Here is a 72,089-nt window from a genome sequence, read left to right on the forward strand (position 1 = left end):
GCCTTTTTACAATTCCCCAGAAAACAAAATCACAAATTCTCGAACACCGAAGGAGATTGACCGCCGCAGACCAGAGAGCAGGACGAAGAACGGGGGAGAAGAGAGAGAAAGAGAAGAAGTTTGATTTTTTTTTTTTTTAATTTATGTCGAAGAACATCATTAAGGGCAAAATGGTAAACTACAGCTAACGGTGGACAAACGTCCGTTAACTCTAAGTGCATCTCATGAACATTACGAAAAATTAGGGGCATATTATGTGATTAGAAACACGCGAGGGTATTTGGTGCATTTTTGCAAATCTCAGGGGCATTTCATGAAAAAACCGTTAATATTATTAATTCCACTTGAACTGAAGCGGCCTCTAGCTAGGTATTCAGTTCACTTGATCTCACTGATTTTATTAACTTGTTAATTAATACTTAACCGCATTTATTAGACTTAGCATTGAATGCATACTTGGACCAAGGGCATTATTTCCTTCACTTACTACACCGAAACAATCAAACCCACCATAGGGGTACTTACCACACTTAAACTATGTAGTTTTATTGAGATCTAACGGAAAAATACAATAGAATTGAAGGAGAAGGGGCGGAAATAACCAAATTTCCGAAGAAAATTGGCTATTCCGCCCTAGAAAACCCTAATTTTTGTAAACCCTAAGAAGAGAGACAAAAGAGGGAGAGAGGGGAGAAGCGGATTCATGCTATGTGCTTTACTGAAGTTATTTATGCGATTTCAGAGAATTCGAAGAATTTTTCAAGAAGTTCAAGATAATCAACATAATATTTTGCATAATATTATTTATAGAGTTGCTTGTAGAAGCATTGATGCAATGCGAGATTTTCTAGTTGCTTGAGTTGTAAAACAGATGATAGGTTCTTTTCGACCCTTCCTAGAAGGTGCACAGAGTTATTAAGGAAATGTGTCCTTCACCCAAGGTGCATCAGTCTAATACCAATTTATAAATTAATTACAGAATACTGAATTCAGTAAGATCAAGTGATCAGAACAGCTAGTCGGAGCAATATATCCGATCAGTGAGTTTTAATCCTTATTAGGCTCACAACTTACTCTTGACTGAACCTACAAGGTCACACCAATGTCATATAACATTAAATGAATCGGAAATTCAATTAATGGCTAATCGATAATTTAGTTCGGAAAACATAAATATACGATAAGTCGTTAGATCTTAATCGTTATATCGTATTTCGTATATCGTAGGTTGGGCAGTACGAATAATCGTATAGTACAAAATTGGATCGTGTACGATGAATAATGGCCGCAAGGCCTTAGACGCAAATACGAGAAGGGGCAAGCAACACTTTGACCCACGAGCCAAGCACGCAAGAGCGCAAGGCCCATGGGCGCTGCAACACTGCACAAGCGCGCAAAGGCAACAAGCCCATGGCCACGCTGAGAGCACGCGGGGGTGAGCACAAGGCAGCAACAACAACAACACACTGCAGAGCGCGGCCTAAGGCCCAGCTCCCCCGTGCGCGTTGTTTGGCCGCACGCTTGTCCGAGTGGCCAACCAAGGCTTTAAGCCTTTGGTCGGTTCTCTCCCTCATTCGTTCCTAGGTTTTATTAAAACCTAAACCTAGGGATTTCCATGCTACACTACATCAACCCTAGAACATACTTTGAATCCTAATTCTCTGTGTGCCACCTAGAGTGAGAATTTTCCGACAAGACAAACATCCTTGAAAAAGTTCTAAGCTAGTGGAATCAAGGCGGATCCGAACGTGCCAGTGAACGGTTGTAGAGGAAATACACTTTAATTTGGAGTTCTTGATGGTGCCTGTGAGGCTAGTGGGAGTACACGCTACGAATGTATGTTACGATTAATCTATACTTTTGCATGTGATCTTGGTTATGGATAATGTTTCTGCATGTTAATTGGATTAGCATTAATTCTCAACAGTGGTATCAAAGCTTCTTGTTTTGAAATTAATTTTAATGTATTCTCATGAATTAATATGGTCAAAATTATTTTATTAATATTCAGAATTTTGTCGGATTATTGGATTAATCGGTGAAAAAGTTGATGTTTCGTAAAGTATGAGATTTCGATGTTTCTTTACTGTTTTTTGGGTGGAAACGACATTCTAAACACAATTCTATGAACCTTAAACCAGACTTTTGAAATTCGGCCTCTAAGTCAGACCTTTTGAGGGTTTTTCGTTTCGAAATAATTAATTCTTGAATAATTCAGCTTTAAAAATTAATTATGATTGCTAATTAACATACAATTAATTGTAGATTTTCCTACTGGTTTATAATAGTTTTTATGAAATTTATAAAATAATCTTGTGGCTAATTATTAATTATAAACCCGAATTCTGGAAAGCCTAATTAATGTAATTTTTTATCCAAACATTAATTGGATTGGTTGGTTAGATCTAAAATTATGCTTAGGTAAGTAGGGGAATATGTTTTCATGGTTAAATGACTCATTTAAAAAAATTCAAGAATTAATATTTTGATTGGATGCGTTAATTTTAATCGTTCACCTAAACCATAATTTAATAAAAATCTAAAATTTAACTGTTTAGAATAGTTGGATTGGTTTATCTAAGCGTTCAAAAATGTTGTTGATTGGATTAGTTCATTAATTTTGAATAATGTTAGCCTAGATTTATTACATTAAAATAATATTAAATCACCCACTTTAATTATTTTCGTAATATTAACAATTAGATTTGTTAAATTTATGAAAATTTAAAATCATGTAACTTTTCGTTTGGGAAACCGAAAATCGGATTGATGTTTCGTATGGACGAACAAGCATTTCCCTTGGGCAACAACTACTGTCCGTGTGCGCGCATAGGCATGGGCTGGGCGCCATGCTAGGCGCGTTGTGCGAGACGAAGGGAAGGTAAGCAGGCTGACAAGGTTGGAGGTGAGCGTTTTGACGCGCGAGGCTTGTTGCCTCCCAAGCAGCGAGCGTAAAGCTCGCGCATGAGCAGCGATGGCGCGCGCTCATGAACACAACAATTAGCGAAGGCCTTGCGGTCTGTTACTCGTGCGGTGGGGCGCTGCACAACACATCGATGGGCTGGGCGCAAGCCCACGCCCTCGTTGCATCGTTTTGTGCATTTTCGCTTTATTTTTTAATAAGGGCCCCATGTTTGGGTTATGGACTTGCGGTTTCACGTAGGGGCTAACGACTTGAATTATTTATTTTATTTTATTTTACATGGGTTGGGCGGTAAGTTTACTATTTAAAATTAAAAGTTCAAGGTTTATTGGTTTAAGTGGAAGCCTTTTTTAATGAAAAATTGGAAATTAATTATTCTAATTAATATTTCGTAGGACGGTCACTTTTAATTAAATTAAATATTTTATTAGAATATAATTAAGTTTTAAGAATTTAAAATTGATTAATTATTTTTAGAGCGTGTGTACATGAACGTGATTTTAATTAATCATGTAAATTTTGTGTAAGCTTGCATGCTTGGGACATTCGTCTTAGAGTACGAATAGGTGAATGTATACTATAGTATATTGCATTGCAAGTTTGGAGGTGACTAGTATGACCCAACTAGGATATAATATACGATATGCGAACCGTTTTAAATCAAGGCCCCATGTTTGGGTTATGGGCTTGCGGTTGCACGCAAACGCTAATGACTTGGACTTTTTAAATTATTTCATTTTGTTTACTTGGCTGGGCCGTAATTTTAATATTTAAAATTAAAAGTTCAAGGTTTATTGGTTTAAGTGGGAGCTTTTAATGAAAAATTGGAAATTAATTATATTAATTAATTTTTCGTAGGACGATCACTTTTAATTAAATTAAATATTTCATTAGAATATAATTAAGATTAATAATTTGGAGTCGATTAACTTTTTAGAGAGTGTATACATGAATGTGATTATAATTAGTCATGTAAATTTTGTGTAAGCTTGCTTGGGCCAATTCGTCTTAGAGTACGAATGGGTGAATATATATTATATTATATTGCATTGCAGCTTTGGAGGTGACTAGTATTGCCCAACTAGGATATAAAATACAGTATGCGAACCGTTTTATCTTTGAATATAATTTTTAAATATGGTATGCGTACCATGTAGTATTTTTGTAATAATAATTTGATTATTTATTTCAATTACTTCTAGGTAGAATTTAAAAATCCTAGTGTAATGTTAGCATTTTGAATGGATTTCAAGACGATTTCAAGTTAACAAGACGAAGTTTGAAGATTGGAGACTTCAAGACCAAGTCAAGAGGACATACTAGATCACATTTTTTATATGATTGGTGTATGTATATTATGCATGAGATTATTGTTTTATGTTTTGATTAAGGTTTTAGTTCACTAAAATAAACACAGAAACAACTAAGTTCTAAGAAATATTGAGTTTAAAATTTCCTTCCAAATCAAGCAATTACAGAAATCTTCGAACCTAAGATAGTAGGTTTACGCCAAAGCGAGGTGCTATTTTAGTATTCCTAGATAGTAAGCCATCCCAAAGGAGCATGTTGATGTTGGTACATCTTGTTGCAAAGGAATAAGTTATGGCATTAACTTGTTAATCAAAAGTAGTTTGGAATTACTAGCAAATGGTTTTTGCTTACCTAAAATCTTAAAAGTGTAAAGCCAAGCCAAAGCATGCTTAAGAATTAGAGCCTTATAGGGTCTTGGAGGACTATGTATTTATGCATGAATGAAATATTTATAATAGCTTTAATGATTGCTTGATTGCTTTTATTTCAATTTATTAAAAGTTATTAACGGTTATTTATTGCATTATCTTTTCAATTGTAGTAATCCATGGCCAACAACAATAACAATAACTTCAATCCGCATTCAATTCTCGATAAGGAGAAGTTGAATGGAAACAAGTTCCTCGATTCCAAAAGAACTTGCAAATAGTTCTCTAATGAACGAGGAGAAAGAGTATGTCCTCGAGGAAGAGTTACCAGAACAGGCTGGGCCAGAGGTAACTCAAGCTGCCCTTAATCGTTGGATTAAGGCCAACAGGGATGCATGTCAAATGTGTGATGCTTGCATCCATGACTCCTGAACTTCAGAAAACGTTCATAAACTCGGATGCTTATCATAAAATCTCCATGTTGAAATACATGTTTCAGGACTAGGCTAGAATCGAAATATTCGAAACCCAACGGTTGATCCTTGAGACTAAGTTCAAGAAAGGAGAACCAGTAAGCGCGCATGTTCTTAAGATGATTGGATTGTTTGAGAACATGAGAGCTTTAGATGTTGATCTCTCCAGTGAGATGGCCATAGACATCATTCTCCATTCACTCTATAGTGGATATGATCAGTTCAAGTTGAACTACAACATGAACAATATGCAGAAAACACTTACTAAGCTTCACGTTATGCTGAAAACAGCTGAAAACAGTTTAAGCAAGAGAATAAGCAAGATATGCTTATGGTGTGTAAGGGCAAAGGATTCAAGAAATTGGCCAATGGAAAGGGCAAGAAAGGGAAGGGTTGGGCTACACCCTCACCCAAGTCCAACGACACCAATTCTGGTAAACAGAAAAAGGCGACTCGTACTCCCAACGACTCTGAATGCTTATACTGCAAGAAGAAGGGGCATTGGACGAGGGATTTCTTGAAGAGAAAGGAATATGAAAAGAGAGAAAACGCTGTTTCTACTCCAGGTATGTATGTTATACATTGTAATCTTGCTAATTCTACTTCTTGGGTATTGGATACTAGTTATGGATCACACTTATGTTTCAATCCACATGGACTAAGGAGAAGTAGAAAATTGGATAAAGGCGAGATGGATCTGCGCGTGGGAAATGGAGCAAGGATTCCTACGTTAGCCGTAGGATCTTATTTTATATATTTTCTTAGTGGTTTTGTTTTGGAACTAGAAAATTGTTACTACATTCCTAGTATCACCAGAAACATATTTTCCGTTTCAAGTTTGGATTCTAAAGGTTTTAGTTTTTAGTTTAAAGACAATGGCATGTTTTATGGTTCAGCACAAGAAGAAAATGGTATTTATGTTCTAGATATGAACAAAAGAATCTTTAACATAAATACCAAAAAGGCTATTATATGTGGCATTAATTGTTGATTAGGCCATATAAACATAAAACGCATAGAACGACTTCAAATAAGGGAGTTCTTTGACTTGGAGAAGATTGATCAATGCGAATCATGTTTACTTAGAAAAATAACAAATTAAACCTTTCTCAAAGTTGGGAGAAAGCGAATTACTACGGGTAATACATGCAGACGTGTATGGGCCTAAGAGTTCGAAAGCTAGAGGTGATTTCAACTTACTTCGTAACGTTCATGGACGATTCCAGTAGATATGGCTATGTCTACCTAATAATACACAAGTCTGAGTCGTTTGAGAAATTCAGATAATTTCATAATGAAGTTGATCGAGAATAAACTTGGAAAAAAGATCAAAGCTCTAAGATCGGATCGAGGAGGTGAGTATCTTGGCCATGAGTTTGATGACCATTTTAAAGAATGCAGTATTCTTTCAAAATTGACATCTCTAGGGACACCCCAATATAATGGTGTGTCGGAACGCAGAAACATGACCTTACTCGATATGGTTAGGTCAATGATGGGTTAAGTCGAACTTCTTTTACAATTTTAGGGACATGTGTTGCAAACTGCAGCATTCACATTGAATCATGCTCCGTCTAAAGCTGTTGAAAAGACTCCATATCAATTATGAACTGGAAAACTACCAAAGTTATCTTTTCTTAATATTTGGGGTTGCGAAATATATGTCAAGCGATTAATTTCGTAAAAGCTAGCACCTACGTCTGACAAATGTTTCTTCGTTGATGTACGTTATTTCCGCAATATTTGCTTTTTGTTTGATTGATGCTTAGCTTGATAGTAATGATTTTAAGCGAAATCCAGCGGACACCACTAATTGACGCTTGATTTAGTCTATGTATTCCTAAACTAAATTTTTTTTGGTATGTGGATAATTTTTAAAATTAATGCAATACTTGCACTTATAATTCTTCAATGACTAGCATGTTGACTTTATGTTTGATTTGGTTTCTAATAAACTTTCAGGTGAATATGGAGTACGGAGTGCTTTTCAACTTATAGGCATGTTGGAAAAAGAATTATTGGTGGACGTGGGAGTGAATTATCGCTTCTTTTCTCTTAATCCTCAATTAATTTGTTCTTCATTTATTATTAAGAGCATTCTTTGTTTTATTTCGGCAAAATATCCTAAAATTGTGTCATAAAATTGTTATGTTTTTAAGTTCACGGATGGTTCTTCACGTATTACTTAGATGATGTATTTTTCCCTTTCAAAATTCTTTTAAGATAAAACAAAAGAATTATGAAATTTTTGTGTTATTTGTTAATATTGATTGATTTGATCTTGGTTTTACAGTATGTTTCCTTGAGGAGATCAAATTTGCTTTTCTATATTCGCACACATCGCGTACATATAAGACTAGTGTAGAAATATGTAATAACTAATTTCCTATAGTAGATGATATTATGATAATATAAACGTTAAAAAATAGTGACAAACAATTTCGTTCAATGAATTGTATTAGTAATAAAGCTTTCTTTTTCTGCTTTCGTTCTTTTTATGGGAGCTCATAGGTCTGTATGCAAGGCGCAAAAGCCTGATAACTGATAAGTCTTAGATTTATACAAGTTTTGGCAAGAAAGTTGACCTAGCTCGTTTGAGCCTTGTGAACATTGTATGTGCAACCTAGGTTACTCGGATTCAGCTATTGATGTTAGAAACTAGTACGTGTCCAAGCGTCACAATCGACTAACTTGACCAAAGCTATTTTACTCGGACTCGGATACTAGTGTCGCCGTGTCGGACACGGGTATGTGTCCAAGTGTCCGACTAGGCTAAATTGTATAAATTTCCATATTTTAGTCCAAAATGAAATGTCGGAGTATCCATACCCATGTTGTGAATGTTGAGGATCAGACACGGATACTTGATGTCAAATGAAGAATCAGAGTAACATAGCAGCCAAGTGTCAAGTGACCATACCCATATAGTAGAGTCGAAGATTCGAGTAACAAATAATTCTCCTAAAAGATTCAGTTTACCCTTTGATACAAGTTTCAGTCAATTTTCCCATTATCTGGTTGTTGCAGTGGTAAGTCATTGTCAAAACAAAATTTATGTGGGTTGTTGTAATGGTAATGTCTTAGTGATTATCTTTGATTCTAAATGACTTTACATAAATGGAGTACCTGTAACACTCACAGAAAACCTAACAAAATACAAATAGACTGTTAGGTACCTTGTCTTATTGTAACATTTAACTTTACCTTGAAGATTAGAGAGATGAATACACATACACAATCCAACTTAAAGTAACTGTCCTAAGAAATAAACGTACAAGGCTTTTTGCAAATTTCAGCTGTTAAATAAACATTAATGGTAAGTAAAAGTTTGAGGTGAACTATTTAGAGTTATAAATCAATCCTTTTCATTAATACTTTGTCTTTACACCAAAGGATTGAACATTAAGGGGATTCTGACTTCTGAGTAAGACTAAGAGTTACATTTCAGCATTTAGGAGATGGTTTATATTAAACTGACTCATGAACCTCAGCTGAGCATCTAGATTTTCGCTCCTCGACCCAATTGCCTCATCCTCAGAAGAAAGAAATGGCAGTATTTTGCCTATCGAATTCTGCTAAGAGATGCAGATTCCTCTGTTCGGTGTTAAAGGACCCGTTTTCTAGTTGCCGTACTTGCCACCGTGGATATCTATCGTGCTCCGGTGTAGAAGAAGAAGAAGAAGAAGAGACTCCCATCACTGATTTCAACGATGTGCAGGATGTACATAGTAGCTGCACTATTCCTATATTTTCATTCAGCAAATGTCATTGTTATTCCCAGTTACTGGTTTTGTTTTGTGTTTTTATTCAGTGTTTTAATTGTGTGCAGGTATTGGTATCAATGATCCGTAACCGTGCAATGGAGGCCAAGTTAAGAAAAGTAAGCATGGTAAACCATAACTACTCGTTCGTTGTTCATCCAACATCAGGAGTGCTCTTTGTAAGTAAAGCGAAACAACAGGCATATGATGACAATTCTACACAGAAGCAGGATAACAGTAAAGGAAGTGAAGAAGTGGATGACTTTGCATCTGTCAAAACCCATTTCTCCACATACATTGCAACAGCTGATGATAGTGAAGCTTATTTCTCATGCTGCTCAGACCCAGATTTAGATGAAAGTAGGTGGTGGGTTTTCGAAACTTTGGATAGTTCTGAAGTCAAGAGGCGTTCAATCATCCAGGAAGTCTGTCATTGTGAGGGTTGGCCATTCGGACTCTGCCGAAAGACATTGTTGCTTCCACCTTTGCCAAAATCTCCATCAGAATCTTGGTCATGGTGTAAAACCTTTCCTAAAACCGTCAAGGCGATTTGATTATCACACACACTGCTGGTATTATTGTAAGCCTGCAAATTTGTATTTGCAGTGAATCTAATCTTAGTTAATAAACTTGAGAAATGGTAACTGAGGCAGCGTCCGAGGCAACTGATAGTAAAACCACTTGTTATCTCATCGTACTTTAGTTTTCATGTACGTTTAAAGTTCAATCTAATGCTTCTCAAGTTCCAAATTGCATGACAAGGAAGCAAATCTAATCAACAAAAACAGAAACAACAAATGCAAAACACGACCATCATATAGAAAATCGACTTAATACATCATGTAAATTGAAACACTTTATACCACAACTTTGGTATAACAAATTTGCAACATATATGTGGGACATGAAACTTCTAACTAAGGATGTTTTTTTTAGGAACTATGACTAATAACAATATTAATTAGAACGACTTTATCTGTAACAACCTCGTGGCGTAATATCAATCACTTATTCACTGCTCTAAAGTCGAATTTGCCTTGCTCAATACATGTGGACTCGTAGCAACCAACCCCAGAGATACACGACTCCAATTCTTCGGTGTACAACGAAAAATTAGATTGAGAACACCCTTGAGCAATGCCGGAATAACTGTATGAAGATATTATTTTTGTGTGCATCTTTTCTGGCTAGCTAAATAAATTTAGGGTTAAAACTTAACCATACCCAATAATTATCGGAATCTTGATCCATGTCAGAGTGAATTGATTTTCAGTCGACCCGTTAATTATCCAATCCAACTTGACTAGAATCCGAAATTACCTGCTACAATACTAGCTTAACCCAACTCGATAAGACACGGACATAAAATTGAACCCTACCTGAATACGACTCGATCCGAACCCAACTTGTACCGATATGGAAACACATCCTTACAGAAAACAAATCAACTTAAACCTAGGTGATAAAATGACCTGACACAACACGACGTGTTCTTGAACCGAGACCCGAAATGACCAAACTTGAGTAATTGTTTTGAAGGATATGATTTTCTACTTAACCCTCCATTTATTACATTCTCTCGTACTTTTTGTTACACAAACAGCAAACCCCATTGATTTTTGAAGGAAGATCTACCAACAAAGTGACAGATGCAATGGCAAAAGGAGCAAGAAAGGAAGTTAATTTGATCAACAATCCGTGTACTTTGAATACCCCATCCCCCGGATTGTATTAAATTGCTACTAGATGACGCTGCTACTATTTCTTTTGATTTCCAGGGGCATGTCCTGATGACTTTATCCCGAACATCGCTGCTCATCCTTGCTGCGGCCCATTGCTAATTAATTAGAGTTCCTTTTTCACCAAAAAAGATAAACAGCAAACCACAGTACACCAATGTGAAAAAGGAGGTGGTTGTGTTTTAATTTTGTTGGGTAACAAAGTTTAACAATTACATCCAACTTTTATAGATCCAACTTAACATTTCCAATTAAAACTAATTTTTCTGTTTCACATAATGTTAGTATGTTACTAAATACTTGGCCGGATCACTTCATAGTGACAATAGATTCAAACAACTAAATTACAGCACTACCTGATGTGTGATTTGTTACCCAGTTCATTTAGTTTACATGAAGTGATAAAACTGCATAGTGCTTGAGGAAGACCAATGAGATATGAAAGGCAAGCAAAAGGTTAGCCAATACAATGATTTAATAACAAAGTTCTACAGTTAATCTTTAGCAAACTTCAAAACCAGTCTCCTCGTACGTTAAAGCCGATTACACTAGAAAGCATGGCAATCAAAGTCACTACACTGCAAGCAGCAAGAGATGATCAAGCTGACTCCAAACCGAGACTGCATTTGACCTGTCAAGTCTTCAGGCCCATAACTCCAATTATCTTTGTACGCTTTGCGCCAGATTCATTTAATATGAATATCAATTTGCGATTATCAATTTCTAAGTATAGCACTTAAAACTAAACACAACTTTGACAGAGAGGTATAACTAAGCCACTAAGGCTATCTACGAAGTAATATAAAGCACCAACATCAACAATACTGGTACAATAAAGAGATCAAGAATTCAACAGGAAAAAGAAAAAAGAAAAAAGAAAAAAAAGATCAAGAATGAAGAATCAAATATGGCCATCATCTTTTTGGAGGCTGAACTCTGAGTTGGTTCCATTTTCAACTCAAAACTGAAACAATTCAAGAGCCTACTGAATCTCACTGTAAGTTTCAGTTCATTTTTTTCCCAAATTCAATCGTTATCTGCAAGATCTTGATCTAAAACATGCTAGGCATCCAATCCTCAGAATCAATGATGTGAAATTAGTTTCCAGCAAAACAAAATCAGCATTGATACCAAAAAAAGCCCAAGCAGAATCAATGATCAGCTTCCAAATCTTGATTTGACTCATAAATGCAAGCTAAAATCTTGACAATACGGCTAAGTAAGATGAAAGAAAAGACCACTAGTTAAATTTTCTAAACAAAATTACAGTCTTAATAGAGCAGCACTCACCTGAAATGTTCAACTATCTTAGCAGCAATTTTGGAGATTTATCCACTTGCCTCTATAAAAGACAGTCACACAGTTCAAATCAATCCAAACCCTAGGAAAAAGAAACCCCTCGAAGTTAACTACTAAAGGAGTAAAGGGGCATTGCTCAAAGTAAGCGAACAACCTACCTCTTTATCTCCTTTTGGGAACAACCCCGCAGCGAGACTACAATAAAATTCCTCAAGATAACATATTTTCTTAGTACATTATATGCCACGCAAATTCTCAGTATGGACGGGAACGATTTCCACCATGAGAATGCCTATCTGGACCAGAACCTCCATAGTCTCTTCGACGATCTCCACCCCCATAACCACCTCTACCTCCGCCTCTATAATACCAAAAAAAGAAAAAGGAACAATAAGGATAGCAATTTAGAGCATATGAAGACAACAGTATCAAGAGAACACATACATTAACAAGAAAAACAATAACTGATCAGACAATCAAAAAAATTATCCAGGCCCCCAGAGCTTGCAGCATACACTAAATAAGACCATGTAATAAGTACTTTATCTGTAACTCCCTTTAACTGAGTGAATAACACAGCACATGCCAGGAAAGATGCAGCAAGAAAAACAACGTATTTAGCAAAAATAAAAATAAAAATAAAAACAAGAATTTCAAACTGAAAACCATATCACTCCAAAATTAAAATAGGAGTATACTATGTTAAAGGTGAAACATCGAGCATTCCCACATCCAAAAAATTTCCAGTACGACGAGGCTCCCAAAAGTAGCAAAAGCATACAGACACCAACACAACACAGTGAAATCCAAGGACTTGTGTGAAATCCAAGGAACAAGTCCAAGGATGACACATCAGAACACACCACATGCAAAAATATACTTCCTCCATTTCTTAATAATTGCACCATTTGGGTTTTAGCACTATTCTCATATTCTTATATAGTTATTTTTGTGATTTATATGTAAGAAAAAATATATTCATATGGGATCTTGTTAGATTCATCTCAAAATATACTTCCAAAATATCAAATTTTGATATTTTTTTCAAATATATAATGAGATATGAGTGGTTAAAATAGTGCATTGGCAAGCGCAAAATCTCAGATGGTGCAATTATAAAAAAAATTGGAGGAAGTAAGTAGGACTTGGTATTAAGTTCATGGTTAAGCAAGAACCTCAATTCCACCCCATGTTAAATAAGAAAACCCAATGGCAAGTTGGCAACAAGGAAAAGAAAGTCCAGACCAATCAAAGTCATGATAATATTTGCAAGGCCATACCCAAAAGATTGAGGTGCCCTTGGGGCAGACTTCTCTGCCATGGAAACATTAATCTTGTATCCTCTGATATCGTGACCTGTATCAAAAGAACAACATCAAGAATCTAAAAAATCAAAGTCAGAAATGGAATAAATGAAACATTTGCTTCCAACATACCATTAAAAAAGCCCCCGGCAGAATGAGCTGCTGATGGGTCCTCGTATGACAGAACACCATCACCCTTGTTCTTTCCACTGTCATCTGTGTATAGTTTTATACTGTAAGGCCACTGATCCTTGTATCCCCTCTTTTGCTTGATTCTTGCGACCTGGGTAGAAAATGAATGTTAAACTACTAAACTCAACATTGGATATATCATGCTCGTGATGTTCCAGGCTACTTTTCACCCAAATTTTTACATTTACATAGAAATATGAAATCCAAACCAGAGTGGGGAAAACTATGGTCATCAAATTTGCAGAGTTCTATTTGATGCATTATTCTGGTCTCCAATAGATTACCAGTGACTCCGTTAAATCTAGAAAGGAAATATAAACAAAGGTGTCCAGCGAAGACAACACACACTATTCCGTAAATTATAACCATCTCCCATTCTAGTGGCCATCTGGCCATCATTCAACACAACAGCGAGCTAAGAAACAACCCCGTCAAGAAAAGCAATCATCTGAGAGTCTGATAAAACGTAGCAGAAAAATGGGGATTAAGAACTGTTGACATTCCATCATATAGCAGAATAGGCAAACACCAAAAATAAAAAACAGGATAAAAGTAAGACGCACATGAAAGTTGAAAGTTTAAATACAAGAGAAGAAAAGAAATAAATCTTACAGTTCCAATGCTTCCAAAAAGTTCTCTGAGTTCTTCAACAGCAACATCTGGTGGCAAATTTGAGATATAAATCCTAGAGTTGTCACAAGAATCTCCGCAGTTTTCATCACATTGTTTCACTTTTGCAGGTTCAGCAGATGTTGGAGCATCGCCACCATAACCACCACTCGGCTGCCTTTGACCACCGCCATACCCACCACTAGGTGGACCACCGCGTCCAGCACCGCGATAATCTCCAGAAGCATCACCACCATACCCACCACTAGGTGGACCGCCGCGGCCAGAACCGGCAGGTCCTCCATATGATGGAGGATAAGATCCAGGCCCACCAGTATAGCTTGTTGGTGGCGGGACAGCAGAGTCATTCCCATATGCAGGGTTTGCTCCATAAGGGCTTGGCACAGCTCCACCATAAGAAGTTGCAGGTGGAGGAGCCTGGCCATATCCTCCATCATTTCTACCCTGACCATCACCATAAGAACCACCTCTGCTACCTCCTCTTCCACCATCATAATTGTTATCCCTACCCCTATCCCCTCTATCACCTCCATATCCTCCACTGCCTCCTCTACTATAGCCACCTTCTCCACCTCCGCCTCTGCGGTCACCACCTCCACCTCCACCTCCACCACCGCCCGCAGGAGCAGGTTCCCCACATTTGTTACAAGATGTTCTTCTCGCAAAGTTCAAGTTTCCGCAACTACACAAAGTTTACAGTTTCAATTGCTAAACCTATACCTTGAAAAATACTTCAAATTTGAAGAACAATTATCGAAACTTCGGATCAATCTAGCGAAATAAATGCAGCACAAGAAAAACAATCCACCTTCAACAAGAATCAAAAATACCAAATAGTACCCAAATGTTCAATACTTTCCACCCGGCCACCCCTCCAGTCACATCACAAAAGAAAAAGGATCCAAATATGTACCAAATTCAATTGCAAGCAAGATAACTCATCAACAGCTTGGAATACTAAAGCATGGAATTATAAAAGAGAAAGATCAAATATTGGACAAATACACAAAATATCTCTACTTGTATCACAAAACATTAAATTGTTGTGAAATAAAGATCAAACTACGGTGCCAATACAAATAATAAGCAGAGTATCAGGTTCAATAACTAGATTTTCAATGAACTACTTGAAACATTAATAACTAACGCACAACAAGGCTATCATGTGGCAATTACGGAGAAATATTTACCCTGGATTAGGGCAAGGCCAATCGCCGTCTCTTCCACTTCCTCCACGGCCGCCGCCTCCATCTCTGCCACCTCCTCCTCTTCCCCCGCCACGGCCTCCACGATCACCTCCTCCTTGATATCCACCGCCTTCAAACAATAGATAAATTTATACAATAAGGGACAGGAAGAACATTAACCCGGACAAATTCACAAGTCCAATCAATAAAATAAAATAAAAAGAAAAAGAGAGTGACAAAGGTCTAAACCTCGACTGTCAGAATTACCGCCATATCCGCCACCTCTGCTACCGCCACCATAACCTCCTCCACCCCCGCCGCCTCGGCCACCACCGCCTCCATAGCTTCCGCCGCCTCCACTTCCATATCCGCCTCCTCCATAACCACCTCCGTAGCCTCCACCTGAGGGAGGAGGATTGGATTCACCGCCACCGCCGTACATCGTGAGGCGAGATCTAGGGTTTTCTAAAACGGGAAATTAGAGAGAGAAAATAAGGGAGAGTAGAGAGAGAAAATAGGTTGGGGGGAGGGTAAGCAATTCTAGGGTAAGAGAGAAAGATAAAAGACGTCCAGTCAGCAATTTTTGGGTTTAAAGCTTTTAAACCTTTCTAGTTTCTACTCCAGTTTAAGCCTAGAACTAACCACGAATAGATATTTTGGTCCTTTTCATCCCAATCGCCTTGTGTCCACAAATACATCCCTAGTTTTTTCCAATTACTAGTCGTTGGAGCGCGCACGATCCCCCAAGGTATAAAAATTATCTTTGTAAAAATGTTACTTAAAAGACAGGAACTTACAATTTATGATAAATGCTAGAAATGATATGTTAAAGTTAGATGTTGGATTTACCTGTAACAGGACATAGAAACCATATGCGTTTTAATTGATAGTTCGAAGGTACAATATATAGAAAATCAATCAATACCTAGTCAATACCTAGTATTTAAAAAGGAAAACCTATTTCCCCCTATTGCCACGTGGTTCTTTTATGTAAGTTTATCTTTGATGCCATGTGTCAATTTCATTAATCAATATTGAAAGTTAACTAAAAAGAAAATAACCAAAGTAATGAAAAGTTGTATAACACCACGCCACCACATTTCCACACTTCATCCTCTACCTTCCGCCTTTCTACCTTCTCAGTCCCTTCACCTTTCCCCTTCCTAAAACCTTCACAATAATAAATCATTTATTCATTCCCCATTAAGTTCATTTTACTGTTTAACCTTTGAATCAAATTAGTGCAATTGAATTGAAATTTAAGCAATGAGTTCAGTATCTTATGAATTTCACCTTCGTCCCAAATTTAATCGGGTCACATTAAAGCACAAATGAATAGAAATGAATCGGGTCACATTAAAGCGCCATTGAATAGTAATGAAATTTGAATTATTCATTTATCGTTATTATCCCTTTAAATGCCAAGAAGTGCAATCTGTTTTATTCTCCATCTACAATAATTTGTTGATCCTGAAATTTATTGTTACTTTGCGACAATTTGACCAGGTATCCTTTCTCATTAAGATAGGTTGCCCTTGAACTTGAGCATGATATTCACATCCAAACACAATTTTCTTCACGTAAATATCAGGGGTTTCTATATGAGTATTAATTTGATTATCATATTGATCTTAATATTGTTTGTTATTGTGCTGATTTCCTCTACCTGATTGAATTCTATAATTGTTACAAGATGTCGCATTCAAAGGGGGTGCAACACCCTTCTTTTTCTCAATTTAATTACTCAACGTATTTTTCCCGTTTGATTGAAGCATGGTATTACAAATAATTTTCATGTGAATTATGAATATTTCATGAATTACATTTGAAGAAGTTGATCGAGCAGGCGACAATGTGATTTGAGTTTGGGTTATCATTCATTTGTTGGTCATGAGATTGTTGTTTGTGAGTAATTTTGGTTCTCATTCGGGTTCAAAAAGTGTTGTCCCTCATTCATGGACTCCATTATTTGAGGGGTAAATTTAAAAAAAAAAACATGTACTATGTAGTTCAGTATACCAGTTAGTCTATATTATACCTCTAATTCAACTTAAGGAGATGTTTGAGATCAACATTCATTTAGTCCATTTATGTCGGTTAATCTGAGTCGAAGAAAATTTGTGACTGTGAATAGTACTAACCGTGACAAGTATTCGGAGTCATAATCACAAGTAATCGTAGAAAACTTCCTTCTGTGATCGAGTGATGAATCAGCATTGGTTCATGTTTTATGGCATAAAATTACTTAATATAAGATAATCGCATACTAACCGTCAACAATCACGCTTATTTGTAACATGGAACATCTAATTTTGTGCACTGAGTATCATTTGAAATGAATTATGAAAGTAACAAAGACATATAAGGTGAAAAAAAATCCTAAATAAAAACAATATTAATAACACTGTTGTTGTTATGAAATATTATGTGGATGTCCATTATACCCCTAGTATCTATCTGGAATATTCTAGATCTAGGGTTTATTGTTCTCCAAGCAAACCCTATTATATTGTATGTATATAAACCCTTTTGTTCAAGGAATAAAACATACAATTATTCTCTCCCAATTTCTCCTCTCTTTCTCTCTATTTCACAACACGTTATCAGCACCAAACCCTAGACGACTGAGCAGACGAGAAACAAAGGAAGGCATCCATCTTTAAGGTAAATATTATTATACTTACTAATCTTATTATTGAAAATTAAAGATTGATATAGTGTACCTGCGATTATATATGCGATTGAAAATTTGTTAGTATTTTTGCGGCTTATATTGATTGGAGTATTATATGCGGACACACGATGATTGGAATTTATGCGATACTTTTTGGTTTTTATATGTAGATTGGCTATTTATTTTATGCGATTAGTTTGGTTGCTATCAGTTGCTTTGTATGCTTTAATTACAATCAATTGTTGATTGGAGTTTATGCATTTACTTTTTGGTTTTGCATATGAAAATGAATTATGCCATCAGTTGCTTCGTATGCTTAATTACTCCCTCTGTCCCTTAATACTCGCATGCCAATTCACAACTTTGACCACCAATATCTTTAACTACATATTATAAAAACTTATAAAATGTTAATATTTTGAAAATATATATTAAGATGAAGCCAACAATATATTATACACTAACATTTATTTTCATATACTAAAATAAAATAAGGTCAAAGTGAATTATGTGAATAGTGCAAAAAGTCAAAACGGTGCGAGTATTAAGGGACAGAGGGAGTACAATCAATTGTTGCGTATGAATTAGTCACAATCACTTGCTTTCTTTGCATATCTTATTATTATTGTACAGTGATTGATTTGTTTTAACTCTTAGTGTTTTGCTTGATGGGCTAAGAAATTGGTCCGCCGAAATTTTAATTTTTCCGAAATATTAATCCGTTATTATAGTTAATTATGTTTCGAATTACATTCCTTTTGTAGTCACTAACTTAAATAATTTATGTGTATAAATTCGATCTTTTAAATTACGGTATTGAATCACAACTTGATATGGGAATATATGTTTATTATCTAAGCTCTAATTTGCAATATTCAATTGTAGTGTGAACTATGTCGAATCTTACAAAACTTGATTTTGGGGCCCTTGATATTATTTGTCTTGATGGGAAAGAACTATTTGTCTTGAGTGTTAGATGCTGAAATTCACCTAGATGCAAAAGACCTTGGTGATACCATCAAGGAAGGAAATAAAGCAACAAGTCAAAACAAAGTTAAGACTATGATAATTTTTCGCCATCACCTCCATTAGGGTCTAAAGATTGAGTAGTTGACTGTAAAAGATCCACAAGTCCTTTGTAATAATCTTAACGAGAGGTATGACCACCAGAATACTGTAACATTACCTGTAGTTCGATATGATTGATTAAATTTAAGACTACAAGACTTCAAGTCTGTAACTGAATATAACTCAGTTATGTTCAGAATTACTTCACAGTTGAATTTATGTGGAGAGAAAATCATTGATGCAAAAATGATGGAGAAAACCTATCCTACCTTGCACTCAAATAATATTGTCCTGCAGACACAACACCGTGAAAAGGGATTAAAGAAATATTTTGAACTTATATCTTGTCTCCTTGTGGCTGAAACAAAAAAATTACGAGTTATTGATGAAAAATTAAGAATCACGTCCAACTGGTCCTGCTCCATTCCCTGAAGCGATGTGACATCCCATAATGGGAAAGAAAATGCCACACAACAAAAGTGGACGAAGACATGGTCATGGACGTGGGCGTGGATATGAATATGGTCGAGTTCGAGACCGAGGCGGTTCTTTAAATAACTCATATCCCCACCAGAAGTGGGACAAAGATGGTAACAAACAAGAGAAATATAAAAATGATATGTGACCAATGTACATTACCGCAACGGAGAAAAAGGCCATTGGTCTACTAAAACAAGTAGAATTTATAATAGAGTTTACTAGATAATGTTGAAGAACTTAAATATGTGGTCTTGTTTTTCCCTGAAGAAAATTCTTTATCAAGGGTGTTATATGTTGAAATGTAAATATACCCTTGATTGTTGTTTACAAGTTGAAATAGGTTCACGACTTAAGTCTGGACATTTGACCATTAAAGGCCCGCAGACCTTTTGGAGAAGTACAAGAAAATAAAACCTAGGAAACTATAATAGTTTCTAAATCTTGTTGTCAAGATACCATACATTTCTTTCATGAAACTAGTGTCGTCCTGAAGACACGATATTTTTGAGGGAGATTTAAGAGTGTTTTTAAATAGTTATATATTGTCTTTTTGGTGGATGAGACAAATAACGAAATCCTAAAGAAAAGTATTATGATCACGTTCAATTAGGTAAACCATTCCCAGAAATGAATGAGAAATTGTATAACTAAAGATAGTGAAGATAATGTCAATAATCATGATCGAGGATGTGAAAGTAAAACATAGTATAATCATGGCGGAATAAATGAGTATGAATGCAATTTCAAACTACACCAGAAGTGAGATTGTAAATGATGAAAATCAGGTAAAAGTTAAAGATGAGAAAACTCAAACTTTATATTTTTGGTTGGTTGCGGAGAAAATATTAAATAAAAGTTGGGCCCATTACACCAAAACATCTTGTTGAGCTTTGCTAATACTCATCACAAGGGAATAAATTATAGATAAACATGGTGTCTAAAGATAATGAAAACATATGTCTAATAGACATTGTAGCACGCCCTCCGAACCAAATTTATATACATGCAAGGATAAGGGGGAGATAGCTCTCAACATAATAAAATTAGTAGTATATGATCAGGATTATAATACAATATGTTAAACTTGGTACAAATATTTAATCATGTCTTATTGACTCGCTCTATGAGCATGAGTGCTATACTATATTCTGAAGATGTATACTTTTGTGATATGTACCAAAGTTGTAATGGATACTCTTGAAGAGTACAAGCTATCTTCCATAAGTTTTGTTTAGATTGTCTTGCTGTTAAAATTGAGACACCAGTTTGTGTCGTTATATCACATCACAATATGTTCAAATTACAGTATTTTATAATTACAGTGATCACTTTGAGAAGATAACCAACAGTTATCGAATGAAATACTTTATATGATATTATATACGCATGATGTGATAATCCAGGCCATTCGGGTTTAAGAACACCCGTTATGAGAATTTGAAAATTCTTGTCAAATAAAATTTTATGTGCTGATACTCCCTCGTATGTTGTATATATTCAAAGGCAGGACAAAATGATGAGTTTGAGTTGTATTTCAATCGAATAGTTATAAAGAATAGATTGAGAAAATAAATACAAGAGATATTAATGATTTTGAAAAATTGTATAATGATAGGTGATTTAAAGTTCACCATGATAGTAAGTGACCCGAAGTTCACCAGAATGGTAGTAGGTGACTTGAAGATCACCAATAAGTTTACAAGTGTTTTGATTGATTTAAGTATCATAAATAAGCATCATAAATCTCTTGATTGGGGCATCATACGTCAGCACGAAAAGAGAAAATATGAAGAAAACAACTGCATATTATATCTACTCCCCATATTCAATGTTGATCTCCAGAAGAGAACAAAGTATGTAATATTTATCAAAATACACGGCGAAAAGTGTATTATTTAGTTGGTGAAATTTTTTATGCCCCATAACATATTGAAAATATTTTCCCAACTTAGGGGGAGACGAGCAAAAATAAGTTGGAAAAATTGAAAAATAATAAATTGATCCCCATATGAGTAAGTGTACATGCCAACTTTATGTCCTCGAAGTATGTTTGGACATAAATATCTATGACTTAATTATGTTAAGTTTTACAATGTCTAGAGACATAAATGTATATGATAGTCATAGTGCTCGACGTTGCATATATTAAGTGTTGAGAATTATATATCTTGTCAATATTTATTTAAATATATACACCTGAAGTGTAGATTATATATATTGTTCCAACATAGTGATTATATGAAAAAGATGGCAAGATAAGGCAAGATAATGCAGTTGATGATATATTTGAAAATAAAGAAAACACTATTAATTATATAGTGTAAGAAATACCCTTGAAGTAGTATAGATATCTGAAAAATAATAGATGGCTCGTGAAAAAAAAATGAATGGTACCTATTGAATAAGTATTCAGATATCATTGATGAATAGCATGCAAAATATATGTTGAAGAATTTTGATGATACCGGTAGATGATGGAACCGAAATATAATGCATATGCGAGAAATAATGAATTTTGAATAGGGGATCGTAAATCTATGTCTGTTTCGATGTAGACATAACTATAATGATCAAATGAGCTCATGGGCCTGAAGTCCAACAAGTTATGGATTTGAAATATCCACACTGTACAGTGTTTTGCATTTGAGTCTTACATTCATATACATGTGTAGTTAATAGGTAAATACATCATTCATCATACATTTAGTTTGTTTTATATTTTATCATGGTATGATATAGAATTATCTAGTTATAATTTCATATAACATGTTTCAAAACTATTATGATGTCGTATATGAAATATGAATCCAAATAATGGTAAGACGGATTTGCAACTTTATTGAAATTTATAAGATGAGATTCCTGCTTCATTGGGCTAGTAGTTGCAAAAGGAATATAATATTGATTTAATAGTATGTTATGAATCATGAAAATAAGAAAAGTTCCTGAAGAACTTATTCATGATGTTCTTAAACATCTAGCCTTTTGAGTTTTGCATACAAACATCCCAACATTGATGAGATATTATCAAAACTCTAAAAGAGTGTTTTTGGAATGTCGTCTCAACCAGTAGTTTGAGTATTTGAGAGTTTTGAAATATACATATTAATATATTCATGAAAGAATTCTTGTACAAATATGAATCATCTTAAAATATAAGATAAAGGTATGTAATGTCCTTCCAATGGATATTATGTTATGGTCCAGAAGAACCATAAATAACATTATTAGCTATATTATACCTCCAAGTTGGACGATGATATTGTTATTTATCATGTAGTGCCATGAAAGTATGACCAAAAAAAAAAGTTTGATCAATATTGATAAAAAAAAACTACAATTTATGACCTCCAGAAGAAGGTATATATGTCCAATATTTATGGATAACTCTTGTAATAACATATACAAGAAAATGTATTTATCTCAGGTGAAGCTAAAGAATTATTATATCATGCACGGTAAAATCGAAAACAAATGTATCGAATGAGATAGAGAAAAGCACATGGTCTTACAGGTATTATTTTCAAAACAATTGAAGATTCAAGTTAAGCTTTGGAGAATCAATTTTCAAGGAACTTCATGCTGCTACATTTGAGAAGCTACTCAACAATATTGGATGGATTGCACAAAAAGATCTCAATTGATGTATTCATCAGGGGGAGAAATACGCGTTGCACTTTTTTTCCCTTAACCAAGGTTTTGTCCCACTGAGTTTTCCTGGTAAGGTTTTTAATGAGGCAACATTTCAAGCGTATTATGAAGAGCGATGTACTCTTTTTCCTTCACTAGGTTTTTATCACACAGGGTTTTCCTAGTAAGGTTTTAACGAGGCATAATCTTCAATAATGGACATCTAAGGGGGAGTGTTATGAAATATTATGTGGATGCCCATTATACCCCTAGTATCTATCTGGAATATTCTAGATCTAGGGTTTATTGTTCTCCAAGCAAACCCTATTATATTGTATGTATATATACCCTATTGTTCAAGGAATAAAACATACAATTATTCTCTCCCAATTTTTCCTCTATTTCTCTCTATTTCACAACAGTTGTCGTATTTTTTTTATTTTCAACCAAAAACTAATTGAGCCGGGTACCCGACCTGGGAAATTATCCGGGTATCCGGGTCGGGGCATGGGCCGTCTGTTTAGTTAGTCCGGTACCCGAATACCCGTTAACATATTTTTAAAAAAAAGAAAATTAAAAGAAGAAGGGGGAGTGTGTAGGGTTTAGCTTTTCCCTTCTTTTCGTCTGTAGCCGCACAAAGTCACAAACTTATCTTTCTCTCTCTTCCAACTCTCACACAATTTACAATTCACAATTCACTCTCACTTTTCAAAATACTCCACATAAACTCATTCGATCACTACTAGACTAGCATATACGGAGTCCTCAACATGTCAAAAAATCGCCGCCCAAATACCATACCGCAGCCACCAAGAACTACTTGCACCCCATATTTATTGGATACAAGCTGCTTGCTACGGTGTTACCATCAATAAATAGATTTGTTTTCTTTTATTCTAATTTTTGAGAAATGAGAAGTATACTTTATCAGTTTGTCTAATTCACACATCATTCTCTTTTAAATTCTCACTTTTTTTGAAAATTAAAAGAGGAAATGAATTTTTTCTTTCATTTTATTATTGTGAATTTGTTGGCGTTCATGGGTTTCACAAAGGAGTAATTGTAATTTGGTATTTTCGTTATATATAATCACTAATTTGTAATCTCTTACATACTACTTGGTTATTATAGAATTATAAGATAGATCTACTTTTAAGAAATGGTTAAAGAAAAAAAATGATAAAGTTTTGCGGGTACCCTATAAACCGACCCGGATTAATCGGGTACCCGCTAGCCGGGTACCCGATTTTTTCGGGTCGGGTCATGGGCCGAGTTTTTAACTACCCGCAAAAGCGGGTACCCGCTTATTCGGGTACGCGAAAAGCCGGGTACCCGGTAATGAACACCCCTAGTTTAATTGGTTGTCTCTCATATCATCACATTAGTACAGGTCAAAGTATTGTAATAAGGGTATGGTTTTCTTTCAACATAGTTGTATTGGTTTTCTACACAATGCTACTTCTTATGCATGAACTGTGGATTATGCTTGCTGAAGTAAAAGAAAAGTGTTGTTGGATTTTAGGATGATCAGCATTATCATATGTATTTTTCAAACTTATGGAGGATCTTTTGCAGTTTTATTATTCATAATATTCATCAACACCAAGCAGTACCATATGTGTTAGAATTTGGATACTCCGTACTATTGTCGTGTTCAGAACTATGAGTTCTCGACAAAGAAGGGATCTTCATTTTTTTACTTTTGGGTTTCTTAATTAACTTCCCACCTGTAGTATGTACAGCCCGTGCAAGGCACGGGCCAAGTATAGCAGTGGAAGGGTGAAACTGTAAATGCTCTATTGTTAAGAATAAGATAAAATAAAACAAAGAAGGAAATGAGGGGCTTGCACGTAAATGCACTATTGGGTGAATAGTAATCAAAGTATGAAGCTTTATAAGTGTTAGGATTATGGTAACATGTTCAATTAAGGTTGTCTCGTATGATTATTACTGTGTATTAAAAAATACGTGTACTAAAAAAGTCGTTTCAATTTTAAAAGAAATTTCAATGAACAATAAAAACGAGGGTTAAACTCATCACTCTCTTATCCTTTCTTTTAGTTTGTTATTGATATAAAGTACAAGTGTGTGCTACCTATGTTTTATTCATCTACAGAGTGTTAAAAAAACAAAATTTACATTCAACTTTGAAAACTCTAATCAAAACACATGGTCAACACTAACTATTTCTCATAAGTGTTAATAAGTTCCAAGTAAAGATAAGAAAGTAAAATAAAATAGTGGTTAAGAGGAAATAAGCATTGATCTATAATATCAATAACAAAATACTCGGTACGATTATTTGTTCTAGGGTGATCGACAAGTTAACCATCACAAGTCGGTTTTTCAATACGTTAAAGAGAACCAAAGCATCACTACAACACTAAAACATTTGTAAGATTGTCCTCTCCCTACTCACAAGTCCCAATATTTAGGCGGATATGAAAAGCTAATTTCATGCTTGGAAATCTTATTTCTCACACAAGTCTATTTGACTTGTGGATGTTGATAGGTATTATAAATTATAGGGATACTAGAATTCCGGTGTTGTGAACATGGTAGAATTCCGGTGTTGTGAACATGGTAGAATTCCGGTGCTGGAAATACAGGAGTTGCAGACTGCATTCCACCACATTTTGAGCAATCAAGATTCACCAATCAATCCAAGTACAAAGTACATTTCAAGACAATCAAGGCCACTGAAAACCAATTTGGTTTCCTTCTTTCATCCTGCACTTAAAACATTGTGATTTGCTGGAAAAATGAGATCAGAAATGACCATGAATTCATGTACAGCAATCATTTTCTAGATCAATATAAATCCAAAAAAATCAGATAAATTATTCCGGCCTAACCAGAAACAAAAGGGGGGAAACCTGCCTCAATACTTTACGTTTAATTGAATCCCCTAATTAAGAAAGCAGCTAAATAGAAACAGTTGAAAATTGCTGCTTGACACAGTTCTGATTTCTGGGTCTACATAATCATATCAGAAATACAGCCGTGGACAAAAGAATCATGTACATTAACGAAGGTACTCGGAGCAAACTTCCATATGAAGTCCGGAGTTGAACAAAAAATCTACAATTATCTACAGATGGATCAACAGTAGTAACCAAGCCTAACCCTCCAAAGTCGCAGCTATCAGGGCTTTGATCATGTTGCTGATAATAGCTATTAAAAGCATAAGATATGTTTCCAGGCGAAGTAAGATTGTAACATGATCCCCCAGGGGACAGAGCACTGCAATCTCCAGTGGAACATACATCTAAGGCACTTGCAGAGGCATTGCTAAAATCTTTGTTGTCATTTACAACACACCATTTGGCAGAGAGATACTCCACATTTTGTGAATTTACGAGGCTTCTTGAGCCTTGGCCGAGATCAACGTGGTATTTGGCTTGTCCGTCAAAAGTGAAAACTCCCCAATGTCTCTCGAAACTACCATCAACAATGCTTTTTTGGTCCTCGTCTAACAGACCGAGAATGTATGCTTCTTTTGGTGGTTTGTGGGGCCTCAATGGAGTCCCTGACTTCTCATGAAGATGGGTTAACAAACCTTTCATGAATGTTTCAGCGGTGGAGGAATTGGCATTAATAGCTCCATCTGTAGGCCATCCGATCTGGTCAATGATGATATCCATTTCGGGAAAGCCAGCACCTGATAAGGCAGTTACCAAAGTATCATAGCTCAAGTCAAAGCTGTTGCCATAGTGTTTTTTACCATCTTTTCGAGGGTGGGAAGTTTCTTTAAACAGAGAGAAATGAAGGGAGATATTTTTATTCTGTTGGAGAAGGTGAAAGGGAGATACACTTGACATAAATGGTGAGTTATGTTTAGAGAGAAATGCAAGCAGCTCAACCATGGTCTTGTTAAGATCAGACCTGAAGTGCCCCTTTGAAGGCAGTCCAGATTCTGATTGAAAGGCATCATAACTAGATGGAACAACCACCTTTACCTGGTCAATGCCTGCTCTTGTTAGGGCTGCTTGAATGTTTATGGCAGCTCCTACAACAAACGGAATATACTTCCCACCATAAGCTTGCAAAAATGGATTGTCCCCAACAGCAATGTACCTGTCAGTGGCCAGTCAGTAAGAACAGCAGGAAGTTCACAATCAAGAAGCTTGGTAAAATCATCACTGACATAAAAGAAGAAACATCAATAAAATGGAAATAAACCCCCGAGGTTAGCTTACGTTTGCTCTGCTTGACAGGGCAAGGCTCATCCAGACCGTTCTCCCGGTTCAATACTCGGAACAACACTTTAGTTTACTAATTCCAATTCTGCTAAACACTTGGTGAGCTTGTTGGGTCGATTTGATCTTGTGCCAACTAAACCAGAAAAATTAAAAGGGATGCAGACCTAAAATTTTGAGACATCCTAGTGGTATTAGTATTCACTTTTCTCTCTAAAGTTTAAATTGGACACTAAAAAAATTATGTTTATCGATAACATTAATTTGTAAAGCCTGAAACAGCTTCCTCCTAGTAAAGCAGTTCAGTACATCGCAATACCCACAGTAATTTATTTCTCAAGGTTAAGAATGAATTCATCTTAGAAGCAAACATTACGTGAACCATATCGATATATCGTTACTTCAAGGCCTCTAACCATGCTCTTGAGTCCCACCTAAGGTGCGCTAAGGGTTTGAACATCACGGTTCACGACTTCACGACTTCACGAGTGCTCTATGTGGCACCACTAATGCAAGTGCAAATCTATCGAACCAAAATTGTACTTGATTCAAATTCCATCACTCCGTCACACATGAACAACTCACTCAATCACAACAGGGTTGGAGGCATTAGCTGTGATTGAAGGAACATGCACAGAACAAGTAAAGACATTTCTTAAATCAAAATGGACTTTGCAGAACAACACTACCTATGTGCCGTAGATCATGTTTGAAATGGAGGAGAAGCAAGGACGAAATAATAGCTCACCGAACAAAGCCAGGGTGAGGCTTCATCCTAAGACCAACGACATTAGGAGCCTAGGAGGAGCAACCCATTTGAGTTTATAAAGTGAAGCAAATCAGCTTCATCTCTCAGTGAGGAACAACATACCCACACTTGTACCTATTAAGAAACCCCATCTCAAACTGGATTGGAAATTTGGAACGTACCACATTACTTTGTAAATCGTAACTACGAGTAAACGAGTACGGAGTGTTACTAATTAATTGTTCATCTGACAAATTCAGTGGAATGGAATGCCATCTAACAGAGTACTGGTCACTCACTGACTCAGTCACAAAGTTGGTCACAACATGACCTCAAACAACATACTTCGTATTAAACTAACTCCAAAAAGTAGCAATATTGCATCATTTTCATCCCATTTTTTTGCCACTTATAAGCTCATCTTCCACCAAAATTGAATCTTTCCACAAAATCCACATGTTACACAGATAATTCTAAGCAAAACAACAACAAAAGTCCAACTAAAGAGCAGAACATTCACAACGCACAAATTACATAAATCAGCCATGAAATAACAAAACCCTCATTAGAAAATCCAATTTTCACATCAAATTCAGCACAACAAAAAGAAAAACCCAAGAAAAGGTGATAAAAAAAAAAGAGGACATACTGAATTCGGACTTTCGGGGAAGAATCGGAGAGAAAGCGAGTAAGATTATCATGAACCCAACTCTGAGCAACCTTGAAAGAAGAGTTCAACCTGGGTAGCATAGAATTAGGGATACCCAAAATGACCTCGATTTTGGAGCCTTGAAGAGCTTGAAGAACAGAAGGGTCGGCTTCAAAGAGCCTAACTCTGGTGACATTGTTGGATTTGAGAAGTTGCACAACTTTGGGAGGTGGAAGTGGGTGTGATGCGTTTCTTCCCCAGTTCACTCCAACGGCTTCCACTTTCACAGCAAACCTACTAAAAATGGAAAGTGTTATTAGTAGCAGGGTTGCCACAAAACCCAGGTGGCGGTGCTGCTGAAGTTGAGCCATGGGAATAGGAGGAAGAAAGTGGATTTTTTTTTTACTTAATCATTGATGAATTCATTCATTCTGGCTTGTATTTTTATTGGATTTTTTTGTCATTTAACACCTTAAAAAAAATTAGTTTTTGTAATTAAACACCTTACTTATTTTTAATTATATTTAAACACCTTAAAAATCTAAAAATTTATAAATCAACACCGCTTAACGATTTCCATAAGAAAAAAACATTGATTTTTCATCATGCTATAACTTCCAAAGCACAATTTAATGGTAGAAGGAGTTGTTTACCACCATATCATGCCTTGAGAACTTTAGCATAGTTAAAAATAAGGTGTTGATTTCTAAATTTTTTTGTTTTTTAAGGTGTTTAAAAACAATAAAAAATAAGTAAGGTGTTAAATTACAAAAACCAATTTTTTTAAGGTGTTAACTGACAAAAAATCCTTTTTTATTTGATGAATGAATGGATTGTGGTTATTTTTTTGTGTGTGATTATTTTAATGCACAAGGCTAAGGTGGGACTTTGGTCGGATTGGTTTTGAATTTTATTAGTCACGCGGATTCACACCAGATAGTAGTACTATCATAGTACCTAAAGACTTACAAAATGTATTCTATATTGTTTTTTCTCATTTGTTCAGTTTTTGCTCATTTTTACGACTTTCCAAATGAATGACGATAATCTGGTATTGGATGGTGTAATAATCTGGCATTGGATGGTGTTCGGGCCAGAGTGGTAGCAGATCAAAGCCGTTCGAGTTATAAAAGGATAAACATGTGATAGGTCAAAATCGGACGCGCTGGGCACAAAGGTCATGAATCAATATTGGGCAAGAAAACAAATGATCAAGGAAATACGAGAAAAGAGAGTGTAGCTGGTTAACATGTTTTCAAATTGCATATGAAATCATAGCAAAATGCCTTAAATTTGTTGTTTAGATAGCCTTTGTAAAAAAAAAAAAAAATCACACAAAAATAAGTTTCTTCTGTTAAGTTCCTTTCATATAAAATCAGGGGGCCAAACAGGTATATTACTTGAGTCACCACTCACCAATAAGCTGGGATCACTACTATGGAGCTACAACTACCTATTCAAATGACAGCCTCACCGTCAGCAACAAAATGACTAGATTTCACAGGAATGGCTACACTAACATCACAAAAAAAAATCCAACTAAATAGCTAATTCAACTCAGTAAATTGCATATAAAATCAAAGCAAAAAATTTGTGCATCAGCAACAAAATGGGTTCAATAATCATTGGCTAACATGGTCCTATGCAAAAACTGGAACGAGTCATTTCCAAACTGAGATTAATCAGTACCAGCCTTCTCTGTAAGTCTCTTGCGTGCCTCCTCGATGATGGTGAGCTTGATTCCCTTACCCTTGGGAAGAGACACCCAGGGTTTTGTACCTTTACCGATGATGAAGACATTTCCCATACGGGTGGCAAACTCATGACCTTGTGAATCTTGAATGTGGATGGTCTCAAAGCTTCCCTTATGCTTTTCCCTGTTCTTGATGACTCCAACACGCCCTCTGTTTCTTCCACCAGTGACCATAACTACATTTCCAACATCAAACTTGACGAAGTCAACAATCTTGTTCTCTTCTAAATCAAGCTTGATAGTGTCATTAGCCTTGATGAGAGGGTCTGGATAGCGGATGGTCCTCCCATCATAGGTGTTCAGGTAGGGAATTCCTTTGCTGCCAAACTGCACATTACGGACCTTGCAGAGCTTGAACTGCCAGGAAATCTTATATTAGCACAATACCCCTAGAGAAACATGTAATTTTCAAGGGTGACAAAAACACAAACCTTGGCTTCCTCATCCCTGAGTGAGTGGAGTCTGAATCGACCCTTGGCATCATATAGAAGACGGAAGTTCTCACTTGTCTTGGGGATTGATATGACATCTGGAACAATACAACAGGTAATTTAGTTATAATACGTGGGAAATATGCCATCATCTGCCTCAAAAAATCCAGGTTCCAACCAACAAGTGATTATTTTCATCTACAACAAAACAACACGGGTATAATGCCCATGTGAATCTCCCACAACAACATGCAGGCACCACAAACAGATAGCATTAAACAAAAGTAAGGTGCATACCCATGAAACCAGCTGGGTAGGTCTTGTCAGTTCTGACCTTTCCGTCAACCAGAACATGACGTTGCATCAAAATAGCAATGACTTCACGGTAAACCAAAGCATACTTCAACCTGTTTCGCAGAATCAGGATCAGGGGTAAACACTCCCTAGACTTGTGAGGTCCAGAAGAGGGTTTGGGAGCCTATACAGTAACAAACACAAGGCATCAGGCAAAGATCTAAGGAGGCATAGAATAAAAAACCGCACCAAGGCACATGCTTTGCAGAAATCAACAACATAAAACATACAAATGCTCCTCCCAGTTTGTCAAGCATCCAATGCTTGGGGGCATTGAGCCTCTTCATGTGTTTCTTCAAACCTCTCGTCTGTTGGAAAGGAAAAAAACATATATTAGCAGCTGTTCACTCAATCTGCATTCTTTCCCACATTATCAATAATCAAAAATTCAAAATCATACACTAGATAGCACTTATTTTTAAACACCATTAAAGATAACAACATATTAGCTAAATATAATCATCTTCTTCTTTCTTCCCTCATTCCATGAAGTTGAGCTTTACAGTCTCATGGGCAATACATTCAGCTTGCGTCTACAAGGTAGCTAAGGATCAACGTCATATACTCCATAATCAAGCGAGGGCTCCACAATCAAAACACGATTAAAAGTGACGCCATTGCTTCAGTAAATTAACTTTCACTTCTCTCTTATCAATTTATGCTATACAGTTTCATTGCCAGTGGATAAAAGTTGCATCTACAACAGAACAAGGGATCTTCTCCGTAACAATGAGACCCTAGTTTACAACATATGACTTAAATTAACTATTTTTAAGAAAAACAGCAATGCGACACTACAAATTGGAAGATAACTCTCTAAACACCTATTGCAATTAAACAAATTTACAAATTCCACAATCGAATTGGATATTAACATAAAATCTTGAATAGAAGCTCGATTTGACAAACAAAATGCGAAATACACATCGTAAATTAACAAACCAAACCAGTTAATTTAAACCAAAAACCCTAGATTCTGAAATGAGAATACGATTCTATATATAATACAGATATCTGCAGAATGATGGAAAAAGAAGAGAGGAGATAGAAGAGTACCATGTTGGAATATTGGAGTGTTGATCTGGTGCTTCTGTGTCCGCCGCCGGTGGTGCCCTTCTTCAAAATGTAAGAGCTTTAAAAGGGTCCAACTGCTTGGCAAAAACCCTAAACAACTACTTATATTTCTCACCGAGGAACTGAGAATGAGATAATCGAGGAACGGCGTCGTTAAAGAGTATTAATAGATCTGGTAAAACTGACCCGGTCCAGAAAACCGATCCAAATGATCCGATCCATTGCCCAATTTTGAATCGAAATCTAAATTTACCCGAACCAAAATCGAAACTGATCCGAAGTCGATTTAACCCGAAATGAACCAATACCTGAATAGAACACCCGAATCGATCTTCATCCGAAATCGAAGTAACCTAATCGAAAATAGCTGTAAATTTTGAATCAACCCGCATCAAATCCGAACCGAAGATCCGAAACCAATCCAAACCGAAGAACAACTCAAATTTATCAATAGTTCAAACTAAATAACACAAGTTTTTTTAACTTTTATTATATACTAGTTGTTGGACCGTGCGCTAGCCCACGGTCCCCCAAGATGTGATAATTTATTACGTGAAAAAGTTTGCACAATATATAAGGATATTGTGTGAGAATGTGGGATATCGCTACTTTGTACAAGTTGGTGTAGTTTCCCTTACTCTTTTCTTTCCTTTGGTCTTGGTGTTTTGTTTCTTCATAAATGAGAACAAAAAAGGTTAAAGTTCATACGATCAAAACATGCAAGCCACCTAACAACAAGTTTGTTATAAGGTGAAAATCATGGGGGCGTCCCCTTCTATGCAACACGCTACACCTCTTAAGCCCGGTTGTAGTGAAAAATGTGCAAGGGTTGGTAGGTCGTCGCACAGAAGCGGCCCCTGCAATTGGGGGTGGTCTCAAATATGTAAGGGTGCGCTGCACTTCCTATGGGGTGTAGTGAAAAATATGCAAGGGTTGATAGGCCGTCGACCGAACGACGCGCCGCCCGATGGGGGTGTTAACTATCGAATGTTTCGTGGTAAGGATAGGGGTAAGAGTAAGGCCGGGTAGTAGGATGCGTCTTGGGAACTTGGAACATTGGCTCTTTGACAGGAAATCAGTCGAATAAGTAGAGGTTATGAGAAGGAGGAGAAGTAACATATTATGTTTACAGGAGACCAAGTGGGTTGGATACAAGGCAAGAGAAATAGCTCCATGGGGTTATAAGTTATGGTATTCGGAAAAAGTTAGGGGTAGGAATGGGGTCGGTATCCTTATTGACCGAGAATATATTGATGATGTAGTGGACGTGTCTCGAAAGAGTGGTCGAATGATGAGTATTAAGCTTGTAATAGGGGATGAAGTTGTAACTACTGTTAGTGCCTATGCACCACAAGAAGGACTAGATACTTCCACTAGACAATAATTTTGGGAGAATTTGGAGGAAGTGGTGCAACGCGTCCTTAGAAGTGAGAAACTGATCATTGGTGGGGATCAAAACATACATGTAGACTCGAGTCGCGATGGATTTGAAAGCATTCATGGTGCACTACTACAAAAATAAGAATATAGAGCTGTTAAAATTAATATACTTTATAAAGCGCCTTAGAGGCGATCTTCTTCTCAACGCTTTATAAAGTTTATAAAGCGGTTGAAAGAGGCGCTTTGTATGTCTTATAATATATGATAGTGGTTTGAGAAAGGCGTTCTATATACCCTTCCTAAAATCAATAAATAGAGAAGGAATATAAAGCGCTTATCATATGTAACTGTTACATAAACATTGAAATATGTAACGTACGATTGCTGTAGATAGGCGCGTTATATGCTACCCCGTTTCAATTAGCATATAGAGCGCCTGTTATAGGCAACCGTCCTCTATTCCCTACTTTTTTAAAAAATGTTAAAAAGTTACGATAATTGCCACATCGCCACCTTTCTTGAGATACTATCCTCATACACCAAAAATAAATAGATATAATCGATCATATCCACTCAATCTACCAAAAGACAACACATATTCATTGTTTCTGCGAAGAAAATGCTAAGTGTGAAAATAGGGGAAGCCTCTTCAACCAGGCTGTCGTTTTCCTCCAATCGGTTGTGGGTTGTCCTACAAAAACGGCAAACGTAAACTGGCTCGGGGGGGTTACCGAGAAAACCCTCTCCGACGCTCAAGTCAGTTCTTGTAGAGAGAGAAAGTAGTGAGAGAGTCAGTGTGGGAATAATTGCATACCTGAGTAATGATTAGGTGAAGCATATTTATAGTAATGCAGGATGGCATTATTAGTAAATATAGGCAAGTGTAGGGGTATGGAATCTTGGGCCTGTAGGGGGCTGAGATATGGGCCCCTAACTTCTGGTCTGAGCCCATCAAGAGGTTTGTGTTTGAGGGTATTTTCAGTAATTTCCCCTGAAAGGGTATCTTGGTAATTTATGTAGAAAGTGGGTCCCACAGGGGGGCCTGAACATATATATATATATATATATATATATATATATATATATATATATATATATATATATATATATATATATATATATATATATATAAAACTCAAACTTAAATCCTTGCATTCAATAACAAAATCCTATCATTCATTGACAAAATGATCAATATAAGGTACAACCAAAAGAAAATCAAAAACCTTTCTAATGTCAAAAAAAAAGAAAATAAAAAAATAGTTTGTTAACCAACATCATCCGTTGAGCTAGCCCGACTCACATACATAGATCATCATCTTCATCGTTATTTGGCCGGTGATATTCGGTAACACATGTGATCCACATATCCCTTAGCTCGTCAAACAATTTTTGAGAATACGTGGTATGAGCTTTGTTAAAATACTACAAGACAGGGTAAAATATAAGTTAATATAAAATATTAGTAATAATTTAGAAGCTAATTGTATAATGTGAAGTTTAGAAGCTACTCAAATTGTTCTTAACATAAATTATTACTACTCCATATTAACTTGTTGCAAGCTATTCAAACTGTACGGGGTGTCCTACCGGCACCACCTGGTACCGGCAGAACTCCCCGTAGGTAAACTTAACCTGCAGGTAACCTGGTCATCTTAGGTAAATATCCTCTACCGGCATTTTTGCAAGACAGCCTACCGGCATTATCATGAAGACAACCAACCAAGGGTCACTATCAACAAGTCGCTATCTAACCACAAGGGACCTACCAGATCGTACCCTTGGATTGGTCTATATAAGGAGCACCTCATTTATTGCTATGGGGTACACAAACACTTAAACACACTTCTTTCCTACTCCCTAATCATCTCTTAATCTCTCAGTAATCTTACTTAAGCATCGGAGGGGGGATCCTCGAACCACCCCCGAGGCTAGTTAATCCATTCTGTTGTGCAGATATCAACCGGCAATCTCGACAGGAATCCAGTATCCCACAGTCAGCTGTTCTCATTCCACACCCGGAACAATTGGCGCTAGAAGGAGGGGACCTTATCCCTTGAAACGGTAGAACAGTCAGCATGGATTTCTCACAGAAAGACGGTAAAAAATCAAAGAAAAGTCAAGAAAAAGCAACAACCCCACAACCGGCGACAACCTCCAAGTTTCAACCCTCACTTCTAAACCCCGTCCATCCGTCACAAGCACAATCAGTTATCAGCCCAATAACAAAAAACACCTCGATACCGGCACAAAGGGAATTCACAGTGGAGGATGATGATGAGTTAGAAATAGAAAGCCCTGCCAGAGAGCAACCGAAAACTCCGCTGGAGCAGACGCTGCAGGAGCGCCTGTCTCCCCTGTCGGAAGTATTCACGGGAGAGCAATTGAAAACACTGTCAGCGGTGATGGCCGCTTTGTCAGAGCTACCAGCTTCGCAGCAGCCAGGGTCAGCCGGCAGTCTAAGAAAGACCAGGTCGGCGGTTCCCCAGTTACCTGTTAGGGATCTCCTAACCGCCCTGAATCAAGAAAACACCCCAGAAAAAAGAAAGCGCTCGGATCCGGCGGACACAGAATGGCCTGAAACAGAGCAAGTCCCCGCCGCGGAATATGAACGAAGAGCGCCGGTTCTACAGATAGCTAGATGGCAGACAATCCAGCCAAAGGATTCTCCCCTGTGCCGAGAAATCCTAGAAGAAAGGATGGAAAGGATAAAAATCCCGACAGGAAGATACGATGGGACGACAGATCCGGAGGATCACTGCACCACATTCGAACAGCACATGATGCTGTACACTGATTCTGATGCCATGTGGTGCAAAGTATTCCCATCCACACTCCTAGGAGTGGCAGCGAGCTGGTATAAGGGCATAGAGGCACACTCCATATACAGTTTCCGACAGCTGCAGGCGTCGTTTTTGTCACGATTTGTGAGCAAACAGAAGAGAAAGAAATCATCGGGAGAGTTGATGTCGTTCGCTCAAAGAGATAGAGAGCCGTTAAGGGATTATCTCACTCGCTTTAACAACGAGTCAATCACTATTCCCAATTTGCAGCAGGAGGTTGCTGTTCTGGCTCTTATGAGGGGAATGCAAGAGTGCGAATTCAAGAAATATCTCAGCCGGAAGTCATACACCAATCTGGGTGACGTCCTGCACAAGGCCAACGAGTACATCAGGGGGGATGAAATGATGAAGATCTCCAATGTGGTAGTGGCAACCGGCGGAAATGTCGGGTACAATCCAGGCTATAACCCACAGACGGGAAAAAGAGGAAACAATTTTCATCAGAACAATAATCAGCAAGGGGCAGGCCAGAGAAACCAGAATAACAGAAATGCCAATCCACAAGGGCAGAGAAGCCGGCAAGACAGAAGGGAGTCCAGAGGACTCTTTGATAACTACACTCCGCTGAACACACCGCGGACGGCAATTTATAACATAAACAACAAGATGGATGGCTGGAGAAGGCCGCCACCAATGCAGAGTAGGGAAAGGAATGTCAAGAAATTCTGTGACTTCCATAATGAGCACGGCCACCTAACAGAGGACTGCAGAGACCTCAAAGACAACATTGAGGATATGGTCAGAAAGGGGTATTTCTCACAGTATAGGGCAAGGCAGGGAAATGGTAACAACAACTCGGTGGGAGGAAACCCTACCAATTCATACCGGCCACAACAGCAAAATCAACAACAATACCCTAGAATCGAGCAACCATATCAGCCGCCTAGAATCGAGCAAAAACAGCCGGAAACCAGTGCCAGAGCAGAACAGAGGGATGGCGGGAAAAAACCACCCGTGTATGTAATTTCTGGCGGCCCAGTCCACGGAGGGACAATAAGCGGCGCCAGTAGAAGCTTGGAGGAACACAGGCACATGGTAAACTTTCATAACACAAGAGTGTGGCCTAACCCACCCAGCATACCAGTGATGACATTCTCGGAATCGGATTGCAGAGGCATCATTTTCCCGCATGATGACCCACTAGTTCTTACAATTGATATAGCAAATGCCGATGTGAACAGAGTACTGGTAGACGGCGGCAGCTCAGCAAACATCATCTTCTGGGAAGCTTTCAAACAATTGCACATACCAGAGGACGAACTTCAAAGGGTAAACTACCCAGTAATCGGTTTCTCAGGATCTACAGTGTACCCAGAGGGTAGTATAAGGCTGCCGGTGAAAATCGGAGAAGGATCCGAAATGCGAGATCTCATGGTGGATTTCCTAATCATTAAAGTGCCAGCGGTCTACAATGTGATCATCGGTCGCCCATTCATACATGACGTGCAGGCGGTAGTCTCCACCTATCACTTGACAATGATATATATGTCGAACCTGGAAAGGCCGGCAAAGATAAGGGGAAGTCAGTTGGCGGCAAGGTCCTGTTACTTGACTGCTTTGAGAACACCGGGAAGAATGGTCCCAGAAGTGAACTTGACTACTGAGCCGGCAAGGCAAGAGATACACTTGACTACTAAGCCGGCAAGACAAGAACAACTGTCAAAAAGGAAGAGCTGCACAAAAAGGGGTTGAACCGACCTAAACATGGAACACTTTGATGAAAGGCCGGTATCAACACCAAGACCAATGCCAGATGGTCTGACAGAAAATATCGAGCTGGAGGCTGGAAACATAGATAGAACAGTCGTGATCGGTACGGAAATGGGGAGTGACATGAAGGTCAACCTCATAAGCTTGCTGAGAGAGCACGCTGACATCTTCGCATTCTCGGCGGATGAGATGCCTGGTATCGATCCAGAGTACCGATTAAACGCCGACAGAAATGTTAGGCCTGTACGGCAGAAAAAACGTAATTTCTCCACGGAAAAAATGACAGCAATACAAGAAGAGGTGGATAAACTTCTGGCGGCAGGTTTCATTGAGCCATGTGACTACCCCGAATGGTTGGCAAACGTGGTAATGGTAAAAAAGTCAAGTGGGTCATGGAGAATGTGCGTAGATTTCACCAACCTTAACTGAGCATGTCCGAAAGATTTCTACCCCCTGCCACGGATTGATAGGCTGGTAGACTCCACTAGCGGTCACGCAATGCTCAGTTTCCTAGATGCTTTCTCAGGGTATCATCAGGTCAGCCTGCATAAATCAGACAGGAAGAAGGCGGCCTTTATCACAGATGCAGGAGTTTTCTGTTATAAGGCGATGCCGTTCGGGTTGAAGAATGCAGGGGCAACATATCAAAGGCTGGTTGACAAGGTGTTCGCCGACCAAAAAGGCAGAAACGTGGAGGTCTATGTAGATGACTCTATCGTAAAAAGCCGGAAGGAGGAGGATCATGTTAGCGACCTCCGAGAAACTTTTGAAACTTTGAGAAAATACAGGATGAAATTAAACCCAAAAAATGCGTCTTCGGAGTAAGGTCGGGAAAATTCCTGGGTTTCTTGGTCAGCGAGCGTGGCATAGACGCCAACCCTGAAAAAGTAGAAGCAATCATCAGTCTGCCGCAACCCAAGAGCGTAAAAGACATACAGCGGCTGACAGGAAAAATGGCCGCCTTAAACAGATTTGTGAGCAAGTCGGCAGATAAGCAAATGCCCTTCTTCACAACCCTGAGGCAAAACAAGAAGTTCAAATGGGGGCCGGCAGAGCAAGAGGCCTTTGAAGCTCTAAAAAGTCACTTAAAAAACCTGCCAACAATAGCAAGGGCAAAAGAAGGCGGCAAATTACAACTATACATATCGGCGTCGCCAAAGACTGTTGCAGCAGTACTGGTAGCCGAAGCAGAGAACAAAGGGCAGCAGCCGGTATATTTTGTGTGCCATGTGCTAAACGGCCCAGAAACAAGGTACACGTTGGTGGAAAAAATGGCATATGCAGTCCTCATCGCGGCTAGAAAGTTAAGACCATACTTTGATGCGCATACAATCGAAGTGCTAACAAACTTTCCTCTCGAAAAAGCCATCAGCAAGCTAGATACATCAGGCCGGTTGCTAAAATGGGCAATAGAGTTGTCCGAGTTTGACTTGGAATTCCGGCCAAGAACTGCAATCAAAGCCCAGGCATTGGCGGACTTCATAGTTGAAGCGTCATACCAAGAAGATGAAGTACAAGCTGAAGTATGGGATGTGTCAGTGGATGGTTCAGCTGCACAGACAGGCAGTGGGGCTAGAATAATCATGAAATCGCCAGCAGGAGACATTTTTGAGTATGCTATAAAGTTTACGTTCAACGCGTCAAATAACGAGGCAGAATACGAGGCAGCAATTGCCGGCATCCAAATGTGCCTCGCAGCAGATGCCAAAAGAGTAATACTGACAACAGACTCCCAGCTGGTAGCAAGTCAATTCAGCGGAGAATATGAGGCCAAAGAACCTTCGATGGTCAAATACCTGGAGAAGTTGAGGTCGGTGTCGGCTCAGCTAGAGAAATTCAGCATTAATCTGGTACCCCGAGCAGAGAACACACTGGCAGACGCCCTATCAAAGTTAGCAAGTTCAAATGTCGCCGACTTGAAAAGAACAGTCATGATGGAAGTCATGAATAAGCGAAGTACGGAGTCGGAGATAATACGGGTCATGGCCATCACAACCACCTCAGAATGGTACGATAATATCCAAACATACATACAGAGAGGAGCCCTACCAGCAGATTTTGCAGAGGCCAAAAAGACAAGAAGGGACTCGGTTTGGTACATCATCCTGTGGGGACGGTTGTACAAAAAGTCATTTAGCCTGCCATTCTTAAGGTGCCTGACAGCATTCGAGTCAGCAAGGCTGATCGAAGAGATGCACGAAGGAACATGTGGGAACCATGCCGGTGGAAAACCCCTTGCCATCATCTGTCAAAGGCAAGGCTATTACTGGCCAACAATGTTAGAAGATTGTCGAGCTTATGTAAAAAAGTGCGAGAAATGTCAAAAGTTTTCAGCTGTGATAAACTTGCCGGCCAATGATTTGATGCCCATTCTGAACCCAATCCCATTCGCACAATGGGGAATGGATATTGTTGGACCATTCCCAATGGCGGCTGGAGGGCGCAAGTTCTTGATAGTAGCAGTGGACTACTTCACCAAGTGGATAGAAGCAGAGCCGGTAGCAAAAATAACGGCAAACCAGGTGAAAAAATTCATATGGAAAAATATAATAACGAGATTCGGGCTGCCGCAGGCAATAGTTTTTGATCATGGATCACAGTTTGATTGTGCACCCATACAATGCTTCCTGGGATTATACAGAGTAAAGCTAGCTCACTCATCAGTATGTCACCCACAGAGCAATGGGCAAGCAGAGGCGGCGAATAAGCAAATCCTGGCTGCTCTGAAAAAGAAACTAGAAGACTGTAAAGGCAAATGGGCAGATCTTATGCCAGAAATTCTGTGGTGCAACAGAACTGCTATCAAGGAGGCTACCGGCGAGAGTCCGTTCAAATTGAGCTTCGGGTCTGAGGCTGTCATACCGGCAGAAATGGCTCTGCCAACCATGCGAATCCAGCACTACGATGAGGAGAGAAACGATCAGCTGCTGCGACACCAGTTGGATTTCATGCCAGAAATCCGCATGAAAGCAGAAGTAAGTTCGGCAGCATACAAAAGCAGAATGAGCAGAGCATACAACAAGAAAGTGAAGCATCGGCCTCTAGGAGTGGGAGACCTAGTACTGCGGAGAACGGCGGCAACAGGAAAAGGAAATGCTCAAGGAAAGCTGACAGCCAATTGGGAAGGACCATACCAGATATGGGAGGAAATAGTTCCTGGATCATACCGGTTAATGCAAATGGATGGTACCGCGCTCAAAAACTCCTGGAACGCCAGTACTCTGAGAAAGTACTATGTTTGAAAAACTATAATGATTACGTATGAGCAGACTGATTGCAATAGCAGTCTGCATTTTGCTGTTATGTATAATTAGGGCGGTCCTCAAATACGGCCAGTCCATAAATGAAGGAAGAAAAAAGCAAAAAACAAACGCGGCACAAATCAACACACAAAGGTAATGTATGGATTTGATCAGTAGCAGTAAAGAAAATAAATGCCGTCTGGGCACTTTACTGTGAAGCGTAGCAGTCCATAATAAAGTTGTTGTGATTAGTAACTTTGGAGAAAATAAATGCCGTTAAGGGGCACTCCATTGTGAAGCGTAGCATTCAACGAAGTGTATGGATGTGATCAGTAGCAGTAAAGAAAATAAATGCCGTCTGGGAACTTTACTGTGAAGCGTAGCAGTCCATAATAAAGTTGTTGTGATTAGTAACTTTGGAGAAAATAAATGCCGTTAAGGGGCACTCCATTGTGAAGCGTAGCATTCAACGAAGTGTATGGATGTGATCAGTAGCAGTAAAGAAAATAAATGCCGTCTGGGCACTTTACTGTGAAGCGTAGCAGTCCATAATAAAGTTGTTGTGATTAGTAACTTTGGAGAAAATAAATGCCGTTAAGGGGCACTCCATTGTGAAGCGTAGCATTCAACGAAGTGTATGGATGTGATCAGTAGCAGTAAAGAAAATAAATGCCGTTTGGGCACTTTACTGTGAAGCGTAGCAGTCCATAATAAAGTTGTTGTGATTAGTAACTTTGGAGAAAATAAATGCCGTTAAGGGGCACTCCATTGTGAAGCGTAGCATTCAACGAAGTGTATGGATGTGATCAGTAGCAGTAAAGAAAATAAATGCCGTTTGGGCACTTTACTGTGAAGCGTAGCAGTCCATAATAAAGTTGTTGTGATTAGTAACTTTGGAGAAAATAAATGCCGTTAAAGGGCACTCCATTGTGAAGCGTAGCATTCAACGAAGTGTATGGATGTGATCAGTAGCAGTAAAGAAAATAAATGTCGTTTGGGAACTTTACTGTGAAGCGTAGCAGTCCATAATAAAGTTGTTGTGATTAGTAACTTTGGAGAAAATAAATGCCGTTAAGGGGCACTCCACTGTGAAGCGTAGCATTCAACAAAGTGATATCAGTAGAAGGAACATTCATTTCGAAATATAACATTCAAACAAGCTGGCAAGATAGTAATACCGGCATAATCGGAAGTATCATACGCAAAAAGAAGGAAATATGAAATCGAAAAATAACTTGTCATAAATACATGGCCACAAAAGGGAGTACACGAAAAACCGACAGCCATCACCCAAAAAACTTGCGAAGTGATTAGCTGATAACAAGGCACAAAGGGATGCCGAATAAAACCAACACCGCCACAATAATACGATGTTATAAATTAAAATTACATCAACATTGAAGGGCCCTAACAGCATTTGCCAAAAAATCTAAAGCCAACCGCCAAAATAAAAATAAAAATCCTAACAAGTATGAGGCCGGCTGGGAAAAGAAGAAGATCCGCAAGAGGAGGAAGGTGATGACTGCCGAAACCGTCAAACGGCAGGCTCATCATCAGACCAATAAGCTGCTTCCGGAACATCCAAAGGAGGCAGGGTCCTCTGATTAGCATTGCAAATCACCGCCTCGGGTAGCTCCTGAGGCTCAAAGCCGGTTGCAACCTTGTACAGCTCTTTCTCCTCATAGCCATCTTCAAACTCTTGCCAGCCATCCTCGTCCAGCTTCTTCACATGGCAAACGACTCGATGTGCAGCACACCAACCGCCGCTATGGCGCAAAGTCAGAATGTCGTTAAACCAGTCAGACTGGAGAAGTTTATCAACGGCTTTCTTGGCGGCAGATTTCTTTACGCCCGGCAAGCTTGCATTAATACTTGCCAGCTGTTGATCCAAACCGTCTGCTCTCTCAGCCTCAGCCTGCAGCTTTGGCTCAATATCACTGAGCCGTTTATTAGCCGCCTCCAAATCAGAAGCCGCAGCATCCAACTTCTTCTTGCTGTCTTCCAGCAAAGACTCAGCATCCTCAGCCCGCTTCCTCAAATCGGCCATATCAATGTTATTCTGAGTCAGCTGCAGCTGGTTCCAGCGGTAAACGTAGTACAGGTCCATGCTGGACTGAACGGCCTGAAAATAAAACAAGGAAGGGAATCAAAATAGCCCTCAACCGGAAAAACATATTGCAAATAAAAAATATATGCGTATAATAAATGTATACACAAGATAACATACCTTGTAGAGGTCATTAAAGTGTTGAGCAGCAGGGGCATCAATCTGACCTTGTGGCCTGTCAGCAGGCGTAATCAAATCTTTAAAGGCACGGTAGCCTAAGTCGCCACCGTCCTTAGCTGAATCAGTAGCCACCGACTCCCCACACAACAGGTCAATGGTGGGATAAAACTGGTCGGTAGGTTCGCCGCCAGGAGTCTCGAACCATGGCTTCATTTGCGGTGGAATCTTGAAAGGAGTATCCTCGATCCAACCGCCGGTGCGGAGGGGTAGGTGATAATTCAGATGAGAATCCCCAGACTTGTTCTCGCTGCGACTGGCGGGAGGCATACTAGAATTACCACCGGTAACAGCAGCAGAAGTAGCTTGCCGGTGGAAGTCCTCAATAAAACCGCCGACAGGACCCTCGTCCAAAATCTCAATAGACGCTGGTGGAGACGGCTGCGCCTGAAGGGCGGTTTCAGTAGTTTTCTTGGCAGCAGACTCCAAGACCGGCTCATTTGCCTCGTGATCGGCGTAAGCATCATCCTCACCAGTGCCCCTTGCCCTCTTAGTCGGATTAGACCGACTGGAATTAAGAGACGACCTTTTCCGGCGGGTTCCACCTCGGCCTGTGGGATTGGACTGCATTGTGGATGAAGGCGGAGCTTGAGAAGCAACGACAGAGGAGGATTTGGATTTGCAGGCGGCACTCACACGATTCTTTGCAACAGTGGTAGTAGAGCGACGAGAGGAAGCTCGGGTCGAATACGTTGCTATTGTGTCGTATTTAGCTTTAGGTTGAGGAGGCTGCGTGCACACAGGTCTCCAATTCTCGTCAAAACCAAGAAGGTCCCTATCCAAGGTTTTCGTACCTGAAAAAGACGACAAAGGAATTAATACCGGAAAGACACTTGTACAAAATAAAAAAATTGATTATTTTCAGGCGGGCAAATCAACTAATGATGTGTTTACCAAAGCAATGAGTATTGCATAAACCGACAGCAGACAACGGTTGGCTACCCAAAATATAATAGGCATTAGGAAGCCAATTTCTATTTACAGTCTGCTTCTTGCTGAGGCCGACATCAAGAATGTCGCACTCTAAATAATCAAATGCTTTTCTCTCCCGGCGGCCCAAACCACGCTGGTTATACTGCTCCATTCGAGGCCTAGGTCTGGTAAAAGTCCGCCGAAGAAGAAAAGTGTCGGGAACTTGAACAAAATAAAAACGATCCTGCCAGTCTTTACAACTCGACAGCGGCGGATGCACAGTCTTCCTTTTTGTTGCACTATAGGCCGACATCCACCCCGTCTCACCGTCCTTCTTTAGCCACAGCAATCGCTTGAATAAATTTAATGTCAGCGGCCATTGCTTAAAAAGACACAGCCAGACGAAAGAAATAACGGTTCTGATAGTAGTAGGTGTAACCTGGGCCAAACAAACATTCCAGGCGCGAAATATCTTCTCAACGAAAGGATGCAAAGGAAAGCGAAGCCCAAAATCAAAATGCTTCGCATAAACAGCAATATGGCCGGGAGGGCAATCAAAAATTGTAGCACCTTCAGCCGGCACTACCAATTTATATTCAGCAGGTAAGCCAAGAAAAACCCCCCCATGTACTACATGATTCTTCTTAATAATCAAATCGCGCCATGTCGTCAAAATCTTTGTCGTGCGAGGAAGAGTCTCTAAAGGGGGAAGCTCTTCTTTCCTGTGAACGTCCGTGGAGTCGTCGGTAAAATAAGGCTGCTCCTTACCCTCATCCGCGAGAACTTCGGCCACTATAATATCGGCAGGGTCATCATCATCTGAGCCAACACCCTCATCGTTGATTTCCATACCGTCTCCACCAGACACGCCGGCTTGATCGCCACCACCACCCTTACCGGCGGAATCCTCAAAAATGGAATCACCATCAGAATATTCCCCAATAGCAATACCAACGTCGTCAGTAGCAGGCTCTTTACCAGGGCGGCGACCGCTAGTGCTAGCTGGTTGTTCTGGTGCCATCCTATCAGCCTGACCAAAAGAAACACCGAGGTTGCCAGTATTAGTTCCATACTGTCCATGGCCACTACCGGCGGAATCCAAAAATTCGCGATAAGAGCGAATGTGATACCGCACTGAAATAGGGGAGACATCTAAAGCGGCCTCGGTAGCCGGAGTAGGGCGTTCTTTAGATCGCGTTTCCCTTATCATTCGAGACCGCAGTTGATGTAGGGCAAAGCAACGCTCTCTCTCAGCCTGACTCAAACCCTCGTCATACACCTCACGAATGGCGGTTCGTCTTAAATTAGATTGAAAGTACGGCTCCTCCCGGGCCCAACTACAATTACTCTCTCGAGGAACACTCCAACCAGAAAACCCAGAAGGTTGAGAAGAAGGATTGTCCCCGCCCAAAGTTTTGGTCATTTTCGAGGCGGCGGGTAGTAAAAAGTAAAACACAACAAAGAAAAGCAAAAGCTAAGTAATCAAAGAGGAGCAGAAAAGAGGGGGGGGGATACCTACGAATTTTCTGAAGTTTGAAATACAATGAACCACGTCAAAGAGAAACACAGAAAAAACCTACAAAAAACACAGAAACAAAGAAAAATCAACCACAAGGATAAGAGAGGGGAAGGAAAACCCAGAATTCAGCAACGAAAGGAAAAGAGGCCAAGAACCTTAGCAAGTACAAATCACCACAACAGCAAAGACTGGGTAAAACAGCAACAGAGTTCAACGCAAAACCTCAAGGGAAGAAAGAGAAATCGAAAATTCAAACGAAGTAAAAGTGGTTAAAAAAAGTAAAGTCTCGAAGAAGTTTTGGGGTCTTATAGGTCAAAGAGGGGGGATGTGAAAGGTCATGCCCCTTAAGTCGAGCAGTTGAAGAGACAGTTACGATCGAAATCAACGGCCCAAAATAAGCACAAAAAAAAAGGCACAGGATGAAGGCCACGTGGAGGAACGTGGCTAGCAATCTCCCGCCACTTGTAAGGGAAAAATTCGAAAAGCGGTAGTCATCTGAAGTATTCCCAAGGGGGCTAGTCGTCAGAACCTTTTACAAGGGGGCTAGTCGTCCAAACGGCAATTTCAAGGGGGCTAGTCGTCCAAATCTTTTTCAAGGGGGCTAGTCGTCAGAACCTTTTACAAGGGGGCTAGTCGTCCAAACGGCAATTTCAAGGGGGCTAGTCGTCCAAACCTTTTACAAGGGGGCTAGTCGTCCAACCCTTTTTCAAGGGGGCTAGTCGTCAAAATCTTTTTTCAAGGGGGCTAGTCGTCAAAATCTTTTTCCAAGGGGGCTAGTCGTCCAACCCTTTTTCAAGGGGGCTAGTCGTCAAAATCTTTTTCCAAGGGGGCTAGTCGTCCAACCCTTTTTCAAGGGGGCTAGTCGTCAAAATCTTTTTCCAAGGGGGCTAGTCGTCCAACCCTTTTTCAAGGGGGCTAGTCGTCAAAATCTTTTTCCAAGGGGGCCAGTCGTCCAAATATTTTTTCCAAAAGGACCTAGCAACAAAGTTATTCATTCAGAGCGAAGGCAGTCGTCAAACTGTTCGCGGTCTTTTCTCATAAACACTCGCAACACAGTCAGCACCTGCGCTTCACTCTGAGGGGGCTAGTTGTACCACCAGGTATCAAAATAATACTTATTTTTTCCCATTAAACTCAGAGCAAGCGCAACAATGGTCATATATGCGCTTACTCTGAGGGGGCTAGTTGTACGGGGTGTCCTACCGGCACCACCTGGTACCGGCAGAACTCCCCGTAGGTAAACTTAACCTGCAGGTAACCTGGTCATCTTAGGTAAATATCCTCTACCGGCATTTTTGCAAGACAGCCTACCGGCATTATCATGAAGACAACCAACCAAGGGTCACTATCAACAGGTCGCTATCTAACCACAAGGGACCTACCAGATCGTACCCTTGGATTGGTCTATATAAGGAGCACCTCATTTATTGCTATGGGGTACACAAACACTTAAACACACTTCTTTCCTACTCCCTAATCATCTCTTAATCTCTCAGTAATCTTACTTAAGCATCGGAGGGGGGATCCTCGAACCACCCCCGAGGCTAGTTAATCCATTCTGTTGTGCAGATATCAACCGGCAATCTCGACAGGAATCCAGTATCCCACAGTCAGCTGTTCTCATTCCACACCCGGAACACAAACTATTCAAGCATCTTTCGTGGGGAAAAAATTTCACACAAAACCAGTAAAATAATACTCCATATTAACTTGTTGCAAGCAGTAGCAGGGAGCATATATGGACAGAACCAGTAACAAGTAGTAGCAGGGAGCATGGACAGAACCAGTAGCAGGGAGCAGAAATGTTTCTGAAAGTGATAGACATGCTAATTGACTTGAAATGACCATGAGTCTGTGACTATAACTTCACTTGAAGACACCATAAAGTAAAAGCACCCATTGCCAATTTTGCCAAGCATATTTCATACTAAACTAACCACTAGTGTTGTTTGGCTGGTCAAACCAACTAACAAATTCATTTTTTACCAAATAAGTAGTTAATCCATTTAGCTATTTAGCTACCTAACACATGACTTGAACAAATTATAACAGTATACTAACATCTTAGACTCGTAAGGCACTTACTTCAATTTGATAATAGAGCTCCCATCATCAGCAACTCTAGAAGATATGGAGACAACGTTTGCTTCACACGTAACACCAAGTATGGTAGACATGAACTCTGTTAGATACTGCTTTAGTATGTTATTCCCAGCTTCTTCCGGTGGGCCCAAATTCTCAACACTCTTGTTCCTAGATGATTAGGGACAGAGGGTGAAGATATATTCACAGACAGATTTTCATTGAGAAGAAAATGTCCACCCTAGCACCTTTAACTTGAATCCAGTTCTTAGGGTATGTTAAGGAATAACCATCAAAAAAATCTATCTACTCTCTAAAATCAGCCGACTGTTCAGCAAGTGCACGGTCATCGGTTATGATTTGTGTGGCAATGCATCCTGAGAAAATCCCCGCCAATGCGTTCCTTCTAGAGATGACAAAAGTTATAGTCTGATTATATGGTAGAAAATGTCATGTGAGAAACCCATTGCAGTAAATAATGCAAGTGTTACTAATGAAAGAAATTAGAATCTGTGAATAAGCTAAGATCAATGAACCTCTTGATGTAGGATTAAAAACAATACAAGAAAGCTGATTAAAACATCCTAAAAAACACCAACAAGACTAGGGTTAACCTCCATGCAAAACACGGGCTATAGACTTGTAGTAAATACTCCCTCCGTTTCATAAATTTCTTACCACTTTCCATTAAGTATGTATCATAATTCTGTTTCTAAGCTAATCAAAGTTCCATCAAAAATCACAAAAATATTTGCTTCTTTTGATAGGCGGTTTGGCATAGCCTCTCTGGAGGATGTTACGTGTTGTCACATTATAGAGAAGGAATTCTATCATGGTCTGGTTGAAATAACAAGTAGAACAACATAAATTTTAGACTTAGTGTGAGGGGGTCGAAAAACACGACGGAGCGCCTCTAGAAAGAGTATACGGCCCGCACGATTTTCCCCTCTGGATGTGGCAAGCATATTAAGTAAATAGGAACTAACTGTGGGCGTTAGCCTCTTTTTACTAGTCTATAGGAGTCGCCATTCATTTTAAGAAAACTGACAAAACCCAGTTATCGTGATATGCCTGGAGTGCAAACATATTTGACTCATAACAGCCATAGGTTCCCTTGTGATCCCTGGTGTGGAGATCCCTCAACGTACATCCAGTGGAGCAGAAATTGAGAATTCGGGGGATGTTTACTAATACGGGGAGTGCCCAACATTAGCCCACGTGGCGCAGTCCTTACTAGTTCAATTGTGACGATGATGGGACATGCGTTATGCTACATTACTACTCTTGATTGATTTTAATGCACAGATTTTACTAAACAAATGTCAAAACACTGATTTAGATTGATTTATGGTGCTTAACAATAAACCGGTTTGTCCAAGAGTTATCTGATTTAGGTGTGAGCAATATAGCCGATTAAAGTTAGCAGATTTATATGGTGGAGGAAAGCAATAAAAATATAAATTCACGTTACAACAAAGCGTAGGCTTTACTGCGGTTCTCAGGAACACCTACTGTAGACACCTACTTTTGTCCCCATTCCCGAAAGGGAAGGTTCGATGATGAAAACATAAATCTCCACTTGACAACGCATCTCCTATAAAATAACGAATCTCAATCACCCTTCTCGTTTCACCAGAAACCTGCTATTTATAGAAACCTGCTATTTATGGAAACCTGCTAAAAATAGTAACTGCCGTAAAGGGTAGCTTCTAAAAGTGGCAAGTCATAAAAGATAGAAACCTGTCAGAATTAGGTGTTTCTATCCTAAATGAGATAGAAAACTGCGAGAATCATATTCATAATATGATTCGAAAATAAGAGTTACGTATTAATTAAAATCCTAACGAGCCTAGAGTTCGTAACGGGCCCAGACGCATTCCGTCATGAAATTGATACGCACTAAAAGACTCGATTAAGTCTCAAACACTAAGGATTTCAGGAATCCGAATCTGACTAAGAAAACAGCCCAGACCCTATTTTCAACGCCTGACTCTGGGCGCCGAAATCTTCGGCGCCCAGGCATGGGCGCTGGAATTACCTGGGTACGTGTTTTTTCCTAATTCTTTGTGGATTAGAGCTCTGCAATTCTATCTTTCCACAAACTCTTTTCTATAAATATAGCCCAAGTTCGACGTGAAATCAGAACACACAATTCATATTCTGAGTATTGACTCCAACCCCTAGCCTAAGCCTCACGCTGCGAAATTGTTCACGCGTTCTGTCGCAATAGATCCATAAATCGAACAGAACGTATCATGTCCCATAATTTGAGATTCGTTAAATAAAAAGGAGAAATAGCAAAGTCAAAGTGGTTAGTTTTCTGAGAACCGTGACGCACCTCTCAAGGGTGCGTCGTAATGTGTCCATTTTCTATGATTTAATTGCTTTCCTCGCCCTTTTTATGAACTGTTAAACTAACTAAATTTGATTGTTCTACCACGCCTAACAAATATAATATTTTTGGGAAATTGGATTATTATGCTAGGTCCCTTAATGCTATTTAAATCAGATAATCGCGATCGATCTAGTATTATATGTTGCATATTGCTAAAATCAACTCAGCTTAGTTTAATAGTTAACGCATGTCCCTTCAATTATATATGCTGAGCTAGTAAGGATATCCTGCCTCTGGAGTTATTGACGAGCGAGTACTCCTCTCGGTAGTTACAGTCCCCCGAACCCTCAATCTCTACCTTGCGGGTGTATGTTGAGAGATCCCCACACCAGGGATCACAAGGGAACCTACGGCCGTCGTGGTCAAACATAATTGCACTCCCTTTATGTCACGATAACCGGGTTTTGTCAGTTTTTCTCATTGTCGTTAAAAACTGAATGGCGACTCCTATATTACTAGTCAATTGGGTGTAAACTCACAGGAAATCCAATTACACTTGATTGAATAAAAAGAATCGTCACACCCACGACGGACGAGGTCACGCATTAGCCTCGTGCTTTTTCGACCCCCTCACAGTGGCGACCCCACTGGGGATAGTGAAGGAAATACTCGTGCTTGTAGGTAATCAAAATAGCCGAAGGGTGAAACGATCCTACCCCGCGTTTATCTCCCCATCAAGTTGGGACGACCTGAAAATCAGCATATTAATGTGAACGGGCAGAACCGCATAATGAATCTTGGCTCCCTCAGGGAGTTTGGACTAAGGATACCCATCGCCAATCGGGGGGTGCATACGCTTCGAATGTTGTCCACTCGGCACTTTCGCTAGTAGTACACCCGTCCCAAACCCAATCGCTCGCCCACTAGGTCCCTCTCGCCTGCATGCCCCCTTGGCTTGCACTTGCGGGTTGGCCTCTTGGGCGAAATTCGTCTGTTGAAGACACTACCTCGACCGGGGCATGTGTTGGATCTACGATAGAAGCGGTACCAAACCAGGCGCAAATAACTACCCATAGAAGCCTATCATAAATTACATGACATGTTATTATCGCCTCATGATGAATGTTAGTTATGTGTAGCGAAATATGTGATTGTGTGTGACAAACTATTCTAGAAAACCAACGACCTTAAAAATTGCCCAAACATTCATAGACTAATTTGCCATAGAGTTATACCGAAATCCGGTTTCCCAAACTCGAATGATCGCCACAAAAATAAGCGACGCTCGGGATGGCCTGTAACGAATCCCACAAACGTTGCACAACACGTAAAGGACGTTATTAGGCAAGCACGCAAATCGAAGTCGCATAAACAAAAGTAGACGCAAGCAGAAAACGAGAATCAGCCAGGGACGCATTTTCAACGCCCCTGGCTGGGCGCCAGAATTTCTCACGCCCGATGCTGGGCGCCGAAGTTGCTGCTTGGCCTTCTGGTCAGGCGCAGCAGCCTCGGTGCCCGCGCAAAAGGAAAAAAACACGTAGCACCAAAAAACGTTCGTAAAAAAGGAATTGCTACGAAGGCGTAAGAAAAGGCACTCGATTCTAGAGGCGACTCAAAAAAAAAAAAACTCTTTGTGTCGTTGATAGGCCTCCTACGACGACAATGTTCGGCACCAAAACCGAACATGCCAATAATTATGAATGTCACGCGGGCAAAGATTTTCGAAAATATAAAGAATTCAAAGTGCACACATAGTAGTCCAAATATACTAGTCCGACTTAAGGGTAGTCATAAAATGTCTAAAAACCGACTCACGAACAAACTAATGTGTCTCCTACTCCCCAACAATAATGCAGGGCCCCTGAATACCTACCCGTGATAAGCCATCAAGGAACGCGATGGAAGAAGCATATCCCGAACATCTATACCTAGAGGTCGCACAAACCCAAGAGATGCATGCTCTGGAACACGACCCTTTACGTTCTCAAGGGCCACTCGCCTCAAAGAATCGTGCTATGCCAAAAACGCTCCCCAACTCACATGCTTTCGGGCTATTGTTTGGGTTAGAAAACAAAAGAGCGAAGAATGAACCAGAACTTATGGCATTAGCTCTTCAAGATGAATTGTTCGATCCTACTAAATTGATCGCTCCATCACCCTCAAAAGATGACCAAATCCAACGAGGGTGGCGCAAGACTTTCAAATGGACTAATGCTCGTGGGATGAAGTTCAAGATATCTGCGGGAGAGGGTCCGATGTACGAAGAATTAGAGTATGAATCCGAGTCTGACTCCGAGTCCGAACCTAGCAAAATTGTAACCCCTCCCAAAAATAGTTTAGACCCGGAAATATCTACTCCGGGAGATCTTTTTGATGTAATGCTTCATGACTTTAATAAGATAAACAAAACTTTTGAGTATATGCCGCTTAAAAAACAGAGTAATAATGCAAAATGTCTCGTCACTAATGAGCACGAAAAAGAGCCAGAAGAGGAATATACCGAATTGATAAAAGTTGTAAATGAGCAAGAACTCAAAACTCCTATAATTGAGGACACATAATCGGTAAATATTGGAACAGAAGAAAATCCTAAAATCATTAAAATTGGCCTCACCTTAACTCCCACTGAAAAAGCCGATCTAATCTCCACTTTGCGGGAATTCGAGGGTGTCTTTGCTTGGTCCTACAAAGACATGCCAGGAATAGATCGAGAAATCGCTGAGCATAAAATTCCGCTAGATCCCAAAATGACGCCAGTAAAACAAAAGCTACGGCGGCTCAAACCAGAGATAGCCTTGAAAATAAAAGAAGAAGTCACTAAACAATTAGACGCCGGCTTTATAAAAGTCTCCAACTACCCAGAATGGGTGGCCAATATTGTCCCCGTAGCTAAAAAAGATGGACGCGTGCGAATGTGCGTAGACTTTCGAGACCTCAACAAAGCCAGTCCCAAAGATGACTTCCCTCTACCTCACATTGACATACTAGTAGACAACACCTCAGAGCACGCGCTCCTCTCCTTTATGGACGGGTACGCCGGATATAACCAAATACTCATGGCAGAAGAAGACATGGAAAAAACAACTTTCATTACCCCTTGGGGTACATATTGTTACACTGTAATGCCTTTTGGTTTGAAAAACGCGGGGGCCACCTATCAAAGAACAGCCACCACGTTACTCCATGACATGATACACAAAGAAATCGAGGTCTATGTGCACGACATGATCGTCAAATCTAAAGACCGGCACGGTCACCTCCCGGCACTTAAAAAGTTCTTCACCCGAATCTTGAAATATAACATGAGACTAAATCCACAAAAATGTGTGTTCGGGGTAACCTCTGGAAAATTGCTAGTATATGTTGTTAGTACGCGAGGAATCGAGATTGACCCATCCAAGATCAAAGCCATTACCGAAATGCCCCCACCAAAAACTGAAAAACAGATAAGGGGCTTCCTAGGAAAGCTGCAATACATTAGTAGGTTCATTTCCAAGCTTACTATGACTTGTGAGCCAATATTCAAAAAATTAAGGAAAGAAGAAAAAGTCGAATGGGATGAACAATTCCAAACTGCCTTCGATAAAATCAAAGAATATCTAAGCAAACCACCCGTCCTCTCCCGCCTTTGCCTGGAATCCCTTTACGCCTATACCTAACCGTCACGGATACTGCAGCGGGAGCTATGCTCTCACAGTGTGTACATGGATCCGAGCGAGCCATTTACTACTTGAGCAAGAAGTTCATACAGTACGAGACGAGATAAACAGAACTTGAGAAAACCTTCCTCGCCCTCGTCTGGGCATCCAAAAAACTCAGACATTACCTATTGGCCCACACTGTTCATATAGTGTCGCAACTAGACCCCTTAAAATACATGTTCGAAAAGCCCGCCCTAAATGGTCGCCTGTCCAGGTGGCTAGTCATGCTCTCAGAATTCGACCTAAAATTCATGCCAGAAAAAACAATCAAAGGAAGAGCGGTAGCCGAATTCCTGGCCGAGCATGCCACGAATGAGGAAACCACGGAAGCTTACCTCCTCCTTGACGAGGAACTTCTGATGATACGAGACGACTATTGGACACTATACTTCGATGGCGCGTCCAACCAGAAAGGATGCGGCGTCGGAGTTCTCCTAGTCAGTCCCGAAGGGGCCCATATACCAATTTCCGTCAAACTTGACTTCGAGGCCACAAACAACGCCGCCGAATATGAGGCCTGCATAGTTGGGCTAGAGGCCGCAGTTAGCCTCGGAGTCAAACATCTACAAGTCTTCGGGGATTCTTCCCTAATAATCAACCATATATCCAAAAGATGGAAGGTCCGAAGCACCAGTCTCTCAAAATATCAAGCTCACTTAGACCAAATAGTCGAGCAATTTGAAAAAATCGAGTATACGTACTTACCAAGAGACGACAACCAATTCGCGGATGCACTAGCGAAGCTAGCTTCAATGCTCAACATCCCGAATGAATGGGACGGGATGACCCTTCAGGTCGAGCGAAGGAAAGAGCCGGCTTATTGCTGTGCCATAGACTCCGAACCTGAAAACACCGAAGAAGAACCATGGTATACGGACGTCCTTCGTTACAAAACAAGTGGGGAATTCCCCCCAAACACCTCCCCGCGAGCACAAAAGGCCCTACGCCTCCTCGCTTCACAATATAGCATAATTCTGGGAGAACTGTACAAGTACACGCCGAAAAAAATCAAGTTACTTTGTGTCCACCAAAACCAAGCCCAAAGACTAATGGAAGAATACCATAACGGCGTGTGCGGACCCCATATGAACGGAAAAATGCTATCCCGAAAAATATCCCGCTCAGGGTACTATTGGACCACTATGGAAACCGATTGCCATCACTTTGTAAAAACTTGCCCAAAATGCCAAATCTTCAGTAACCTTAACCATTTGCCTCCCTCAGAACTATACACCTTCACTTCTTCATGGCCCTTTTCCACCTGGGGTATAGATATAATCGGCAAGGTAACACTAACAGGCGTAGGGGGACACGAGTACGTTTTAGTCGCAATTGATTACTTCACTAAATGGGTAGAGGCAGTCTCCTATGCAAAATTAACGGCCAAACATGTCGCTCGATTCCTAGAAAAGAACATATTCTGTCGATACGGGGTTCCACATGAAATCATAAGTGACCAAGGTTCCCACTTTAGGGCCGAAGTCCAAGACCTGCTCGAAAAATATCATGTCAAACACCATAAATCCTCTCCCTACAGGCCGCAAATGAACGGCACGGTAGAGGCGGCCAACAAAAATATTAAAGTCATAATCGAAAAAATGGCCGAAAATTATAAAGATTGGCCCAACAAATTACACTTCGCATTATGGGGCTATCGAACCTCAATCCGCACCTCCATTGGAGTAACACCCTACTCCTTGGTATACGGAATGGAAGCAGTTCAACCGATCGAGTTGGAAATTCCCTCCCTCCGGATCGTCCTAGAAAGCAAGCTACCCGAGGTTGATTGGGTTCAAGCTAGGTATGACGAGCTCGTCCTTTTAGACTAACGGAGGTTGAGAGCTTTACATCACGTGCAAGTGTATCAAAGGCGCATCGCAAGGCAATTCAACAAAAGAGTCAAACCTCGAAATATCAAAGAAGGCGATTTTGTATTAAAAGAAGTTCGCGCACCTACTACGGACCCTCGAGGAAAATTTCGGCCTAACTGGACAGGACCATATTTTGTAAAGACCATCCTACCTGGCGGAGCAGTCCAGCTAGCTGACCTAGATGGAGCGGAATTCGCTAACCTCACGAACTTAGACCAATTGAAAAAGTACTATATTTAATAAAATTCAGTCCGGAGTTAAGGCATCTAATAAAACACGTTAAGACTCATAAGCAAGCATTCTGCACATTACTCTAAGCAAACGGCATAAAACTCGATAAAGTAGAAAAAGGCGAAGGACCATGTTTTAACGCCCAGGACTGGGCGTTGTTATTTTTCACGCCCAGGCCTGGGCGCCGATATTTCCTACGCCCGTGTATGGGCGTCATTCTCTCTTGCCACCTATCCTCCCGCTTCTGCAAGTGTTCGTACTCCTTTTTCGAACCATCAAAAGAACCACGAACACTTGGGGGGGAAGCAGACGTGTAATGAACACCCTTTCAAAAAATTTCAAAAAGCTAGAACTACGCGCGACCTGATTCTGACAAGATACGTAGGCAATCCTTATCAAGGATTCGGTCCAATAAAAATTAAAAAATAATAAAGTCATGCAACGCATCAAGAAGAAAGGATATTGCAAAGGGCACTATACCCTAACTCATTCACGGGCAAGACCAAATAGAATGAAAAACAAAGCCACAAGAATTTTCAGGAACAAGCCCAACAAAGGAGTATGGCACGAGTCGGCAAAAAACGAAAAATAGTGAACATGCATATGTAATACCCCAAGTAGTCGGTTAGTCTAAAAATATGTGTGCACTCTTGTATGAACTCATTATTTTTACGGAATTCTTTCTCTTTTCAAAATTCGTCGTTGGTTTAGAAAGCTAATATTACTATAATATGTTAAAGCAAAGCCCACGGAAGGCTCAAAACATTCTTGCACCAAAAAATCGCAAAAAAAATATATATACATGCGGAATACAAGAATGAATATATACAAAACAGGAGGTAAGCCTAAGACTCGTCATCGGCTTCATGTCTCCAAGCCTCGCCGGTCCATCCACTCCACTCCCCGTGGTATGAGGACCCCCAGCCAGAATCACCCAAAAATGAGGTTGTGACTGCAACTCGGGGCTAGGCTCTCGGGCCACCGACACGGAACGTCGCCTACGCTCCGGCTCGGACCTCTCCCCAGAAGAACTCACCCCCGCGTCGGAACGGCGATGCCGTAGGGGCGAGTGCCGTGCCCTCTCTCTCTCACGACCGTGTCCCCCGCCCGAGGGACCCGCGTCATCGGCCCCGGCTCTTCCAGCACCCGTCTACAAGAAAAGACAAAAAGAGGGTGAGTAACAGAAAGCCAAACAAAAGGTACAGATCAAAAGAATAAAAAGGGCACATTACCCGAGTAGAGTGGGGGCTCCTGCAAGAAAGTGCAGATCGGGCCCGAACCAACGCGTACTTCAACCGGTTGATCACCCCCACCATCGCGTTGGCCGTACGGGCCGGAACTTGAAACAGGAATGTTAGTAACAAAAGAAAAAAAGAAAGATACAAGAAGAGTGCACAAATAAAAGGTGCATACCGCCTGTACTCCCTCAGGGAGCGGAGCATGGAAAACCCCGTCTTCCGGGAAAGTCTCCACAATCTCGGATCCACTCTCTTCGGTATACGAGATCCGAGCATCGGGAAGCACCCATCCCCCCAACGAAGGGTCAGGACACTCCTGCACAAAACACAGTAGACATAAACACATGGGCACGAGCATGAAAACACTAAAATCAATACAAAAAGAGAGGGCAACTTACAGCGCCAGGCTCCGGGAGACGAAGAGAATCCTGGATAAACTGATAATAGCTAGCTCCCTCTATCACCAACTCCGTCGCCGGCACGCCAGTCCTCGAGTGGACCCTCCACGACTCGCCTATCGAACGAGTAGACAGCATGGTCGCAGGCGGAGGCCTAGGCACCGAAAAAGCCCCGACCGTCTGCATACGTACCCGCTCTCCCAGGTACCAGACAGGGTCCCGACGGCCAACGAACAAGACCCGCATCTGGCTCAGGGCATAACTATCCCTGACCGAAGCATAAGTACCCCTAAAAGAGAGCCATGGGGTCCAAACCACCTGTTTTTGTACAAACACGGTCAGATCTCGCACATAGAAAATAAAAAGAATGACGAAATACGAGATAGAGGATAAGATTCTGCACATGCTCAGGGTTCCCGTCCCGAATGAGATCCCACACGGTATCGGGCGGTGGACGCACTGTCAGCTTCTTCTTCCAACCCCAACGACGACCGGCAGGGTACTCCAAAGGCCTCTGCCCCTTTCGGGGAGCCAGCCAAGGTAAGTGCTCAAAGGCCCACAGCTACAAAAGGAAAAGACAATAAAAACATCAAAAAAAGAGGCCCGGTAAAAGCGAGAAAACAAAAGAAATTCTAGGCACTGAAGGAAATAATGCCCTTGGTCCAAGTATGCATTCTATGTTAAGTCTAATAAATGCGGTTCAGTATTAATTAACAAGTTAATAATTCAGTGAGATCAAGTGAGCTGAATGCCTAGCTAGAGGCCGCTTCAGTTCAAGTGGAATTAATGATATTAATCCACAGCTTACTCTTGACTGAACCCGTAGGGTCACACAAATAGTACGTAAACGGATCAAGTATTTAATGGCATTAAATACTCCATCTATGAATATTCGGAACCGACGGATCTTGGTTTCAGTGGGAGCTAAGATCGTCACAGGCAAGAAATGAATACTCCGGAAACGATGATATTGCCGGAAACGGAAATATGGATCGTATCGGAAATATGAATATTATCCAAGTCGTAGATGTTGCCGGAAACGGAAACATGGTACGTGTCGGAAAATATTATTGGAAATGGAAATATTACCAGAATCGGAAATATTACCGGAAACGGAAATATTGTCAGAATCGGAAATATTGCCGGAATCGGAAAATAATTCCGGAAACGGAAATATTAAATATTTGTTCGAAACGGAAATTAATTCCGGAATCGGAAATATTAAATATTGTTCGTATCGGAAATAGATTCCGGAAATGGAAATTTAATCGGAAGCGTATCGTACGAATTAGCATCGGACGAGGCTTGCCGGACGAAGGCCCAGCACGAAGCCGGGGCCATCGCCCAGCAAGCATGCGCACCACAAGCCCAGCCAAGGCAGCGCCCAGGCCTACCGCAAGGCAGGCCCAGCGCGCGCCAAGAGGCCACGGCTGCGTGGGCCGTGCTGCGCGGGCTGCTGCTCGCACGCGCATGGGCAGCCCTTGTGGCTGCCGTGTGTGTGTGAGTTTGTGCTCATGCGTGATTCCTGAATCTACAAGAGTCAGTGTATGATTAAATTTCTATTCCTAATTGGATAAATTAATTAAATAGAATTCATGTAGAATTCTAATTCCAATTAATTCGCATCCTACTAGGATTACGATTCCTTTTCCATAACTCTATAAATAAAGGCCTAGGGGTCATAATTTATACATAAGTTTCAAAGTATTCAAAAGTGAGTTTTTTGAGAGAAAATTAAAACACACATCTTGCTCATAAAGTGCCGAAATTTTCTAGTACCTTAAGGGCGATTCTAGTTGGTCAATCTTAAGGCGGATCCGGACGTGCTGTGGACTATCTACGGAGGGACGACACTTGGAGTCCTAAAAGACTTGTTCTTGTTCGGTTCGGGCGCAGCTAGGGAGGGCACGCAACAAAGAGTATGCATCTAAATTATGCTATATGATTATGTGTAAATAATATGTTGTCCTGGGTTAATGGTTGTTTCCGCATGATCTATGTAGTGTCATATGTATCATAACCTAACAGTGGTATCACGAGCCCCTTATTATTTTCATAATCTAAATTGCATAAACATGGTTAAATATTACAAATTTGCAAGAATTAAAAGGGGTGATTAATTTTCGTAATTGTTAATTAATTGCAAATTGCGTTTATTTAATTATATGTACGCAGTTTTTCGGCAGTTTCTTCATTACTCATCCGAATTGAGTGATTTTTGTGTCAATTCCGCATGTAAAAGGCATTCTAAAATTTTGACAAAAGTAGTATTTTTCTGCCGAACCCAGAATTCTCAAATTCGAAGCCTAACTATGACTTTTCGAAGGTTTTAGTTTTTCGAATGCAAAATTTCGTAAATTTAAGATGTTAAATTAAATATTTGCTATTCCTGTTGATAAATCTTGAATTTTTGATTGACCTACTGCATATGTTTAACAAGTTTGAATGCCTAGTCTTGTTAATTATGCAATCTAATTTGTAATTATGATTAATTTGTTGAAAATTAGAATAATTTAGAATTAATTTGATTTTCATAATTAATTGTAATTTAATTAGAAACCTATGATTAAAAACCACCATAAAAATTGTAAATTTACGATAAATTTTAAATTTTTATGACCTAGACTTGAATCCATATCAATCGGAAATCAATTGGATAATAAATTTTCGATTTTTTCGCCCTAAAATTATGAAATTAATAATATTTATTAATTTGTCATTAATTTTAAATATAAATTTTAAATTTTTTTGCGATTCGTTCAAATAACTTGCACGCACGAAGCAATGGACGCTTCGTGTTACCTTTAAGGGGTGTTGTATAATGCGGGCATGCGACAACGAGCAAGGGAGCTCGTCGCCCGTGCGGCACGAATGCAATGAGCAAGGGCGTAGTGCACGAGCACAAGGCAGCAGCCCTGCCTTGTGTCGTGTGCCACGAGCAATGAACGAATGGGCATGGGCGAAGGGCGAGCCAAGGCAGTCGCGTGTGGGCAGCAAGCGAGCTGCGCCACAACGCGCGCTGCCTCGCACAAGTGCGCGCAGCCTCGCGCGCAGCGAGCGCAAGCTCGCGTGCCACGAGCGCTGCGCCCAGCACTGCTCGCGCGCGCAGCGCGCGATGTCGCTCGCCCAGCGAGCGATATCGCGCCCCAGCGAGCGATGGCTCGCGCGCACAGCGAGCGAGCCAGCGCGCCCAGCGAGCGATCTCGCGCGCGCACTGCGAGCGATAGCTCGCGTGCGATGGGGCGCTGTGCGGAGGCTTGCGATAGGACAGCAGCAGCTATGCGACGAGCGCATGGGCTGCGCGCACATGGCCAGCAATGGCTGTGTGCGTGCGGCCCATGGGCGTGCAACGCGTAGGGTGTTTGCGTTACGATTAGATCGTTTTGAATGTTTAATTTGAAAATTTCAGTTCACGTAATTTTAATTAATTTTAAAATTAATAATTTGAATTAATTTCTTGGATTTTAATTTTGAATATTATAATTATAATAAATGGAATTTATTCTAATTATTTTACTAAAATTAAAATCATGAATTAATTTAAATGCGACTGAAATTAAATTAAATTTTTGGATTCAATTATAAATTTATATGAGCTTTAAATTTTAATTAAATTTGTATGTTTCCGGTTAGACTAGAAATACAATTTTATGTTTAAAATTAGTAAAGCATATGAATTTATTGGTTTGAGTGGGAGCGCTTTTTAGTCATAAACTCTTGATTAGGTCTACAAATCCTTAAGGTTAAAACAACTCGATTAGAATTAATAAGGACTGAATAATTGGTAGATTATTGGTGCCCTTGATTAATTGCTGCAAATGTTTACGTGATGCATAATGTGTTTTACTAACCAGCTATATGGGCCATTCATGATAATGAATGGGTGAATGGTATATATTGTATATGTACTGTTATGCAGGTTATGAAGTGACTAGTATGGCCCAAATAGGATAGAAAATATGGTCTACGTACCATTAATTTGAATGTAATTGGTCTAAAGCACCAAAGTTATTTTTTCAATTCAAATATGGTCTGCGTACCATCAAATAGTTGTAATTAGTTATAGCTTATCCTATTTGAAGAAAATGGTGCCTCCCACGGAGATTTTCAAGACGGACTTTGAAGTCAAAGCTTCAAGATGAAGTCGGGCCATACTAGATCACAAATATCTTATGCATGTTTTAAGTTATTTATTGCTTTAAATATGTCTTAAAATGCATGAGATCAAAAGCTTGATTATGTTGCATGATTAAGGATTTTAGTTCACTTAAAATCTAACCAACATAGTAAGAGCCTTAAGTTCCAAACTTAAAAATTGAGTTAAAAGGTGCCATGCCAAAATATACACTTGCTTGGATATCCTTTACATCAATCTAGTAATAGTTTTCGCTCAGCGAGGTGTTACTTATTGGTCCTAAAGGGGCAAGGTACACAAATAATTGTGAGTACACGTTAGTTTTGGTGAAACTCAACGATATAAGTAAGGAGTCCTTTTATGTCGTGGCAAAATCGATAGGTTTACCTAATAAGTTCTTAGACGTACCTATCAACCAAGAATAGTTTCTAGACTATTAGCAAAAGGCTTTTGCTTACCTAAGATGTTTTAGGATTAAGTCGACAAACTGTGCTTAGTTCTTCAATGATTTTAGGATCTTGGAATCATTTTATTCACACCTGCCGGAACAATAAAATCGAATAAAATGCTAATAACTTGTTTGAATTGCATGGTTGCTTTAATTTCAAGTTATTATTCATGATAAATGTTTAGACTTTGCATGCTTCAATGTATGTTTTAATTATTGTTTATAATTAAATATCTTGCACTGCAATAAATCCTTTTAGAAAGGTAACAGTAAATTTCCTCGATTGGTAGTGAATCCAAGAACGATTCACGGAAATGAGAGAAAGTGAGCAATTTAAAATGTACGTTTCTTTTAGCGACTTTTATGGTTGTTTTCGAATATCAAAATCGAATGGCAAACCAATTGGTGCTTGTGAATTCAAAATACAATGTAGTTTTGAGATCATAAAGCATTGAGTTTGATACGCTCAGCTTTACCAATGGTTAACAACCTAATATCTTTGTCCATTTAATTCTCGAATGAGTCTAGTCCCTAGACATTCGAATAGATCGATGCTTAGAGAACTTTAGAAGCTTCTGGTAAGATCATCTAGTTGAAACAAAATATTCAACATAAATTAAAATGGTAAAGAACCTTGTTGGGGTGACATTGGACATGTCTAACAAAGTATAAAAGTCAACACTAAAGAATTCAATTCTTAAGACTATAAGAAAGGGTACAAGAAATAGGAAAACGAGGAACAAATGAAAGGAATTTACGATTCCGTTTCTACCTATAAGTTTATGTTTAAAGAGAATGACCTAGCAATCAAAATTCCTTGGTATCATATACCGCTTGAGATTCTTACTTCGGTAATAACTCAAACAATGGAAGCTAGGATACACTAATGACCTACAAGTGGGAAATGAAGCATGGCAATGCTACATTAATTGTAGGGTCATCTAAGTTTGTTTTAAGTCCTTTCAAAGGCTGGAACTTAATGGCTATTTTGTTCCATAATCAAGATACCTAAATTTCTGTTTTCAAACACAGAAAGACTCACATTCAAAAAAAAAAAAAAAAAAAACAAAGACAATGTTTGTTTGTTTATTTGAATGAAATGGTCAATTACAGGTTGAGTCAATATGCTTGATTAAAACAAACAACTCTTTAAAGAACTTTACTAGGTTCAAATCAACCCCTTGATTTGAGTTCCACTAATCTTTGGCATTGTTGCTTAGACCATATCAACAAGTTAACATTCAAAAAGCTCTATTTTGATAAACTTTTGAAAGTTGATTGATTTCTAGATCATTTTAAGACAACTAGTCTTACTTGTTGAAAGTAACAAAAGACATGAACTATTGTTAGAACACCTAGACAATAGAGTTCAAAGCTAAAGAAAGATTTTATGACTTTATTATTTCACATGGATTTGAGTGAATGTAGGTTTATTTACTCAATGTGATATAAGTTTGAATCTGTTTGGCTAGTTCAAAGATTCAGAAGTATAAAATCCACTTGGCAAGAAATCATAAAGATCTAGGTTAGATCATGTTCATGATTACTTGAGACCAAATATGATCATCAATGATTGTGTGTTCACAATCTAGGTCCATAAGATATGGCATATCTACGTTGGAATGATCGAAGTCAATTAGTACTTGATTCGATCAATGATGAATCATAAAGACTTTTCCTATAATTTCTAAAACAAAATGCTCAACTACCACCAAACTAAACCAAATTCGTCAAAGCTATTGAAAAGTAATTTCAGAATATCTTTTCATAATATATCTAAAAAGTTCCTAAACTCAGTGGGAGCTTAGTGTTTGTTATTCAACAAACTAAGGCCCAAGCATAGATATATGTTTCATTGTGATTTATTCAAATGAGACACAAGGGTATTGTTTCTACCACGAATTTTTGAGAACATAATGTTTGTTTGCTCGAAATAATGTCCTTTTGGAGATTCGTTTCCAAAATGACAAGTGGGAGAAAATAGACCTCGAAAGTTTTCGAGGCGAACAACAAACATAAACGGACATTCCGGAGGCTTTTCGAAGTGCTTCAGAAAATCCGAACTAATTCTTTAAGGACTTTAGAAGTGGCTTTAAAGAATAGACTTCTCTTAGAAGACTTTACAAGTGCTTCAAAGAGAACAGAATATTCAAAGGACTTTCAAGTGGCTATTGATATTCTGTTGTTTGATGTTCTATACCCAAGTAGGCATAGAGTTCAAGTCACTGAAACTATGAGATTCTTCTATAGTGAAGAAACATGGAGTTCACGTCACTGAAACTATGCAATTCTTCTATTAGATAGTGAAGAAACCTACAACTTGCAGTCAAACTATTATCATGTAGATTAATGAGTTTGTGACTTGTAAGAAAGCTATGACGAAACCTAGATTCCCTAAAATGGTTAGAGGCCATATATAGACTCAAATGTTTTAAATGGTTAGAGGCCATAAAACATACTCAATGTTTTGATGACAAAATTGAAATTTTGTTGATTTGCAAGAATAGTTTCACACCTATTGGTTGCAAGTTTGTTTTAAGGATAAAAACCATCAAACATGGAATTGTGTTCACACACAAAGCTAGATTAGTTGCTAAAGGTTACAAGCAAATTCATGGCATGGATTGTGTTGAAACCTCATGCAAAATCGTAATGCTTAAGTCTATAATTCAAGCAATGATTGCATATTGGTACATATGGCAATTGGATGACAAGACGTATTCCTCAATCAAATGTTGGAATAAACTATGTACATGGTATGTCATAGGATTTGTGGATCCAAATAAATGCTTGAAAAGGAAAGCTAGCTTATGAAATCTAAGTACAGATTTAAGCAAGCAATTGGGAATTAGAAATGTATTTTAGTGAAGCTAATAAGTATTTTAGTCTCATAAAATGTACATGATTCTTATAGATATATAAGAAGTTTAGTGGGAGTACTTAAAACTTAATTGGTCCTATGTGTATTACACACATATCTCTCTATTGTGAAATAACATTCAAATGCTAAATGACTTAGATTTGAAATTATTCATCAATAATGGACCATGGCGAAACTTAGTACATATTGGGTATTAAGATCTATTTACAAAGATCTTATAATATTGTTTTAGATTAAGTAATGGCATTTACTAAATCAAACACGAAAGTCTCAATTGGAGATATTCGACCCATGTGAATAAATCTAAGTAAAGGATGTTTGAACTATGTATAAGCATTTACTAAGTTAAACATCAAAGAGTCTAAATGAGATTCTTAACCTATATTATATGTCAAAGAATTTAGCTGGATTCAGTATCTGCTGAAATTGAATAAGCTAAAGTTACATGAATAGAATTCAATTGGGAATTATTCTGCAAAAGAATTTATCATGTATGATATAATATGAGGATCGCCAAAAACGTATCGTATGACTTTAGGCATGACGAACATATACCAATCTCTATTGATCTAAGTGAAGATCAACTAGATTGAGATCAAGAATACTTATGGTACTTGAAAAGGTACATAGGAATAGTTCTTGATTCAAGGAAATAAAGATATGCTAAATATTGATGCTACACGCATAAACACTGGCAAAGGATCAAGCAAGACCCTTTGGAGTTAACCATTGGCAAGGACGAGCTATAGAGCATCGTGTTTTGAAGTGGCAACATGGGTTGGAGACCATGAGTTGTTGCGTGGGAAATTAAAATAATGATTTCTATGTTCTAAGATATAGTTGAGAGTATTCCACATATCTGTGAACTGCTTGGATAAGTAATTCCAAACAAAGCATCACTAGCAACCTATAAAGTTGAAGTAAAAGTAATTATTGCCTAAGAAGCAATAAAACAGGGTTGTTTAAAGTTCTTCACTGAACTTGGGTAGATCACCTATCTGCTGGCTTGATGATTCTTCATTGAAAATGCGTAGAACCACTCTTGAAGCAAGAAAAACGTCTGCTAACTTAATGGTTCTTCATTGCAAAATGCGTAGAACCACTAATGTAGTAAGAAAGACTAGATCACATAATAAACAAACTCGAAAAGATCTTATCATCATATCTCAAAGAACATTCGATGAAAAGGATGTTAAGATTGGCAAAGCATGATAACTAAACCTATGCAACAAGTGAGAAGCAACACTCACATTGTCGCACTGGAAATCAAGCATAGCTTTGAATTCCATGAATTGTTTTAGAAAATGGGTTTGAGGCCCATGGTTGTAAAACATTGGGGTTGAACATTTATCATATATGAAATGTATTTTCATATTCCATTTAATCTTGGTTTAGTATTAAATGATGAGTCCCTTCAATTTGACGATATATTCAAGATAGACTGTCAGGACCAGTCCTGTGACTAAGAAATGTCTATCAAGTGAACTTGAATGTCAAAGATTGAAAATGGTCCCTAATCGGAGTTTTCTATAAAATTGGACGCATAGAAAACGTTAGACGATTAGAATGCAAGATGACTAGTAGTTCTGTTTCTTGAACTATGTGGACATGGCAATGTCATAATCATTTGCATAGATACTTACTTTGGGAAGACTAGTATCGGACAAGACCTATGAAACTTTACTGTAAGAGATGAAAATCTGTCATGAGTAAATTTCATTAAATTATTAGACACTAAATCCTCAATACCTGAGTGATTTGAGATTACTTGTTTGAGAACTGGTTGCTTTGACGTTGACCAACCGTCGCACCGTAAAAGGAGGCTATAAAGGCAACGCTCAGGTAATCACCTATCAAACGAAGTCTAATCTCAAGATCGCAAGATTGGGATTGTCCTCCCATAAATCGGGATGAGATGCTTAAAAGTTGTACAAGGCCACTCGGAGAGCTAGAAACTGTGAAATGCATGGCCGTGCTCGGATGAATCATAGGCTATGATTATCTGTTTATTTGATCAGTTGAACTCTGAAACCGAGGAACACCTCTGGACATAATAAGGATGACAACTCTTACCTTATGTTCAAGAGCAAGCATCGAGCGACAAAGTAATTAGGAAATGCACACTTGTCCCTAAGGACAAGTGGGAGACTGAAGGAAATAATGCCCTTGGTCCAAGTATGCATTCTATGTTAAGTCTAATAAATGCGGTTCAGTATTAATTAACAAGTTAATAATTCAGTGAGATCAAGTGAGCTGAATGCCTAGCTAGAGGCCGCTTCAGTTCAAGTGGAATTAATGATATTAATCCACAGCTTACTCTTGACTGAACCCGTAGGGTCACACAAATAGTACGTAAACGGATCAAGTATTTAATGGCATTAAATACTCCATCTATGAATATTCGGAACCGACGGATCTTGGTTTCAGTGGGAGCTAAGATCGTCACAGGCAAGAAATGAATACTCCGGAAACGATGATATTGCCGGAAACGGAAATATGGATCGTATCGGAAATATGAATATTATCCAAGTCGTAGATGTTGCCGGAAACGGAAACATGGTACGTGTCGGAAAATATTATTGGAAATGGAAATATTACCAGAATCGGAAATATTACCGGAAACGGAAATATTGTCAGAATCGGAAATATTGCCGGAATCGGAAAATAATTCCGGAAACGGAAATATTAAATATTTGTTCGAAACGGAAATTAATTCCGGAATCGGAAATATTAAATATTGTTCGTATCGGAAATAGATTCCGGAAATGGAAATTTAATCGGAAGCGTATCGTACGAATTAGCATCGGACGAGGCTTGCCGGACGAAGGCCCAGCACGAAGCCGGGGCCATCGCCCAGCAAGCATGCGCACCACAAGCCCAGCCAAGGCAGCGCCCAGGCCTACCGCAAGGCAGGCCCAGCGCGCGCCAAGAGGCCACGGCTGCGTGGGCCGTGCTGCGCGGGCTGCTGCTCGCACGCGCATGGGCAGCCCTTGTGGCTGCCGTGTGTGTGTGAGTTTGTGCTCATGCGTGATTCCTGAATCTACAAGAGTCAGTGTATGATTAAATTTCTATTCCTAATTGGATAAATTAATTAAATAGAATTCATGTAGAATTCTAATTCCAATTAATTCGCATCCTACTAGGATTACGATTCCTTTTCCATAACTCTATAAATAAAGGCCTAGGGGTCATAATTTATACATAAGTTTCAAAGTATTCAAAAGTGAGTTTTTTGAGAGAAAATTAAAACACACATCTTGCTCATAAAGTGCCGAAATTTTCTAGTACCTTAAGGGCGATTCTAGTTGGTCAATCTTAAGGCGGATCCGGACGTGCTGTGGACTATCTACGGAGGGACGACACTTGGAGTCCTAAAAGACTTGTTCTTGTTCGGTTCGGGCGCAGCTAGGGAGGGCACGCAACAAAGAGTATGCATCTAAATTATGCTATATGATTATGTGTAAATAATATGTTGTCCTGGGTTAATGGTTGTTTCCGCATGATCTATGTAGTGTCATATGTATCATAACCTAACAGGCACATACCTCGATCAAACGCGGCACTCCCGCTAATGTAATGACAAAGTGACGTCTACTCGGGTCCGAGTCGTGCACTGCCAAACTCATCTGGCCGACGAGCGTCGCATAGCCCAAATCGCCCCAGCAATAGTCACCCAGTGTAGACACGTCCTCCACCATGCCTATCCACCTCGGGTCAAAGGTGTCAGTCGGACCCGATAGAAAAGTGGAAGTAATAAAATGGAGGTAGAATAGTCGAGCCTGTCTCGAAGACGACTCCTCTACCCCATGCTCCAAGGCCCACATCAGGTCAGCGAAAGGTATCCCACGGGGCTGGTACGAAGGCAATCTCATGCCCATCCACGAGCCCAGGAGCCTGGTACCCTCAGCAACAGTCGGCGGTGGGCTATCCGACCTCAGACGAACGGGGTTCCCTGTAAAGGTCAAGCCCGTCAAAGCCGTGTAGTACTCGGGAGTGATCGTCATCTCACCCCAAGGAAAATGGAAGGTGTTGGTGGTATCCCACCACCACCTCATGAACGACCGCAGAAAGGACAGGGAGATGTTAAGCCGCAGTATCTCCCAGAAGGTCTCGACCACCGGAAACAGTGAGCTCGCCCTCACCAAAGCCTGGACGTCCGAGCTCAGGAAACTAAAAACGGTCTCACTCGTCGTTGCGCCGTAGCCGCGAACCGTAGTCTCTCTCCTCGCGTGAAGGCGGGAAGTCACGTGGTGCTCTAGGTTGTAGTGCAGATCGCGACCGTCGTAGAGCTCAGGACCCACCCATAGGGGACCCGCGCCAGTAGACTGACGCGTCATGCCACGCTCCTCGTGGCCACCAAAAGGAGGTGACGACTCGTCAGGCATGCTGATCAATAATACAATAAGGCATTATACCTTTAACAAAACTGGCACTCACACCAATCACTAAAGGAGTCATTCCACTCATAAAATAGAGTCATACAATTTTTGTTCCCTAAGACATGATACTAAGTTCATATCAAGCAAAAAAATTCCCTAAGTGAATTTTTTTTAATTAACTCCAACAAAATGAAAATTCTTCCATAATTTGTCATCCATGAATTATGAGGAACGCAAGCAATATACCAAAAACACCTACATTGTAAGAAAACACTAGAGTCGTAGGTATACTTGGGGGCTAGCATAAAAATGCCCAAATTCAACAAGAATCAACATACTTGCAAAAATTAACATACACAAACTAATTAACATGTTATGTGGAACATTTCCAACTATCTAATTGAAGGAAAGAGGCACAAAATCAAAAACCCCCAAATCAATTTCATGCATAAAAATACTTGACAAAAATACTGAAATTGACAAAAAAAGCTCAAAATTACTGAAAATTACTTACATTGGGAAGATTAGGAAGTGATTTGGAGTAGAATTCGTAAAGAAAAGTGAAGAAACGAGCAAGAAATCAGTTGAAAGAGGTGAGGAGCTTGAGCGAAAATGGTGGAAATGGGAAAGGAAGGAGACGGTCCGCGAATTTAAAGACCCGTCTCCCCTTCGCATTTTCAACGCCCAGCTCTGGGCGTTAGAAATTCTCGCGCCCAGAGCTGGGCGCTGAAAATGCTTCCCAGACAGCGAATATTCGCTGTCGGGCACGCGCAATCCCCTATTTTGTGTAAAATATCTGTTATCTTGATATTTCTTTCCCAAGAACGATATTTTGCAATATCGTTAAAAATATACACAGTGTGAACCCACTTATAGGACACACCTGATCAGGAAATATTGCGACCCACCAACAGGTTGTAATCACAATAGCCCTTCTACATAGGCAAAATAAGAAATTCAAAATGGGCTCGCCCACCCTCAGCGGGCGGGGTCTGCGTCACTAGCCGCGCAGGTCCTTAGTTTTCGAAAAATAGAATCTTCAAAAACAAAATGAAATAGGCTCGCCATCTTCAGCCGGCAGGGGTCTACGGCGCAGACCACGTAGGTCCTTATTTTCAAAAAAAAATAAACACAAACAAATTTCGAAACAGATTCGTCCACTTCTATCGGACGGGGTGTCCACCTTTAGCGGACAGGCTCGCCATCTTTAGCCGGCGGGGTCTGCGTCACTAACCGCGCAGGTCCTTAGTCGCTGCAGCGATAACTTTTTTCGGTTTTCCGTTTTTCCCAAAAACGATGTGAGTAGCCTTTGGTTTTCCGTTTTTCCCAAAAAAAAAACGATGTGAGTAGCCTTTGGTTTTCCGTTTTTCCCAAAAAACGATGTGAGTAGCTTTTGGTTTTCCGTTTTTCCCAAAAACGATGTGAGTAGCTTTTGGTTTTCCGTTTTTTCCAAAAAAGAGCGATGTGAGTAGTTTTTCCTTTTTTCCAAAAATTAAAGTATTGGTTTTCCGTTTTTTCCAAAAAGAACGATGTGCTGGATTTTCCTTCGTTTTACGTCTTATAAAAACAAGGGGGTTTTCTCGTTTAGCTAACCCTAAAAATGAGAATCTTTAAAAACATTTTTACCTCGTAATTGGGCTTGGCCAGGCCCAATTACACTTTACAGCTTTGATTTCGAAAACATCTGTAGCTACTCCCAATGACAAAGTGAGGGAGTTTCTACGCGCCTTTAGATCCTTCCAATGACAAAGTGAGGAAGTTTCTATACTATCAGTTGACAAATCCCAATGACACGTGAGGGATATGTCGACACTTCAAAGTGATGACCCTTAAGTCAAATGTTATCACTCGGGGGCTCGTGAGACCCTCGCAAAAAACAGGTCACCCTGGCTTGTGTGACGCACTCCGTCTAATACTTTGACCATCGTCTTACTCCAAGACTCAGTCAAAGTGGGGGCTAACTGTAGACACTTACTTTTGTCCCCATTCCCGAAAGGGAAGGTTCGATGATGAAAACATAAATCTCCACTTGACAACGCATCTCCTATAAAATAACAAATCTCAATCACCCTTCTCGTTTCACCCGAAACCTGCTATTTATAGAAACTTGCTATTTATGGAAACCTGCTAAAAATAGTAACTGCCGTAAAGGGTAGCTTCTAAAAGTGGCAAATCATAAAAGATAGAAACCTGTCAGAATTAGGTGTTGCACTCCAACATAAATCCTAAATGAGATAGAAAACTACGAGAATC

The 72,089-nt window shown here is 39.6% G+C and overlaps 5 protein-coding genes across 28 annotated transcripts; 2 read left to right on the forward strand and 3 right to left on the reverse strand.

Moving 5' to 3' along the window:
- Window positions 1-8,549: 8,549 nt before the first annotated feature.
- Window positions 8,550-9,586, forward strand: LOC110800085 (uncharacterized). Its single transcript, XM_022005375.2, has 2 exons — window positions 8,550-8,796; window positions 8,905-9,586. Exons 1-2 carry the CDS (start codon window positions 8,623-8,625, stop codon window positions 9,388-9,390), a joined length of 660 nt encoding a protein of 219 aa, XP_021861067.1. The 5' UTR covers window positions 8,550-8,622; the 3' UTR covers window positions 9,391-9,586.
- A 738-nt stretch (window positions 9,587-10,324) lies between these two features.
- LOC110800084 (transcription initiation factor TFIID subunit 15b) lies at window positions 10,325-15,763 on the reverse strand. Of its 24 annotated transcripts, none has more exons than XR_008922573.1 (8): window positions 15,437-15,763; window positions 15,191-15,317; window positions 13,983-14,682; window positions 13,311-13,461; window positions 13,155-13,230; window positions 12,033-12,235; window positions 11,866-11,917; window positions 10,325-10,660 (listed from the first exon to the last, which is right to left on the reverse strand). XR_008922573.1 is itself a non-coding variant. In XM_056830585.1 (6 exons), the coding sequence occupies exons 1-6, from the start codon at window positions 15,627-15,629 to the stop codon at window positions 12,130-12,132; spliced, it is 1,353 nt and encodes a 450-aa protein (XP_056686563.1). In that variant the 5' UTR covers window positions 15,630-15,763; the 3' UTR covers window positions 11,731-12,129. The 24 variants fall into 24 exon arrangements, 1 of the variants encoding a protein (XP_056686563.1); XR_008922572.1 differs by having other exon boundaries at window positions 10,325-10,690; XR_008922580.1 differs by having other exon boundaries at window positions 11,866-11,956.
- Window positions 15,764-25,830: 10,067 nt separating this feature from the next.
- Window positions 25,831-29,090, reverse strand: LOC110800081 (glucan endo-1,3-beta-glucosidase 9). The gene is made up of 2 exons (XM_022005367.2): window positions 28,636-29,090; window positions 25,831-27,116 (listed from the first exon to the last, which is right to left on the reverse strand). Exons 1-2 carry the CDS (start codon window positions 29,004-29,006, stop codon window positions 26,024-26,026), a joined length of 1,464 nt encoding a protein of 487 aa, XP_021861059.1. The 5' UTR covers window positions 29,007-29,090; the 3' UTR covers window positions 25,831-26,023.
- A 1,021-nt stretch (window positions 29,091-30,111) lies between these two features.
- On the reverse strand, window positions 30,112-32,388 carry LOC110800077 (40S ribosomal protein S4-like). Its single transcript, XM_022005361.2, has 5 exons — window positions 32,230-32,388; window positions 31,404-31,481; window positions 31,117-31,297; window positions 30,820-30,917; window positions 30,112-30,745 (listed from the first exon to the last, which is right to left on the reverse strand). The coding sequence occupies exons 1-5, from the start codon at window positions 32,230-32,232 to the stop codon at window positions 30,314-30,316; spliced, it is 792 nt and encodes a 263-aa protein (XP_021861053.1). The 5' UTR covers window positions 32,233-32,388; the 3' UTR covers window positions 30,112-30,313.
- A 6,745-nt stretch (window positions 32,389-39,133) lies between these two features.
- On the forward strand, window positions 39,134-41,422 carry LOC110800078 (uncharacterized). Its single transcript, XM_022005362.2, has one exon. It carries the CDS (start codon window positions 39,134-39,136, stop codon window positions 41,420-41,422), a length of 2,289 nt encoding a protein of 762 aa, XP_021861054.2.
- The last annotated feature ends 30,667 nt before the right edge of the window (window positions 41,423-72,089 follow it).

Source organism: Spinacia oleracea, chromosome 6 (assembly GCF_020520425.1).
Source record: "Spinacia oleracea cultivar Varoflay chromosome 6, BTI_SOV_V1, whole genome shotgun sequence".
NCBI lineage: Eukaryota > Viridiplantae > Streptophyta > Magnoliopsida > Caryophyllales > Amaranthaceae > Spinacia > Spinacia oleracea.

Bases quoted from the DNA above. Each gene is read 5' to 3' on its own strand.
- LOC110800077 (XM_022005361.2), bottom strand. The intron at 31,298-31,403 runs GTATGTTTTATG...GTTACTGTATAG, and splicing joins ACAAACTGGGAGGAGCATTT to GCTCCCAAACCCTCTTCTGG. The intron at 30,918-31,116 runs GTATGCACCTTA...GTATTGTTCCAG, and splicing joins CTACCCAGCTGGTTTCATGG to ATGTCATATCAATCCCCAAG.
- LOC110800085 (XM_022005375.2), top strand. From the start codon at position 8,623: ATGGCAGTATTTTGCCTATCGAATTCTGCTAAGAGATGCAGATTCCTC. The intron at 8,797-8,904 runs GTACATAGTAGC...AATTGTGTGCAG, and splicing joins ATTTCAACGATGTGCAGGAT to GTATTGGTATCAATGATCCG.
- LOC110800084 (XM_056830585.1), bottom strand. From the start codon at position 15,629: ATGTACGGCGGTGGCGGTGAATCCAATCCTCCTCCCTCAGGTGGAGGC. The intron at 14,683-15,190 runs GTAAATATTTCT...AACTTTGTGTAG, and splicing joins TGGCCTTGCCCTAATCCAGG to TTGCGGAAACTTGAACTTTG. The intron at 13,462-13,982 runs GTAAGATTTATT...TTTTCTACCCAG, and splicing joins TTTTTGGAAGCATTGGAACT to GTCGCAAGAATCAAGCAAAA.
- LOC110800081 (XM_022005367.2), bottom strand. From the start codon at position 29,006: ATGGCTCAACTTCAGCAGCACCGCCACCTGGGTTTTGTGGCAACCCTG. The intron at 27,117-28,635 runs GTATGTCCTCTT...GGCCACTGACAG, and splicing joins TCCCCGAAAGTCCGAATTCA to GTACATTGCTGTTGGGGACA.
- LOC110800078 (XM_022005362.2), top strand. From the start codon at position 39,134: ATGGCCGCCTTAAACAGATTTGTGAGCAAGTCGGCAGATAAGCAAATG.